This window comes from Pseudophryne corroboree, unplaced genomic scaffold (genome assembly GCF_028390025.1).
Source record: "Pseudophryne corroboree isolate aPseCor3 unplaced genomic scaffold, aPseCor3.hap2 scaffold_505, whole genome shotgun sequence".
NCBI lineage: Eukaryota > Metazoa > Chordata > Amphibia > Anura > Myobatrachidae > Pseudophryne > Pseudophryne corroboree.
The window spans coordinates 413,884-481,327 of NW_026970110.1; the positions used below are offsets into that span (position 1 = coordinate 413,884).

Genomic DNA, 67,444 nt, shown 5'->3' on the forward strand with positions numbered 1-67,444 from the left:
TTATGGTTTAGGGTACCTGGCCTTCTCTGATGTAATCAGAGTTAGATTTGATTCAGTGATTTTATAAAAACAGCTAGGAAGCACAATTTAGCAGTGGGTTGCAGAGAAAAAGAAATATGCTGGCAAAAAAATCCAATTGAGTGATTAAACAGCTCTTCATTTTCTGGCTTTATTTTTATGCTAACAAATTTGTTCTCTGAAAAGTGTCCACAAAGCCAAGTCTCTGATTAACACCTTTGTAGGGATGGTTTTTCACCTATTACTAAATTAAACTTGCTTCATTGGAAAGGCAGCAAGATGCATCCTCATTTCAATGTCTACTGAAATAATACAGGTTGACACCAGGAAACATTAACGCCACTGCATCCTTGCTGCTTTCTCATGTGGAAGTCTGTTTAATGTGAAAACAAGGTGATATCTAATTAGCACACAGGTAAGGAATTAAGAAAATCTTTATTTAAGGGTGAAGATGTTTCTCACAAAATCGTTGCCCCAATGCATCATTGAAATTCAAGCTGGAAAGATGATTTTAATATATCACTTGTACATTTTGTATTGCTCTTCTGGTGACAATGTAGTTTGTTTTTGTCAATTACCATTTTAATAATAGGGTAAAGAAAATTAAGTGGATTTTTGAAAGAAAACAATACTGTCAATATACTATTAAAACAAATTAAAATGGTAAAAGTTATTGTACTTTAAGTAAAAATAAAAGAGCAAAAATATCAATCCCAGTTTTGGATTACTTTAATTAACAAAAAAAATGCATATAGCAAAGGATAGTTTCAATCTGCCTACCTCTGGGTTATGGGCCCAGCATGCTTCCATTGCAGTACTCTGCTGCACATGTAAGTGCAAGAGATCCTGAAGCACTCACTCATCATGGGAAAGTACCAATGTGTTTCTTCGTTGGTTGATGGAAGAAACATCTTACAAAAACTCTCCAGATTATTGACTTTTTAAAGTTTTTCTAGGAAACGTTCTAGATGAATGCTTATTAGCCTTTGTCAGTATGTACTTTTGCAAAGTGTCTCTGTGGCGCAATTGGTTAGTGTGTAAGGCTATTAACCAAAAGGTTGGTGGTTCAATCCCACCCAGGAATGTAATTGACCTTGTGATCAGATTTTGGTGATATTTAAGTAGACAAGTCAAAATTTCAAACCCCCTCTTATTGTGTAGGGTACCTGGCCTTCTCTGATGTAATCAGAGTTAGATTTGATTCAGTGATTTTATAAAAAAACAGCTAGGAAGCACAATTTAGCAGTGGGTTGCAGATAAAAAAAATATGCTGGCAAAAAAATACAATTGAGTGATTAAACAGCTCTTCATTTTCTGGCTTTATTTTTATGCTAACAAATTTGTTCTCTGAAAAGTGTCCACAAAACCAAGTCTCTGATTAACACCTTTGTAGGGATGGTTTTTCACCTATTACTAAATTAAACTTGCTTCATTGGAAAGGCAGCAAGATGCATCCTCATTTCAATGTCTACTGAAATAATACAGGTTGACACCAGGAAACATTAACGCCACTGCATCCTTGCTGCTTTCTCATGTGGAAGTCTGTTTAATGTGAAAACAAGGTGATATCTAATTAGCACACAGGTAAGGAATTAAGAAAATCTTTATTTAAGGGTGAAGATGTTTCTCACAAAATCGTTGCCCCAATGCATCATTGAAATTCAACCTGGAAAGATGATTTTAATATATCACTTGTACATTTTGTATTGCTCTTCTGGTGACAATGTAGTTTGTTTTTGTCAATTACCATTTTAATAATAGGGTAAAGAAAATTAAGTGGATTTTTGAAAGAAAACAATACTGTCAATATACTATTAAACAAATTAAAATGGTAAAAGTTATTGTACTTTAAGTAAAATTAAAAGAGCTAAAATATCAATCCCAATTTTGGATTACTTTAATTAAAAAAAAATGCATATAGCAGAGGATAGTTTCAATCTGCCTACCTCTGGGTTATCGGCCCAGCATGCTTCCATTGCAGTACTCTGCTGCACATGTAAGTGCAAGAGATCCTGAAGCACTCACTCATCATGGGAAAGTACCAATGTGTTTCTTCGTTGGTTGATGGAAGAAACATCTTACAAAAACTCTCCAGATTATTGACTTTTTAAAGTTTTTCTAGGAAACGTTCTAGATGAATGCTTATTAGCCTTTGTCAGTATGTACTTTTTGCAAAGTGTCTCTGTGGCGCAATCGGTTAGTGTGTTCGGCTATTAACCAAAAGGTTGGTGGTTCAATCCCACCCAGGGATGTAATTGACCTTGTGATCGGATTTTGGTGATATTTAAGTAGACAAGTCAAAATTTCAAACGCCCTGTTATGGTGTGGGTACCTGGCCTTCCCTGATGTAATCAGAGTTAGATTTGATTCAGTGATTTTATAAAAACAGCTAGGAAGCACAATTTAGCAGTAGGTTGCAGAGAAAAAAAATATGCTGGCAGAAAAATCCAATTGAGTGATTAAACAGCTCTTCATTTTCTGGCTTTATTTTTATGCTAACAAATTTGTTCTCTGAAAAGTGTCCACAAAGCCAAGTCTCTGATTAACACCTTTGTAGGGATGGTTTTTCACATATTACTAAATTAAACTTGCTTCATTGGAAAGGCAGCAAGATGCATCCTCATTTCAATGTCTACTGAAATAATACAAGTTGACACCAGGAAACATTAACGCCACTGCATCCTTGCTGCTTTCTCATGTGGAAGTCTGTTTAATGTGAAAACAAGGTGAAATCTAATTAGCACACAAGTAAGGAATTAAGAAAATCTTTATTTAAGGGTGAAGATGTTTCTCACAAAATCGTTGCCCCAATGCATCATTGAAATTCAAGCTGGAAAGATGATTTTAATATATCACTTGTACATTTTGTATTGCTCTTCTGGTGACAATGTAGTTTGTTTTTGTCAATTACCATTTTAATAATAGGGTAAAGAAAATTAAGTGGATTTTTGAAAGAAAACAATACTGTCAATATACTATTAAAACAAATTAAAATGGTAAAAGTTATTGTACTTTAAGTAAAAATAAAAGAGCCAAAATATCAATCCCAGTTTTGGATTACTTTAATTAACAAAAAAAAATGCATATAGCAAAGGATAGTTTCAATCTGCCTACCTCTGGGTTATGGGCCCAGCATGCTTCCATTGCTGTACTCTGCTGCACATGTAAGTGCAAGAGATCCTGAAGCACTCACTCATCATGGGAAAGTACCAATGTGTTTCTTCGTTGGTTGATGGAAGAAACATCTTACAAAAACTCTCCAGATTATTGACTTTTTAAAGTTTTTCTAGGAAACGTTTTAGATGAATGCTTATTAGCCTTTGTCAGTAATTACTTCTGCAAAGTGTCTCTGTGGCGCAATCAGTTAGTGTGTACGGCTACTAACCAAAAGGTTGGTGGTTCAATCACACCCAGGAACGTAATTGACCTTGTGATCAGATTTTGGTGATCTTTAAGTAGACAAGTCAAAATTTCAAACCCCCTGTTATGGTTTAGGGTACCTGGCCTTCTCTGATGTAATCAGAGTTAGATTTGATTCAGTGATTTTATAAAAACAGCTAGGAAGCACAATTTAGCAGTGGGATGCAGAGAAAAAGAAATATGCTGGCAAAAAAATCCAATTGAGTGATTAAACAGCTCTTCATTTTCTGGCTTTATTTTTATGCTAACAAATTTGTTCTCTGAAAAGTGTCCACAAAGCCAAGTCTCTGATTAACACCTTTGTAGGGATGGTTTTTCACCTATTACTAAATTAAACTTGCTTCATTGGAAAGGCAGCAAGATGCATCCTCATTTCAATGTCTACTGAAATAATACAGGTTGACACCAGGAAACATTAACGCCACTGCATCCTTGCTGCTTTCTCATGTGGAAGTCTGTTTAATGTGAAAACAAGGTGATATCTAATTAGCACACAGGTAAGGAATTAAGAAAATCTTTATTTAAGGGTGAAGATGTTTCTCACAAAATCGTTGCCCCAATGCATCATTGAAATTCAAGCTGGAAAGATGATTTTAATATATCACTTGTACATTTTGTATTGCTCTTCTGGTGACAATGTAGTTTGTTTTTGTCAATTACCATTTTAATAATAGGGTAAAGAAAATTAAGTGGATTTTTGAAAGAAAACAATACTGTCAATATACTATTAAAACAAATTAAAATGGTAAAAGTTATTGTACTTTAAGTAAAAATAAAAGAGCAAAAATATCAATCCCAGTTATGGATTACTTTAATTAACAAAAAAAATGCATATAGCAAAGGATAGTTTCAATCTGCCTACCTCTGGGTTATGGGCCCAGCATGCTTCCATTGCAGTACTCTGCTGCACATGTAAGTGCAGGAGATCCTGAAGCACTCACTCATCATGGGAAAGTACCAATGTGTTTCTTCGTTGGTTGATGGAAGAAACATCTTACAAAAACTCTCCAGATTATTGACTTTTTAAAGTTTTTCTAGGAAACGTTCTAGATGAATGCTTATTAGCCTTTGTCAGTATGTACTTTTGCAAAGTGTCTCTGTGGCGCAATTGGTTAGTGTGTAAGGCTATTAACCAAAAGGTTGGTGGTTCAATCCGACCCAGGAATGTAATTGACCTTGTGATCAGATTTTGGTGATATTTAAGTAGACAAGTCAAAATTTCAAACCCCCTCTTATTGTGTAGGGTACCTGGCCTTCTCTGATGTAATCAGAGTTAGATTTGATTCAGTGATTTTATAAAAACAGCTAGGAAGCACAATTTAGCAGTGGGTTGCAGATAAAAAAAATATGCTGGCAAAAAAATACAATTGAGTGATTAAACAGCTCTTCATTTTCTGGCTTTATTTTTATGCTAACAAATTTGTTCTCTGAAAAGTGTCCACAAAACCAAGTCTCTGATTAACACCTTTGTAGGGATGGTTTTTCACCTATTACTAAATTAAACTTGCTTCATTGGAAAGGCAGCAAGATGCATCCTCATTTCAATGTCTACTGAAATAATACAGGTTGACACCAGGAAACATTAACGCCACTGCATCCTTGCTGCTTTCTCATGTGGAAGTCTGTTTAATGTGAAAACAAGGTGATATCTAATTAGCACACAGGTAAGGAATTAAGAAAATCTTTATTTAAGGGTGAAGATGTTTCTCACAAAATCGTTGCCCCAATGCATCATTGAAATTCAAGCTGGAAAGATGATTTTAATATATCACTTGTACATTTTGTATTGCTCTTCTGGTGACAATGTAGTTTGTTTTTGTCAATTACCATTTTAATAATAGGGTAAAGAAAATTAAGTGGATTTTTGAAAGAAAACAATACTGTCAATATACTATCAAAACAAATTAAAATGGTAAAAGTTATTGTACTTTAAGTAAAAATAAAAGAGCCAAAATATCAATCCCAGTCTTGGATTACTTTAATTAACAAAAAAAATGCATATAGCAAAGGATAGTTTCAATCTGCCTACCTCTGGGTTATGGGCCCAGCATGCTTCCATTGCTGTACTCTGCTGCACATGTAAGTGCAAGAGATCCTGAAGCACTCACTCATCATGGGAAAGTACCAATGTGTTTCTTCGTTGGTTGATGGAAGAAACATCTTACAAAAACTGAGCGAGTGTCCACGAGTCCTCTGTGTTGATCTAACCAGAAACAGGTCCAGCGCAAGCTCTGTGTATTGTCCCCTTACATATTTGTAGATGTTGATCATATCCCCTCTTAGTCTCCGCTTTTCCAATGTAAACATGCCTAGTCTTTCAAGCCTTTCCTTGTATTCCATCATCTCCATGCCCTTAATTAGTTTGGTCGCCCTCCTCTGTACCTTTTCAAGCTCCAGGATATCCTTTTTGTAGTACGGTGCCCAGAACTGTACACAGTATTCAAGGTGTGGCCTCACTAGTGATTTATATAACGGGAGTATAATACTCTCGTCCCTAGCATCAATACCCCGTTTTATGCATGCTAATATCTTATTAGCCTTCTTTGCTGCAGTCCTACTTTGGGTACTACTGCTTAGCTTGCTATCTATGAGGACACCTAAGTCCTTTTCCAGTACAGAATCCCCTAATTTTACCCCATTTAGTAGGTAGGCATATGTCTTATAACTTTTTTTTTCAATATATAAACATTTTTATTATAAGATTTTCAATGACACAAGTACATCCAAGTTGCAGATTATGGATTGTGAAGGACAAATCAACCATATAAACAATTTAAGCAATTTAAATTGCACGCAGGTAGTAGAATATCAAACTCCTTGGATGAAAGTTGGTCGTAATAAACTAGGATAGAAAATAATAAAGTAGAAAATAAGATTTTAAACCTACCGGTAAATCTTTTTCTCGTAGTCCGTAGAGGATGCTGGGGACTCCGTAAGGACCATGGGGATAGACGGGCTCCGCAGGAGACATGGGCACTTTAAGAAAGACTTTAGTTCTGGGTGTGCACTGGCTCCTCCCTCTATGCCCCTCTATGCCACAGTTAGAGAAACTGTGCCCAGAGGAGACTGACAGTATGAGGAAAGGATTTTGTTAATCCAGGGCAAGATTCATACCAGCCACACCAATCACACCGTATAACTTGTGATAAACTACCCAGTTATGAGTACGAAAAAACAACATACTGTAGCATCAGTGCAGGACCGATGCAACTATAACATAACCCTTATTGAAGCAATAACTATATACAAGTATTGCAGAAGTAGTCCGCACTTGGGACGGGCGCCCAGCATCCTCTACGAACTACGAGAAAAAGATTTACCGGTAGGTTTAAAATCTTATTTTCTCTAACGTCCTAGAGGATGCTGGGGACTCCGTAAGGACCATGGGGATTTTACTAAAGCTCCAAAACGGGCGGGAGAGTGCGGATGACTCTGCAGCACCGATTGAGCAAACATGAGTTCCTCCTCAGCCAGGGTATCAAACTTATAGTATTTTGAAAAGGTGTTTGAACCTGACAAAGTAGCAGCTCGACACAGCTGTAGTGCCGAGACCCCTCGGGCAGCCGCCCAAGAAGAGCCCACTTTCCTCGTGGAATGGGCCTTGACCGATTTCAGTAACTGCAATCCAGCCATAGAATGCGCTTGCTGAATCGTGTTACAAATCCGGCGAGCAATAGCCTGCTTTGAAGCAGGGGCACCAATCTTGTTGGTTGCATACAGGACAAACAGCGCTTCAGTTTTCCTGACTCTAGCCGTCCTGGCTACGTAAATTTTCAAAGCCCTAACCACATCAAGTAACTCGGAATCCTCCAAGTCACGCGTAGCCAAAGGCACCACAATAGGTTGGTTCATATGAAAAGATGAGACCACTTTTGGTAGGAATTGAGGACGGGTCCGCAATTCCGCTCTATCCACATGGTACACCAAATATGGGCTTTTATGTGACAAAGCCGCTAATTCCGACACTCGCCTAGCCGAAGCCAAGGCTAATAACATGACCACCTTCCATGTGAGATATTTTAACTCCACCGTTTTAAGTGGTTCAAACCAGTGTGAGTTTAGAAAACTTAACACCACGTTAAGGTCCCAAGGTGCCACCGGAGGCACAAAAGGAGGCTAAATATGCAGCACTCCTTTTACAAAAGTCTGAACTTCTGGAAGAGAAACCAATTCTTTTTGAAAGAAAATGGATAAGGCCGAAATCTGGACCTTAATAGAGCCTAATTTTAGGCCCAAATTCACTCCAGTTTGTAGGAAGTGAAGGAAACGGCCCAGATGGAATTCTTCCGTAGGAGCATTCCTGGCCTCACACCAAGAAATATAATTTCGCCATATTCGGTGTAATGTTTTGACGTTACATCCTTCCTAGTCTTTATCAGCGTAGGGATGACCTCAACCGGAGTGCCTTTCACTGCTAGGATCCGGCATTCAACCGCCATGCCGTCAAACGCAGCTGCGGTAAGTCTTGGAACAGACAGGGCCCCTGATGCAACAGGTCCTGTCTTAGAGGAAGAGGCCACGGATCTTCTGTGAGCATTTCCTGCAGATCCGGATACCAGGTCCTCCGTGGCCAATCTGGAACAATGAGGATAGTTCTCACTCCTCTTTGTCTTATTATCCTTAACACCTTGGATATGAGAGGAAGAGGAGGAAATACATAGACCGGCCGGAACACCCACGGTGTCACTAGGGTGTCTACAGCTACTGCCTGAGGGTCTCTTGACCTTGCGCAATACCTCTGTAGCTTTTTGTTGAGCCGGGACGCCATCATGTCTATCTGTGGCAGTTCCCACCGACTTGTAATCTGTGCAAAGACTTCCTGATGAAGTCCCCACTCTCCCGGATGTAGGTCGTGTCTGCTGAGGAAGTCTGCTTCCCAGTTGTCCACTCCCAGAATGAACACTGCTGACAGTGCGCTTGCGTGATTCTCCACCCAGCGAAGAATTCTTGTGGCTTGTGCCATCGCCACTCTGCTCCTTGTGCCGCCTTGGCGGTTTACATGAGCCACTGCGGTGACGTTGTCTGACTGGATCAGAACCGGTTGGTCCCGAAGTAAGGTCTCCGCATGACGGAGCATTGTATATGGCCTCTAGTTTCAGGATGTTGATGTGAAGACAAGTCTCTTGACTTGACCAAAGACCTTGGATATTTCTTCCCTGTGTGACTGCTCCCCAACCTTGGAGGCTTGCCTCTGTGGTCACCAGGATCCAGTCCTGAATGCCGAATCTGCGTCACTCGAGAAGGTGAGCACTCTGCAGCCACCACAGGATCGATACCCTGACCCTGGGGGACAGGGTGATCAACCAATGCATCTGTAAATGTGACCCAGACCACTTGTCCAGTAGGTCCCATTGGAAAGTCCTCGCATGGAACCTGCCGAATGGAATGGCTTCGTATGATGCCACCATCTTTCCCAGGACTCAAGTGCAGTGATGCACTGACACAAGTTTTGGTTTCAATAGGTTCCTGACAAGAGTCATGAGTTCCTTGGCCTTTCCTATCGGGAGATAAACTCTCTTCTGGTCTGTGTCCAGAATCATGCCCAAGAAAGACAGACGAGTCGTAGAAACCAACTGCGACTTTGGGATATTGAAAATCCAGCCGTGTTGCTGTAACACTTTCAGTGAAAGTGATACGCTGTTCAGCAACTGCTCTCTTGATCTCGCTTTTATGAGATCGCTCAAGTACGGGATAATTGTGACACCTTGCTTACGCAGGAGAACCATCATTTCCGCCATTACCTTGGTGAAAATTCTCTGGGCCGTGGAGAGACCAAACAGCAACGTCTGAAATTGGCAATGACAGTCCTGTACCGCAAATCTGAGGTACGCCTGATGAGATGGATAAATGGGGACATGAAGGTATGCATCCTGTACATAAATGCGGACAACAGGTGTCAAGCCGTGTGTTGCCTTTGTCAAGCTGTAATAAGTAGGGGTAAGGACGTTAACCACCTCAGAACATCCTCACTTATACGTCACCTGCAGCGCATTAATCATAAGTCAGTGACAAGTTCAAAAACTTTGGATGACAGCGGAAGCAGTCCACTGACCACTAAATCCCTTCCTCTTGTAACCAAGCTCCTGCAAACCACACCACCAACTCCCTTAGTGTCAATTTCCTCCTTAGACAGGAAAGCCAATAGTCCTGCAGGCCATGTCACTGGCAAGTCTGACGAATCCTCTCCTGCCTGGGATTCCTCCGATGCATCCTTGAGTGTAACGCCTACTGCTGCTGGCGCTGCTGTTGTTGCTGCTGGGAGTCGATCGTCATCCCAGAGGGGAAGTTGGAAGACCACTTGTACTACTTCCAGTAGGCAATTGACTGTCCAACAGTCCTTTGCGAGGAAGATGAAATATCACAGCAGTCATCCTGCTGCAAAGCGGATAACTCAGGTCTTGTCAGCCTGGGTGGTGAGAAACGTGGTTCCGGTATCCATCGTTAATTCAGAGGCAACTAGAGACTTGATTGAGGTACTGTGTCCCCGGTACCAAATGCCATCTAGGTTCCATTTCTCTAGGCAGGCGATACCGAAAATGTACACAGACCTCAGAAAAAGAGTCACCAGTGTCCTAAAAAATGCAGTTGTACCCAAGGTCCACTAGTCCACATGTCCGTGGTTAAGTGGAGCAGGGCAGACTCAGGACTATATGACTGTGACAGCCCACTGGGTAGATGTATTGCCTCCCGCAGCAAGAACAGCAGCGGCGGCCCCAGTAGCAGCATCTCGCAAATGTCAACTCGTTCCTAGGCAGACTACGCTTTGTATCACCGCTTTCCATAAGAGGCACACAGCTGACAACCTCTTACGGAAACTGAGGAACATCATCGCAGAATGGCTTACCCCAATTGGACTCTCCTGGGGATTTGTGACATCGGACAATGCCACCAATATGGTGCGTGCATTACATCTGGGCAAATTCCAGCACGTCCCATGTTTTGCACATACATTGAATTTGGTGGTGCAGAATTATTTAAAAAAACGACAGGGGCGTGCAAGAGATGCTGTCGGTGGCCCGAAGAATTGCGGTCCACTTTCTGCATTCAGCCACCGCGTGCCAAAGACTGGAGCACCACCAAACATTCCTGAACCTGCCCTGCCATCCTCTGAAGCAAGAGGTGGTAACGAGGTGGAATTCAACCCTCTATATGCTTCAGAGGATGGAGGAGCAGCAAAAGGCCATTCAAGCCTTTGTGCGTTGGAAGGCACAAAGTAAGCAGACGGGAGAAGTCAGGATAGTGCGCAAGGGCATAGAAGGGAGCGGCTCAAGAAAAGAGAAGTGGAAACAGACAGCAAACTAGGCTGGAGAGAGACCTGAGACAAAGAGATCTGAATTATACGAAAGCCGACCAGGGGAAACACAAATTATGCAGTCAAGTTTCCCACATTTGGGGAAATCGCAGGAGCAGCACACCCAGAGTGCAATGGGAGAGCCTTGCCCTGGGAGACGCACCTTCATGATCATAGTATCTCACCTGGCAGGTAAGTAGGATTTGGGATAGAGCTGGGGAGGGTCGCTGCTCGGGCACCCCCCTGTCAAGTGAAGGAGATCCAACTGAGGCAGCACAAGGAAACTCTCGAAAGAAGAACAAGGCTAGAGGAAGATCTGAGACAAATAAATCTGACTTTTACCAGAGCTGACCAGAGGAAAGCACAAACACAGTCCCCCACTACCACAAATAATGCAGTCGAGTTTCCCACATTTGGGGAAATCACAGGGGTCAGCATACCCAGAATGCAATGAATGAACCTCACCCTGGGAGAACAATCTTCATGAAAATGGTATCTCCTATGCAAAATAAGTATGATTTGGGATAGGGCTAGGGAGGGCCGCTGCTCAGGCACATCTCTGTCAAGTAAAGGAGATTCAACTGAGGCAGCACAAGGGAACTCTCATCTGGGGACAACAACTGCAGGTAGAACACATATTTTCAGATGAACATGGTAGGGCAGAAGGCTGCCAAATACTGAAGCACCCCCAAACAACAAACCAAATGCAACAACTAGTGCAAGCATTCCCGGGGGAAGGCATGCAGCAGATGGATTTGCATATGGTGATGTCATCCAAGCAGTGGGTCAAAGTTGGCTTCAACCCTCGTCTGCATATGAAAAGAGAAAAGGGGCGTGCAGGGCATGGCGGCCTTTTGCGGCGCTTGGATGACCCCTAGTTCGCATTAAACACCTCCACCCTCCTTCGGTGTGGGGCTCATGTTGGCTATGCCCCAACCCCTGAAGCATTCAAGCTGATTTCTTGCAGCAGCTGGGCACTGTAACAGCTCCAGAGCTGCTCTGTAAGGCAAGTAAAAAGGCATGGGCCCTGCAACACTACCTGTAGTTTGCATTGTGCATTGGAAGGCACAAAGTAAGCAGACGGGAGAAGTCAGGATAGTGCGCAAGGGCATAGAAGGGAGCGGCTCAAGAAAAGAGAAGTGGAAACAGACAGCAAACTAGGCTGGAGAGAGACCTGAGACAAAGAGATCTGAATTATACGAGAGCCGACCAGGGGAAACACAAATTATGCAGTCAAGTGTCCAACATTTGGGAAAACCGCAGGAGCAGCACACCCAGAGTGCAATGGGTGAGCCTTACCCTGGGAGAAGCACCTTCATGATCATAGTATCTCACCTGGCAGGTAAGTAGGAGTTGGGCTAGAGCTGGGGAGGGTCGCTGCTCGGGCACCCCCCTGTCAAGTGAAGGAGATCCAACAGAGGCAGCACAAGGGAACTCTCGAAAGAAGAACAAGGCTAGAGGAAGATCTGAGACAAAGAAATCTGACTTTTACCAGAGCTGACCAGAGGAAAGCACAAACACAGTCCCTCACTACCACAAATAATGCAGTCCAGTTTCCCACATTTGGGGAAATCACAGGGATCAGCATACACAGAATGCAATGAATGAGCCTCACCCTGGGAGAACAATCTTCATGACCATGGTATCTCCTATGCAAAATAAGTATGATTTGGGATAGGGCTGGGGAGGGCCGCTGCTCAGGCACATCTCTGTCAAGAATTTATAAAGTCTATACATATATATAACCAAATGTCAATATATATATATAGAACCCAGCGCTCCTATCAAAACGTATCTATTTCACCAATTTGTTGCTTATTTCATCTTTATACATCTATTAATTTTCACCATATATTATAAAATGCTGCTCCCATAGGTAGTACTGTTCTACCAATAATAAACCAAATTTTAAAGATAATCACACTTGTTATCAAGGGAGCGCAAAAAATAAAATATACAAGCTCTTTATTTTTAAAAAATATATATAGACAGAAGAAACCTACATTCAATAAAATACAATGGAGTCAACATATATAGGCACCACTATCCATATCTAAATGTAATCAGTATCTATTTCATATTGCCCTTGATGACAACGGAATGTCTATTAAAGTGTCCAAAAAATCCTCCTGGATACAGCTGTTGTAATTTAATCGTTACTTTCCAATTGTAATTGATACATTAAATTCCTTCTTGTGGATGAACAGCAACAGTTGTAACCAACGCCTCTTATTTACTGCAGTTAAAGTTCATATGTAATTCACGTGAGTAATGAAAGAAAACAGGGGGAGAGCGCTGTGATGGTTGGTGAAACACAGCGGTATGCTACGACCCCCGTTAACCGTGGCTGGATCTTATTGGCACTTGCGGTCGGGATATTCCTCCCTGCCGTGGGGTAGAGACCTCCTTTTGCTCGCTCTCAAATTGCTTTTTCCCCTTCACCGCTGTCTTTGCATCAGACGTCCGCCGTGATGTACCTCGTTCATGAACGGGCTTATATCTCAGCAATCAGAGTGTCCGGTAGTCACCTTCCTTACGCGTTTCTCCGCTGTTATCCAAGAGCGGTTTCGTCAGAGGATACATCAGCAGCCTAGCAGGCTCTTTTTAAAATGCACCGGACCAATAGCATTACTAATTAGTTGATTGGATACATACATATACTAATTGGATGCATACATGTAATGACTCATATATGGAACAACTTTCTAATAGCAATTGCACATATAAAGGCATTTCATAATATAAAAATAAGCAACATGGTGATTAAAAATAATAATAAAATAAGCAACAAGGTGGTTTAAAAAATAACAGAAAATATATAATCTATATACAGATTAACCTCTAATCTTTCAATCAATACCTCATATCTATAATCACATATACATAATTCAGAGACTCAGCACTAAGGATCCCCATTTACTTATATAAAACCTTTTAGGGTAACATAAATCCAGGCCACTACTAAAGCTGCTCTTGTGGCGCAGGGGAAACATCACCTGCACTCTATGCAGCGAGTCCCATGTTAGAATCCAACCGGCTCAGCTTAACATCCATATTATTTATTTACTTTTAATGGGATCATTCTATCAATTCATTTTTACCTTTAATTTTTGTTAATATTATTTCTATATTTCATTATTTTAACCCCTGGAATAATTACATTGCTGCTTAAACAACAAAAAGAATTGAATAAAAAATAAATATTAAACAGACAATTTAAGGATTCGAAGATTTAAAGATTTAAAGATTTTAAAATTTAAAACAGGGAGGGGGGGGGGAAGGGAGGGGGGCCTTTTGGGAGAAGGAGGGGAAAAAAATAAAAATAAAAATATATATATATAGAACCAAGAGAAAGTGTAAAAAGAGGATGGAGGAAGAAATCTGATGTTCATCATTACTAGTGGATTTTACTAAAGAACTTTAAAGGAACACACACAACAGGATTATACAGTTTCATCCTAAGAGGAAAGCTGTTCCCAAAATAGCTACTTCTAATAATTTTGTTTATTTATTAAACATACAATAAATGGATATTCAATAAATAATATATTAGGTAAATCAATAGATAAAATCTTCAGAGACTGCCAATGTTGTTAAGTTCGATGCTCTCATTCAGACCATCAGGTGTAAGGGTACCCAAAGAAAAAATCCAAAATGCCTCCCTTGTCAAGTAAAGGAGATTCAACTGAGGCAGCACAAGGGAACTCTCATCTGGGGACAACAACTGCAGGGAGAACACATATTTTCAGATGAACATGGGAGGGCAGAATGCTGCCTAATACTGAAGCACCCCCAAAACAACAAACCAAATGCATCAACTAGTGCAAGCATTCCTCGGGGAAGGTCTGCAGAAGATGGATTTGCATACGGTGATGTCAGCCAAGCAGTGGGCCAAAGTTGGCTGGAACCCTCATCTGCATATGAAAAGAGAAAAGGGGTATGCAGGGCATGGCGGCCTTTTGCGGCGCTTGGATGATCATGAAGGTGCTTCTCCCAGGGCAAGGCTCATCCATTGCACTCTGGGTGTGCTGCTCCTGCGATTTCCCCAAATGTGGGAAAGTTGACTGCATAATTTGTGTTTCCCCTGGTCGGCTCTCGTAGAATTCAGATCTCTTTGTCTCAGGTCTCTCTCCAGCCTAGTTTGCTGTCTGTTTCCACTTCTCTTTTCTTGAGCTGCTCCCTTCTATGCCCTTGCGCACTATCCTGACTTCTCCCGTCTGCGTACTTTGTGCCTTCCAACGCACAATGCGAACTACAGGTAGTGCTGCAGGGCCCACACCCTTTTAGTTGCCTTACAGAGCAGCTCTGGAGCTGTTACAGTGCCCAGCTGCTGCAAGAAATCAGCTTGAATGCTTCAGGGGCTGGGGCATGGCCAACATGAGCCCCACACCGAAGGAGGGTGGGGGTGTTTAATGCGAACTAGGGGTCATCCAAGCGCCGCAAAAGGCCGCCATGCCCAGCATACCCCTTTTCTCTTTTCATATGCAGATGAGGGTTCCAGCCAACTTTGGCCCACTGCTTGGCTGACATCACCATATGCAAATCCATCTGCTGCAGGCCTTCCCCCAGGAATGCTTGTACTAGTTGTTGCATTTGGTTTGTTGTTTGGGGGTGCTTCAGTATTAGGCAGCCTTCTGCCCTCCCATGTTCATCTGAAAATATGTGTTCTACCTGCAGTTATTGTCCCCAGATGAGAGTTCCCTTGTGCTGCCTCAGTTGAATCTCCTTTACTTGACAGAGATGTGCCTGAGCAGCGGCCCTCCCCAGCCCTATCCCAAATCATACTTATTTTGCATAGGAGATACCATGGTCATGAAGATTGTTCTCCCAGGGTGAGGTTCATACATTGCATTCTGGGTATGCTGACCCCTGTGATTTCCCCAAATGTGGGAAACTCGACTGCATTATTTGTGGTAGTGGGGGACTGTGTTTGTGCTTTCCTCTGGTCAGCTCTGGTAAAAGCCAGATTTCTTTGTCTCAGATCTTCCTCTAGCTTTGTTCTTCTTTCGAGAGTTCTCTTGTGCTGCCTCAGTTGGATCTCCTTCACTTGACAGGGGGGTGCCCGAGCAGCGACCCTCCTCAGCTCTTGCCCAACTCCTGCTTACCTGCCACGTGAGATACTATGATCATGAAGGTGCTTCTCCCAGGGCAAGGCTCACCCATTGCACTCTGGGTGTGCTGCTCCTGTGATTTCTCCAAATGTGGGAAACTTGACTGCATAATTTGTGTTTCCCCTGGTCGGCTCTCGTATAATTCAGATCTCTTTGTCTCAGGTCTCTCTCCAGCCTAGTTTGCTGTCTGTTTCCACTTCTCTTTTCTTGAGCCGCTCCCTTCTATGCCCTTGCGCACTATCCTGACTTCTCCCGTCTGCTTACTTTGTGCCTTCCAACGCACAATGCGAACTACAGGTAGAGCTGCAGGGCCCACACCCTTTTACTTGCCTAAGGGCTGTAACACACTACCCGGTTTTGGCCGGACGGCAATAAGCCGGACAAAAGCTGTCCGGTTTTTTGCCGGCCGGCTGAGCCTTTCACATGCAACAGCTTTTAGCCGGTTTTAATGCTGTGGTTCTAAATTGGGATGAAGTAGGCATGTGCAGCAGCAGCAGCAGCAGCATTTCACAGTGTGTGTGTGACTGAGCAGCATTATCACATGGATCGCAAACGTATTATTGCGTTGTGGTTGTTATATCGTCGCCGACGAGCACAGAGGCATAAGCCTCTTTATTGGGTTTGTCAAAGTCAGAAAAATATCACGATGCACACTGCCATATTTGCACCTCATATGTGTCCCTGCTGCGCATGCGTGCGCTCTCCCGTGCGTGCGCATACTCGCTGTTGCGGGCACCCGCAGGCGCACGGTATGCGCATTTACGGTAGAGTTTGTGTGCGTCTAGCGGGCGACTCGTTCATAACATATTTTAACTATATAATGTATTTTGTAGATAATGGTCCCTTTGATAGAATCTGAAAGTTTGGTTAATTTAGCATGTTCATGGACAGAGAGATCCCTCTTTGTTTGATACGAAGGGTCAGACAGGAGTAATACAGTGGTGTTTAGTATCCATCGGAAGAGTATTTAATTAGCAATATTCCGGTGTTGGTTTGAAACAGATTAATCGCTTGTGCGAATAGTTATGGACATAAGAAGTTTATGTCCATTTACTATTATTTGCACTTACTTATCCATGCGGCGGGAAACCTAGTTTCCCACCCACCTGAGCAGTTGGAAATTGTCACAGCCCACCTGTATGAATCAACCTATGACCTTTTGTTATAATGCGAAGAGGAATTCCTGTGTCCAATGAACAATGAGATTGTAGGGACCATTGAATTGTATTGTGTGTGAGGCATAAATAGACAAGCCGACCACATCCAGCTCTCACTCTTCAACGGTTCTCATTGCTGATAATCGGGAGCTGGATGTCCAGAGGCGCATGCGATCGTTCCCTTTGTGCGTAAGTTTTCTCCGCAATCATATTGTCTTTCTCGTTATTATGGGCCATATCTCTCTCTCTCTCTCTCTTCTCCTTTTTCTCTCATTTTCCCTTAAAACGTAATTGTATTGTATTGTATTTTACTGTGTAGTTATCTGGTTAGTTAGTCTATGTTATATTGTAGTGTATGACTTGTATTGTATTATTCTTTTTTCAAGTATAACATTCATATAAGGCGTTAGACCCTAAGCACGGTATCTGTGTATTTCTTATAGTGTTAAGTATTCTCAGAGCGCTTTTTAGTTAATAAGGTTACACTGTGTTGCATCCACACTCTATCTCTACACCAAGGTTTACTGCATAATACACTGTTTTATGGTATAGTTATAAGGGTTTAACATTGTGAGCGTTTGCGCCGCTGGTGATCTCCTCGTGGTCCTGAGCGTTCGCATCGCTATAGCGAATCATTACGTTAGTCGGCAGCCAATAGCGTGCCTGCCTGTGATCTCTTGGCCGTAAGCGAACGTGACGCTTGAGCGTCTCGACTACGGCTAAGCGATTGTTACGCAACGTGCGTACCCTTACGGTACTCCATACGTCAATAGCGTACAGTGTTCTTAGACCTCTTAAAGGGTTTTAAATAAGATAAATATTTAGCTTTATCAATTGGCGGCTCGTCCGTCCTTCACATATCTCTGCTAGGTAATTTCAGCAGACATTATCCATCAGCAAAGGGCGGGAGATCATATTCCCCGTAGTGCTGTCTGGCTAAGCGTCTGCTTCGCTTAGTAAAGGGTGCTGAAGGAATCCGGAACCGGAGGTAAGAACAAAAGCTAGTGTCTTTTAAAACTGTTTATTTCTGTCTTGCGTACGCACGCACATATCTGCATTTCTTTTTCATTCGTGTATTTTCATATCACTCTCCTGTTTGCCATTTTATAATTGATAAAACGTGCTAAGAGAGATTTGTCGCTATTTCATAGTTAAAGTGTAAAAGTAATATATTAAGGGATAAAGTGTAAAAGCACACACGCAACTCTACCTAAAGGTACAAGGAGAGATTGGTGTGGTGCGTGGTAGACGATCGAGGATCATCTACATTGATAAACGTGTTAGTTGTGTTACGGTGGAGATTTGCTTTGCGTACACGTGTCTCTAACAAAGGGTGAGACTCGCGTACGCAACTCAAAGGCCGACGCACGCAGCGTATATTACGCAAACGGAGCATCCGGGCACGCTCACGTAACTCAAATCACACGGTAGTGTTATTTTAACAGGCGAAAAGGTGGGAACGCGATAAATGGCGCAAGTTTATTTTAGTGTCCGAAATTTAGACTAACAGATCCTTCTCCAAATTCACAACACATCTGGTTTAAAGAAAATTTCTGCGCAGAAATAGAAATAGAAACAAAAGTATATATGTGGTGAGTGAGTGTTTTTGTATATATAAGTTTATACAATTTTCAAGGTTGAACCACAAGAAGTCGAGTTCTCGCAGAGGTACATGCATGTAAGTGTCGTACATGGTGGCGAGGGAGGCATCCCTTGTTAAATATAAAATTTGAGCAGTAGAGTATAGCAGACCAGGAGGTCATACTGTAGCACAGACCAGGAGGTCCAGAACAGACCAGGAGGTCCAGGTACAGCAGACAAAGAAGTCCGCTATAAATAAGAGAAAAGGGCACAACCCAGGGGGTTGGTGCAAAACCCATATAGGCCAATAAAGCTCTGGCTGAAGGAATTCGCAGCCGAAATTTTCGATTCCACTGGTCGCTCAGTACATAAGATTAGTTGCTTATGTGCTGAACGATTGTACCGCACGTAATTGTGTGCATTAGTTAATCTGACCAGTACCATTTGTGTACGCAACCGGTTATAAAACTATTTGTACATTCTGACGTGATTTGTGTAATTTTTTATTTTCTGAAGGGAAGTTCGCTGGTCACTCAGGAATTGTCCAACAACCAACAGTTACTGGAAAGGGTCAATGCTCTGCGGAACACACTCACATGTTCCAGTAAACGAAGGTTCATAGGGGCCCTGGGTCGAGTACGCCAGCACTAGGGCAGTGTGTAGGTCGTATTGGTCGGCGTGGGCGAGTGAGTGGGGTACTCGGTAAACCGCCACCGTCAGCCTATCGTGAACATTTTGGTTATTGTAAGGGTTCGCTGAAGACCCTGATTGAAGGTCAGAGGTGGTGAAAGCAACGCCTGCAAGTTATGGGGGCCAATTGTTCAGGAAGGGGGCGATCAACCTCGGTTCGGGTTGATTCAGTAAACCGACCAGTCGGGTCGGCAAGGTACGTAATGTGTGAAAAATATGGTTCACACACAGAGGTTTTATGTGATGAATGGGAGAGAATGACTGTGCATGACGGGGAGAAATTCCCAAGAGTAGGTAGCTTTAGCCCAGAAGTGTTACAAAATTTAAGGAGGAGGATATGTCTCATTAAATCAACAAAGAGACGAATCCAACATTATGATTATTTGCAGTTATGGCAACAGGAGGGTGAAATACAGAGAGGATTGGCTCTGGCGGCGGGATCTAATCCTGTCAAGAAATTGATAGCCACGGCCCCGCCGCCACCATACATATCGGGAGAGAAATTGGTTGCGGAGAATGACGCATTAGGGTGTAACAAACAAACACTTAGCAACTGCGTAAATGTTAATAAGTTAACCAATGCAAGTACTAACCCGTGCAAGTTGTACCCTGTTTTGAACTTTCCCCAGGAGTGTGATCAAGAGGACGAATCGGCAACAATATCAGCGCTCTCTCTAGCAGCCACCATATCAGAAACAACAGTAGGCACGGCCCAACCCTTAAGATTAGTAACAAAGGCCCCTAGCGGAGGGACAGGTGAGGTCGTATCTACGGGTAAGTACGGCACCATACACTATGCTGAAACCATTTCACCACAGGCTGTAGAATCTACACAGAATGATGTTAGTAGACTTAATCCTGTTAGGGTAATAGCAGTGCCAAATGGGAAAACTGACACAACAGGAATCACTCCTGTTAGGAACATTGCCATGTACAGCCCATTTTCCCGAATGGAATTAAGAACCATAGTGTCCGAATTCCCTGACCCTAGGAAAGATTTAGTTGCCTGCCAGAAATACATCAGAGACCTAGGGAACACTTTAGAGCCCAATAACAAAGACTGGCAGATATTGCTGAGGGCATGTTTACCCTCCAATGTCGACGCAGCTCAATTTTTAGCTGACTGTGGATTGGATCAGGATGTACCTCTTACAGATGTGTACAACAAAGATAATGTAAAAAGAATAAATTTACAATTAAAGGAGTATTTTTCAGCAGTAGTTAAATGGAACAAGATTTTCTCCATTAAACAGAAAGAGTCAGAAACTGCTGCAGACTATTTTCACAGGGCATTACTAGATATGGCAAAATACACAGGTATAGAGGACATTAAAACAAACATAAACCATCGAGAAGTAGCAGTATCTGTACTGATGGATGGTTTAAAAGAGACATTAAAGACAAGGGTACAGACCACGCAACCATGTTGGCGAGGTCTGTCGGTGGCTACTTTGAGAGAGGCAGCTGTGGATCACGATCGGAATATCACCAGACACAGGGAATCACAAGGTGATAAGTTAATGGCCGTAAGTATACAGGCCCTGACCACAAGGCAGCCTTTGTATAAATCACCAAACCCTGTGGGTAAGTCAAATGTGGTAACTTGTTTTTCTTGTCATAGACAGGGACACATGGCACGAGACTGTAGAGCAGGCATTCCCAACCACGGTCCTCAAGGCACACTAACAGTGCATGTTTTAGTGATATCCAGGCCTCAGCACAGGTGACTTAATTAGTAGCTCAGTTATTTTGATTTAACCATCTGTGCTGCAGCCTGGATATCACTAAAACCTGCACTGTTGGTGTGCCTTGAGGAGCGTGGTTGGGAATGCCTGCTGTAGAGTGAAACATTCACAAAACTCATATCAACCCCCTAGACAACGACACGACACACGACATTGGGAGCAGGGTCCGCAGAAACGGAGTTATGAGCCACATGCAGGGGAAACAAAAAGATACCCCCCGAACAGAGACTGGCAAGCCTCTGGTAGTTCCCATTTAACCCCTTCACAAGTAGTTGCTGCCAGCGGGATTCAGGGAGGTCACCATACCCAATAGGGGTGTGGCCATACCTGTAATCTGCAGCCAGTAAAATTGATTGCAAGTCTTGGGAGTGATCCCGAAATTGCAATTAATGTAGCTGGTAAAACATTAAACTTCCTTGTAGATACGGGGGCGGCCAAATCAGTGATAAATTCGACAGTGGGCATGAGAACCACTGGTAAGACAATTCCAGCCATGGGAGTAACGGGAGTAGTCCAGCACTACCCTGTTAGCAAACCAGCCGAGATCACAGTAGGGCCTTTACATACCAAGCATTCCTTTTTGCTGGCTGCATCGGCACCGACTAATCTCCTGGGAAGAGACTTATTGTGTAAAATGGGGTGCGTCATTTATTGTACTCCTGAAGGTGTATTCTTGGACATACCTGAGAATCACGCTCAGGAAGTGCGAGACATGTTAGACTCCCCATCAAAATTAATGTCACATACCATTATGACAAATAGGACTCCATCCCAAGTAGAAGAAATGACATCCCAGATACCAGAGTCACTGTGGACTAAAGACGGACAAGACACTGGATTGATGGCAAACGTAGCTCCAGTAGTTGTGCAAGTAAAAGATGGTAGGATAGCTCCAAAAATCCCACAGTACCCTCTGAAGCCAGAGGTGGAGTTAGGAGTTTACCCAGTAATAGAGCGCTTGCTACAACAGGGCATCCTGGTAAGAACGTCCAGCACTGCCAACAGTCCCATCTTCCCTGTTAAAAAGAGTGGGGGGAGGGGTTACAGGCTAGTGCAGGATCTAAGGGGGATTAACAAAATAGTTGAGAGTCAGTTCCCCGTAGTGCCAAATCCAGCTGTCATCCTTATGCAAATCCCTCCCACTGCGAAATTTTTCATTGTTATTGACCTCTGCTCCGCTTTCTTTTCGGTACCTCTGCACCCTGACAGCCAGTATTTGTTTGCATTTACATACAGAGGAGTCCAATACACATGGACCCGATTACCACAAGGTTTCATAGACAGTCCAAGTATATTTTCCCAGGCTTTGCATGATTGTTTACAGTCTTTCCAACCAGAGAGTGGATCAGTATTAATACAGTACGTGGATGATCTACTACTGTGTTCTGATTCATTGGAAGCATCCCTGAAGGATACGAAACAGCTCCTGTTTCATCTTTCAGACACTGGACACAAGGTTTCCAAAGACAAGTTGCAATTATGCCAAACTAAGGTAAAGTATTTGGGACACTGTCTAACACAAGGACTGAGACACCTGACCGCTGATAGAATTCAAGCAATTAGAGACATGACTCTGCCACAAACCCAGCAACAGATCAGAACGTTTTTAGGAATGTGTGGGTATTGCCGTAACTGGATCCCAGGATTTTCCATTCTAGCATTACCTTTGCAGGAGATGGTTTCCTCAAACAAGCCTGATCGGATTTCGCATACAGACGAGTCTGAGATGGCATTTGAGAGACTTAAACAGTGCCTAACGCAGGCACCAGCATTAGGTATGCCAGACTATGGGAAACCCTTTGAGCTGTACGGAACAGAAAGCGCTGGTTGCGCAGCAGGCGTCCTAACCCAAAAGCACGGTGATGCCAGCAGACCAGTAGCATACTACAGCGCTCAGCTAGACACGGTAGCGCGATCCCTCCCCACATGCTTGCGAAGCGTTGCTGCGATAGCATTGCTAGTAACGAAAAGCGAAGATGTAGTGCTATGTCACAACCTCACAATTCATACACCACATGCAGTGTCAGCCTTGCTAAATTCTGCCCAAACCAGGCACGTCTCATCAGCGCGGTTTACAAGATGGGAATTGGCACTAATGGCCCCCGTAAACATCACCATAAGGAGATGCAGTGCATTAAATCCTGCAACATATCTCCCAGGTGTGCCTGGACAGGCACAAAGGGTGGAGGATGAGAGTGGTGGGGAAGGAGAATTTAATACAAAGGAGGACACACATGATTGTATGGAATATTTGACCCAAAATTTTACCGCAAGGCCTGACATCAGTGACAACCCACTGGAAGATGTAGATCTAACTTTCTACACGGACGGTAGTTGTCACAGACAGTCAGACTCGGGAGACTTGTGTACTGGATACGCAGTCGTAGATGACCAAGGCACCATAGAAGCGGAACCGCTAGGCCCACCTCACTCAGCCCAGGTTGCTGAACTGGTCGCCCTAACCAGAGCATGTGAATTGGCTAAGGGCAAATCAGCCAATATCTACACCGACTCTAGATACGCATTCGGGGTAGTCCATGATTTCGGAGCCCTATGGCGCCTCAGAAACTTCATGACGGCAGCTGGTACACCGGTAGCGCATGCAGCTCACATCAAAAGGCTTCTAACAGCGATACAGGAACCCGACAGAGTGGCTGTTATCAAGTGTAAAGCACACACATATAGCCAAGACCCAGTATCACTTGGTAACAGCCGAGCAGACGAAGCTGCTAAATTAGCAGCTGGTACCCCCAGACAGACAGACACCACACAACTGATGGTATTTAATACCATCAACACACAGAAGTTGTGTGAGATGCAAAATTTGTGTTCCACACAGGAAAAGGCAGTCTGGAAGGCAAAGGGATATGGCCAGGAGTCCTCAGGACTCTGGACAGATGGACAAGGTAAACCGGTGGCCCCCAGAGCATATCTTCCATGTTTAGCTGAGGCAGCTCACGGGCTGACTCATCTGGGCAAGGAAGGAATGTGCAAGTTGGTAAGAGCATATTGGTGCGCCCCAGGATTTTCATCTCATGCAAGTAAGAGAGCAATGTCATGCCTTACCTGTCTGAGAAAGAATATCGGAAAGGCAATACCAACAGAACCATCTCATATCCCACCTACAGGCGGTCCTTTTCAGGTAATACAGATTGACTTTATTCAATTACCCCCTTGTCGAAATTCGAAATATGTACTTGTTTGTATAGATGTATTCTCAAATTGGGTCGAAGCATTTTCTGCGGCCACAAATACCGCTATGTTTACTGCTAAGAAAATTGTGCAGGAATTTGTATGTAGATATGGTATCCCTAGAATAATCGAAAGTGATAGGGGTACCCATTTTACAGGTGATGTCTTTCAAGGAATGTGTAAGTTGATGGGAATTGATAGCAAGCTGCACACTCCATACCGTCCACAGGCGAGTGCGAAGGTGGAAAGAGTGAACAGCACTATTAAAAATAAACTGAGCAAAGTTATGGCAGAGACAGGATTGACATGGCCAGAAGCTTTACCCATTGTACTGTACAGCATCAGAACCACTCCCAGGTCCCCTCTTAATCTGTCTCCCTTTGAAATCTTGTTTGGTCGACAACCGCATGTTATGATTAACCCTCAGGATGATTTGAAGTGTAACAATGAAGTGACTGTAAAGTACCTGGTTAACATGAGTAAACAGCTAAGGAATCAAAATGATAATTTGAAGTTAGTGATTCCTGATTTGCCAGATAGTAATTGTCATGACATTGAACCTGGGGATTATGTAATGATACGAAATTTTCTACGCTCAGGTTGCCTTATTGACAGATGGGAAGGACCATACCAGGTCTTATTGACTAGCACTACAGCATTGAAAGTTGCCGAGAGAGAGACTTGGGTTCATTTGTCCCATTGTAAGAAGGTTGCTGATCCAGAGAGGTCCCGTGATAAGGAACAGACGGTAGAGGAAGTTGTATCACTGGAGTGTCTGTTCCAGGAGGACTGAGGCGGCACCTGAGCATCGAGAATCACAAGATCAAAAGCAGTTGTCGATTCCCTGTTCCCTTTTATTGTTTTTCTCCACTTCCCATCCCCTCTCCCTCAAATTATTTTTCCCCCTTCTCATTCTTCTTCGTTTCCTCCTAAGATGGACTTGCCTCAAGAGACTGTGATCCGGATTTTCCTGTTGACCATGATGTTGACCAGAGCAGTCTGTTCCGGCGAGAGTACCATGGAGGTCGAGAGAGGTTCTGGAATGGGTTCTGATGACAGAGATGGAGGCGTAGTTTTCCAAGAACAACTTAACCAACAAGTAAAGGCGAGTATCAGAAAACGATCCGATAGCATTGACAATAGAAGGAATTGTGAAGGATTGTTAGCTGAAGAAAACTGTATCTGTAGGCTCTGTGACAATGTAGTTGAGGATGGGTGCATCAAGAAATGCCAATCCAGTTTTAATATCCACATGGACCGGCATCCCTTGAGTGACTATCACTCCTTAGTGGGTAGTGTGTTAAATCAAACAGATTGTTGGGTATGCTCTCAAGTACCTCAAGGTCATAGCAAATCAGGACTAGTACCATTTCCTTTAACGGTAGGGGAGGTACTTGAGCTAAAGGGTGGGAGACCGGTGGATAGGAGGTTTAATATCTCCAGTCCTCCTAGTTTGAAGCTCCACCAATATCATGTGGATAGATCCCTAATATGTTTTAACATTACCAATCCCCGAAAGCCGGGAAATTGGGAAGTGTCATGGAGTAACCAAACCATGACCCTTTCATATAGGGCAGATAGAATGCCTACAGATACAGAGCTTATACGCCACATAGCCAGTAGAGAAAAGTCTTTCCGATATAGGTATACCCTAGGAAATAGGATTACGAGAGTTGGAGAGGTATCACCAGGATACTGTGCACATATCGTACAAACTGGTACGTGTACTAGACAGATGGGAGAATTAGGGTTAGGAGATTTCACATGGAAGATGTGTAATATGGTTATGTCCTACTCCGTCCCATATGTTCTCCCCGATGATGCATATTTCATATGCGGGAGGAAGGCGTATAAGTGGCTTGCCCCAAACTCTGAAGGATTGTGTTATATTGGAAAAGTACTGCCTGAAGTAATGACTGTATCACATGCCAAAATGAAAGATATTCACCGTGGTGCCCAAACTCCTTATACTCATACTCATTATGAGCACGTAGTTAAACGGCACCTGATAGAAAGAACAGAGCATCCGGCCTCTGACATGATCCATGAATCCACCGGGATTCAGTTTCTAATCGCGTTAGATATCACTCGCACCGCTAGAGGAGTGCTGAACTATAGATACATCTCTGCGCTTGCAAATTTGTTAGATAATATCACAGAAATGTATGATGACACGTTTAGGTATACTGGAAGAGAACTTCAAGCTTATAAAACAGAACTAGTTCAGCATAGAATGGTTCTCAATTATCTCACAGCAGTAACAGGTGGATATTGTGTCACACTGGCAACGCAGTACGGCGTGAAATGTTGCACATATATTACAAATAGTACCGAGGACCCGGTCGAGGTCATAGACCAAAAGATGGACGACATTCTCCAATTAAAATGGGAATTCCGCAGGAGACACAATCTCACCCTTGCTGCTGTGAGTAATGAGCTGACTAGTTGGGTGTCATGGTTGAACCCGCAAAATTGGTTCTCTGGTTTAGGAGAATGGGCTCAAGGAGTCATAATGGATGTAGGGAAGTTTCTCCTATGTATCTTAGGTGTTGTCATAACGATTGGTTTGATATTTAGATGCGGTCAGGCTTTAATGAAGTGCAAACGTAGTACCAGGGTAATGAGTCTAAGGAGTGAGGAAATTGTAATTCCAATGGATTTGATTTATGACCCAACTGTAGAAACAATGATGTGATGAAAATGCGATTATACGGTCCGTTTCTTTCACCTGTTTTTCCGGTTTCTCCAAGGTAAAAAGACCTACGTTTGACGAGGAATTTGATGATCCTGTATACAGACAACTGGTGGATTAAAGAAGAAGTTTTGACAACCTTATACACAGAGATTTGATGAACTATGCCATAGACCCCCAGTTTCCCTAGAAATTTTAAAATTACGCTAGCCCAACACTTTTTGTAAGTCTATGGACATTGACAAAGCTTTTTGCCCACGCCTTTTGGCAAAAGCACAAAGAAGACTGCATTCAACAGACACCGAACAAGACTTCAACCGACAAATGTTCATTAACCTGACATAGAATACCACTGCATTTACCATAATTATGTCTTATCTTCATCTCTACAACCTTCAGGTAATGACACACATAGTCGATAGGGAATACAGGCACAGATACCAGCAATCACATATCCCCCCCATTCATGTATCATCAACTAAAATGTGCTCCCCATTTTGTTGCAACCAAAAGCCGAAGAGAGCTCGGTAAAGTTTGACAGCCCATCCACAGACCCGTACCACGGGATAAGAAGGAATTCAAATGTATACTTCGCAATACCTCGTAGCTTGATTTAAAACACGTACGGCACGATGATACATGACCCCCCAAAACACGGATTCATACACACATGCTTCTGCTATCTCACTAGGTCATACCCTTTTCTCACCTCCTCCTCTCCTCCCCTACCCAACCATAGAAATATTTACACATGACATATATTTTTCTCTTTTTGAAATGTTTTAGGAAGTGGCAGTTATTGCTGACTGCCAAAGGGTGGACTGTCAAAGTCAGAAAAATATCACGATGCACACTGCCATATTTGCACCTCATATGTGTCCCTGCTGCGCATGCGTGCGCTCTCCCGTGCGTGCGCATACTCGCTGTTGCGGGCACCCGCAGGCGCACGGTATGCGCATTTACGGTAGAGTTCGTGTGCGTCTAGCGGGCGACTCGTTCATAACATATTTTAACTATATAATGTATTTTGTAGATAATGGTCCCTTTGATAGAATCTGAAAGTTTGGTTAATGTAGCATGTTCATGGACAGAGAGAACCCTCTTTGTTTGATACGAAGGGTCAGACAGGAGTAATACAGTGGTGTTTAGTATCCATCGGAAGAGTATTTAATTAGCAATATTCCGGTGTTGGTTTGAAACAGATTAATCGCTCGTGCGAATAGTTATGGACATAAGAAGTTTATGTCCATTTACTATTATTTGCACTTACTTATCCATGCGGCGGGAAACCTAGTTTCCCACCCACCTGAGCAGTTGGAAATTGTCACAGCCCACCTGTATGAATCAACCTATGACCTTTTGTTATAATGCGAAGAGGAATTCCTGTGTCCAATGAACAATGAGATTGTAGGGACCATTGAATTGTATTGTGTGTGAGGCATAAATAGACAAGCCGACCACATCCAGCTCTCACTCTTCAACGGTTCTCATTGCTGATAATCGGGAGCTGGATGTCCAGAGGCGCATGCGATCGTTCCCTTTGTGCGTAAGTTTTCTCCGCAATCATATTGTCTTTCTCGTTATTATGGGCCATATCTCTCTCTCTCTCTCTTCTCCTTTTTCTCTCATTTTCCCTTAAAACGTAATTGTATTGTATTGTATTTTACTGTGTAGTTATCTGGTTAGTTAGTCTATGTTATATTGTAGTGTATGACTTGTATTGTATTATTCTTTTTTCAAGTATAACATTCATATAAGGCGTTAGACCCTAAGCACGGTATCTGTGTATTTCTTATAGTGTTAAGTATTCTCAGAGCGCTTTTTAGTTAATAAGGTTACACTGTGTTGCATCCACACTCTATCTCTACACCAAGGTTTACTGCATAATACACTGTTTTATGGTATAGTTATAAGGGTTTAACATTGTGAGCGTTTGCGCCGCTGGTGATCTCCTCGTGGTCCCGAGCGTTCGCATCGCTATAGCGAATCATTACGTTAGTCGGCAGCCAATAGCGTGCCTGCCTGTGATCTCTTGGCCGTAAGCGAACGTGACGCTTGAGCGTCTCGACTACGGCTAAGCGATTGTTACGCAACGTGCGTACCCTTACGGTACTCCATACGTCAATAGCGTACAGTGTTCTTAGACCTCTTAAAGGGTTTTAAATAAGATAAATATTTAGCTTTATCAGGTTCACCCAATAAACTTAAGAAGAGATGAACTGAATACATTCAACTCACTATTTGAAGACCTAAGAGCAGATGAGAATAAATTCTTCAATTATTTCCGCATGTCCTTGTCATCTTTTGACGAATTACATATGCGGCTGAGAGCCCATATTCAACATGAGAACACTACAATGCAAAATTGTATTCCACCTGTTCAAATGTTAGCAGTTACACTGAGGTAAGTAAATCAAAGACATTTGAAAGTACAATGTTTTTATTTCACACTGAAAATGGACATATTTAAAGTATGAGCAATATTTGCAATTAACTTATATCCAAAACATTAGGTAACAAATGTAACAAACAGCCAACGGTGGAAATTAAATTGCATGTGTTATGCACCATGTGTGTGATTTGTAACAAATTTGGTTGAATCAGGGCTAGATTGGTATTTATAATGGGTGCAGTGATGAAAAGTCCACGGAACTGTATGAACCAGAAGACGGTGCAGGGGATGGAGTTTGAGAGGGACAACTTTGAGGGCTATTTATTGGAGGCATGTTTCCAAAATGTGGGTACAATTGAGATGTTAGCGGAGGTTGGGCTTGTTGCATAGGATTTTGGCCATAAGGTTGTTGTAGAGGCATTGCTTGCAATAGTGTTTGGTGCATTGGCATAGACTGATAAGGCAGGGGCGAAGGCTGCAAGGATCTCCGCTTCTGCTGATTTATATTAGAAATCAGTTGAAGAACCCCCATTTGGAACTGTAATATTTCATCTTCGTCTAATTTCTCTAAAGCAGGCATGATCCCCTGAAAGAAAGATATATGACGATTTGGCTTTTCAGGTTCCAGAGCCTTTAGCAGTTTTAATTCTACTTCATCTGGCTTACGGCGGCGTGTTTGTGGTCGAAAAACCACCATGTGTGGCACTGGCTGCTGGTGTTAGTAGAGTCTCTGTTGTATTTTTGGGCTCATTTTCAGGAACTGAGTTTTCCCTCACAGCATCTTCAACTGGGTTATCTGGTATGACATCCTCCAGAGTGAATTTTCTTCAGTATCCCGACACACATACAATTTTTTTAAGAATTGCATCTGGTCATGAAACACATATTTCCTATGCTTCACTGCCCCAGCTCCAGATCTCTTGCTTTCTTCGATTTTTTTGAAAGACTTTGCAAAGGAGTCTCGAATATTGCTCCATCTTCTCATGACTTCTTTACCTAGAACAATATCATTCAATAACAATATAAATGTTTTACATTTTGTAATGTTTACCAAAGACCTACTGACCAATTACTCATAGTTTGCATTTGTTCTTTTCAGATATCTGGCAAGTGGGTGCACTTTTACTGATCTACACTATAGTTATCGAATTGGAATTTCAACTGTAAATCAGATAATTAAAGAAGTTTGCCGAGCCATTTGGTCAGTCATGCAATCAGAATGCCTACCTACACCTACAAAAGAACACTGGCAATCGATAGCAGCTGATTTTGAGAAAAACGCAAACTTCCCACATTGCATAGGGGCATTAGATGGCAAACATATCCGACTAATTTGTCCATCCAGCAGCGGCTCAATGTACTTCAATTACAAAGATTACTATTCTGTAGTGTTAATGGCCATTGCAGACTCCAAATACCGCTTTGTCTACGTGAATATAGGAAGTTTTGGTAAAGACTGCGACTCTGCTATCTGGAAAAGATCTAGTCTGTGGAGGTCAATTATAACAAACACACACCAACTTCCAGACGAGAAATGTCTACCAGGAACAGAAAGTCCTAAAGTGCCATATGTGTTTGTGGGTGACGAAGCATTTGCACTTCATAAGCATCTACTCCGACCTTATGGTGGGCCAAACCTGACGCAAGACAAAAGAATTTTTAACTACCGCCTGAGTCGAGCCCGTAGATATGTGGAATGCTCATTTGGCATTCTAACTAATAAGTGGAGAATTTTCCATAGACCAATTAATGTCAATCCCGATTTTGCCGTTGACATTGTCAAGACTTGTATAATTCTCCATAATTTTGTTAGGGCTAGAGATGGGTTTCAGATTGAGGACACTACATCAATAACAGGCTTGGAAGATTGGCAACGTGAACCCACAGCACGAGGAGGCATGACCGCAAACAACGTCAGACAAATATTTGCCAAATACTTTGTAACAGACATTGGAGCTGTGTCCTGGCAAATGTCAAAAATCTGACTGTAGTCATTTTCATTAAACTGTGCTAAAAATGTAAACACAACAGGAGATTTATGGTCAGCTGGGCCCCAGTCGTGTTTCGCACAGTCCTCCCGCACCTTGTTTGATGACGTTCACCTGTCACATCAATGACCCGTGGTGCTCCCCAGTTTTGGTTTTGGTTATGCACAATGTCAGCAACAAGTGATATGTGTGCAAACTGAGTATTGCATATATACCTTATATACCCGCAAAGTCACTGTTCTACATGTGCGTTTTTTTATGCACAATTTGTGCGCACCTTAAAATTGTTTAAGTTGCCATACTAATGTCGCTCATCTGTGTTGTGCTTTTGTTTAATAAATCACGAAGATGTTGCGTTGTGCACCTAAACGTAGATGTGCTGCCTCATGTTACTTTGTGAATAAATTCCTTTGTGTTCCCAAAAGCCTCTGAGTGCCATCACTTCTACAATTGATCACTTTTCAAGCCTAGTACATGCTGGACCAGGCCAGGATATCAGGGTAACTTGCGTGCATCTGAGTACCGAACTACCTGTAAGTGTGTGTATGTATGTATATATATATATATATATATATATATATATATATATACACACACACACAACGAAGTCTGGTGCCACTAAAGGGTCTGCACAGTTAGTCCGACAGACAGTAGATCTTGTAGATCAACGTTTCCATTTCATGTCTAAATCGGCCTCAGTTTCACATCCTGATGACGATTTAGTCATTAAATCAAAACGTTGATTTACAAGATCCACTGTCTGTTGTACTAACTGCAGAGACCCTTGAGTGGCACCCGAGTTCGTAGTGTATTTGTGAGGTATCTTACCTGGGTGAGCACCTGGCCGGTACGGACTTTAGTGGGAGTAACGGTGGATGTACATTGTGTGTGTGTGTGTGTATGTGTGTGTCAGTGCCGTAACTAGGCATTTTAGCGCTGTGTGCAAGAAACGATAGTGGCGCCCCCCCCAATGTAAGATAGGGGCAGTGCACGCCTAACGTGCGCAAAAAATTTATAGGGGCGTGGCTTAAAGGGGAAGGGTGCGTGGCCACAAAATAATAGCAATTCATACTACGGTGCACAGTAATCTACATTATTCAAATTTCGCTGCACAGTAGCGCCCCTTTTATACATTACAATAGACAGCGTCCCCCTTTTTACACATTACAGCAGCCAGTCCCCCTTTTTACACATTGCGGCAGCCAGTCCCCCTTTTTACACATTGCGGCAGCCAGGCCCCCTTTTTACACATTGCGGCATCCAGGCCCCCTTTTTACACATTGCGGCAGCCAGTCCCCATTTTTACACATTGCGGCAGACGGGACCCCTTTTTACACATTGCGGCAGACGGTGACCAAGAGAGAGAGAGAGAGAGAGAGAGAGAATATACTTACTTTCTCCCCGCTGACAGGCTCCTCGTGCAGCTTCCTCTCGGTGCAGGCTGTGTGAGATGAGAAGGAGGAGGAAAGAGGGGGAGCAGGGAGCCGCAGCAGCGCTATTTGATTGGTAGTAAGCGCCGCTGCAGCATCCCCCTCTCCTCCTGTATTGGTTGCCTGGCGCTGCTGTGGATGCTGGGAAACCGCATCCCAGCATCCTTAGCAGCGCCGGGTAGCCAATACAGGAGGAGAGGGGGATGCTGCAGCGGCGCTTACTACCAATCAAATAGCGCTGCTGCGGCTCACTGCTCCCCCTCCTTCCTCCTCCTTCTCTCCGCTGCCCGGCGCTGGTCCTCTTCTCCCTACACAGCGGGGCGCACGGCGCAGACTTCGGCGGCATGTAATGAGTCAATTTGACTCATTACATGCCGCTGGCCGTTGCGCCCTCAGGGCAACTGCGCTGTGTGCCAAGCCCCCTTGGCACACACGTAGTTACGGCCCTGGTGTGTGTGTATATATATATATATATATATATATATATATATGTAGGATGCGGTCAAGATACCGCCGACGGAATCCCAACTGCCACAATCCCAACATATTCTCCCTCCGTGGGTGTCCAGGACACCCATAGAGGGAGAATATAATAGTGTGCCGAGCGTAGCGAGGCACCGTGCCCGCAGTGTGGCGAGCGAAGCTAGCCCGCAAGGGGCTGCGTTCCGCTCGCCACCCCTGTCGGCATTGTGTTGTTGGGATTCCGGCGTCGGTAAGTCATCAGCGGCATTGTAATGAGTCACTACAAGCCGCCTGTGTGCGTGTGCTGCCGCCGGAGAGGAGCAGCTCCGGGGGCAGGGGAGGAGTAGGGGGACTCTGGAGCTGCAGCAGCGCAGTGTAATTGTTGGTGGCGCTGCTGCAGTTGTCCCTCTCCTTCTGCATTGTCTGGACGCCGCCGCTGTGAATGCTGGGATGCGCCTCCCTCATCCCAGCATTCACAGCGGCGGCGGCCAGCCAATGCGGAAGGAGAGGGACAGCTGCATGTGACGCTGCCACCAATTACATAGCGCTGCTATTTGTCTGTCTATCTATCTATCTTCTATCTATCTATCTATCTATCTATCTATCTATCTATCTATCTATCTATCTATCTCTCTCTCTCTCCTGTTTACCTAATGTATGAAAGGTGGACTGGCTGCCGTAATGTGGAAAAAGGGAAATCCTGTGTGCCAGAATGTGTGAAAAGGGGGACTGGCTGCCGTAATGTGCTTAAACAGGGATTGTCTTCCGTAATGTGTAAAAGGGGGGACTCTAGGGGTCATTACAAGTTGTTCGATCGCTAGGAAATTTTTGCAGCGCTGTGATCATGTTAAAACTTGGCCAAACTGTGCATGCATATGCACTGCAATGCGCAGGCGCGTCCTACGGGTACAAAGAGGATCGGTGCTGGCCGATAGATTTTACGAAGAATCCATTCGCACAGTCGATCGCAAGGTGATTGCCAGGAAGAGGGTGTTTATGGTTGGCAACTGTCCGTTTTCTGGGAGTGTTTGCAAAAACGCAGGCGTGTCCAAGCGTTTGCAAGGCGGGTGTCTGACGTCAATTCCACGACCAAAAAGACTAAAGTGATCGCAGTGGCTGAGTAAGTCCAGAGCTACTCAGAAACTGCAAAAACTGTTTTGGGGCCACTCAGCTGCAAAGGCGTTCCCACACTTGCCAAGTGAAAATACACTCCCCCATAGGCGGCGACTCTATGATCGCAGCGCACCCAAAAGTTGCTAGTGAGCGATCAAATCCGAATGACCCCCCTCTGTCTGCCGTAATGTGTAAAAAGGGGAATCTATCAGCCGTACTGTGTAAAAGGGGCTCTACCTGGTGTAGTGGCGCTACTGTGCGGTGTAATTTAAATAATAGAGACTACTGTGCACCGTAGTATGAATTGGGATTCTTTTGTGGCCACACACCTTCCCCATGAAGCCATGACCCTATATTTTTTGGAACGGCTGCGGCGCACACTGCCCTTATATTACATAAGTGTGGGGGCCGCTGATGCTGTTTTTTGCACACAGCGCTAAAATGTCTAGTTACGGCACTGGTGCACAGTTGCTTGACACAGAAAACTACAACAAAAAAGTATTCCCAGTTTGGCCCAATAGAAAGTTGATTAGAAAAATGTACTGAGTCCGAAAAGAACACAAACACACACATATACATAGACATATATATATATATAAATGACACAACTGTATTATAAATCGAAACAATAAATCAAATACTAACCAAACAGTTCTTTATCATTCTCAGCAAGCTCATTGAAATCAGCTTTCAAATCACAGCAAAGCTCGTGCCAAGCCTTTCTGGTGGCATTTCTGTCTTTATAAACTTCAAGAGTTTTATCCCACAAAACTGGTCTGATTTCTACCAAGGAAATCAGTCTCTCAGTGTCAATATCTAGCTCTGCCATTTTCTCCAAACTACGCCTGCAGTGAGTGCACTGATGTGGGCGGGTTGTAGTGTTTTTATCAATAAACCATGTGATGTATGGGTGAGGAAACACATCGTTCCCGGCGAATAGCTGTTGTGTGTGTAAGCACTCATTGACAGTGCTTATACACTGAATCAGACAGACGGCAGGAGCACGGGCCGGCAGCCGGACTATTCAGTGGTGAGTCCCGGCTGTTACCCGGCAGCTGGGCCGGCACCGTGCCGTGTGTAAGGACACATTGCGCTGCATGTGTCTTTACATCACGGCAGCAGTTAAAAGCCGGCCGTGTGTTTGCCGGGCGGCGACAGCCGCCTCGTGTGTTTTAGCACTTACAGAGCAGCTCTGGAGCTGTTACAGTGCCCAGCTGCTGCAAGAAATAAGCTTGAATGCTTAAGGGGCTGGGGCATAGCCAACATGAGCCCTACACCGAAGGAGGGTGGAGGTGTTTAATGCGAACTAGGGGTCATCCAAGCGCCGCAAAAGGCCGCCATGCCCTGCACGCCCCTTTTCTCTTTTCATATGCAGACGAGGGTTGAAGCCAACTTTGACCCACTGCTTGGATGACATCACCATATGCAAATCCATCTGCTGCAGGCCTTCCCCCAGGAATGCTTGCACTAGTTGTTGCATTTGGTTTGTTGTTTGGGGGTGCTTCAGTATTAGGCAGCCTTCTGCCCTCCCATGTTCATCTGAAAATATGTGTTCTCCCTGCAGTTGTTGTCCCCAGATGAGAGTTCCCTTGTGCTGCCTCAGTTGAATCTCCTTTACTTGACAGAGATGTGCCTGAGCAGCGGCCCTCCCCAGCCCTATCCCTAATCATACTTATTTTGCATAGGAGATACCATGGTCATGAAGGTTGTTCTCCCAGGGTGAGGTTCATTCATTGCATTCTGGGTATGCTGACCCCTGTGATTTCCCCAAATGTGGGAAACTCGACTGCATTATTTGTGGTAGTGGGGGACTGTGTTTGTGCTTTCCTCTAGTCAGCTCTGGTAAAAGTCAGATTTCTTTGTCTCAGATCTTCCTCTAGCCTTGTTCTTCTTTCGAGAGTTCCCTTGTGCTGCCTCAGTTGGATCTCCTTCACTTGACAGGGGGGTGCCCGAGCAGCGACCCTCCCCAGCTCTAGCCCAACTCCTACTTACCTGCCAGGTGAGATACTATGATCATGAAGGTGCTTCTCCCAGGGCAAGGCTCACCCATTGCACTCTGGGTGTGTTGCTCCTGCGATTTCCCCAAATGTGGGAAACTTGACTGCATAATTTGTGTTTCCCCTGGTCGGCTCTCGTATAATTCAGATCTCTTTGTCTCAGGTCTCTCTCCAGCCTAGTTTGCTGTCTGTTTCCACTTCTTTTTTTTTGAGCCACTCCCTTCTATACCCTTGTGCACTATCCTGACTTCTCCTCCTGTCTGCTTACTTTGTGCCTTCCAATGCACAATGCAAACTACAGGCAGTGCTGCAGGGCCCACACCCTTTTACTTGCCTTACAGAGCAGCTCTGGAGCTGTTACAGTGCCAAGCTGCTGCAAGAAATCAGCTTGAATGCTTCAGGGGCTGGGGCATTGCCAACATGAGCCCCACACCGAAGGAGGGTGGGGGTGTTTAATGCGAACTAAGGGTCATCCAAGCGCCGCAAAAGACCGCCATGCCCTGCATACCCCTATTCTCTTTTCATATGCAGATGAGGGTTCCCGCCAACTTTGGCCCACTGCTTGGATGACATCACTGTATGCAAATCCGTCTTCTGCAGACCTTCCCCCTGGAATGCTTGTACTAGTTGTTGCATTTGGTTTGTTGTTTGGGGGTGCTTCAGTATTAGGCAGCCTTCTGCCCTCCCATGTTCATTTGAAAATATGTGTTCTCCCTGCAGTTGTTGTCCCCAGATGAGAGTTCCCTTGTGCTGCCTCAGTTGAATCTCCTTTACTTGACAGAGATATGCCTGAGCAGCGGCCCTCCCCAGCCCTATCCCAAATCATACTTATTTTGCATAGGATATACCATGGTCATGAAGATTGTTCTCCCAGGGTGAGGTTCATTCATTGCATTCTGGGTATGCTGACCCCTGTGATTTCCCCAAATGTGGGAAACTCGACTGCATTATTTGTGGTAGTGGGGGACTGTTTGTGCTTTCCTCTGGTCAGCTCTGGTAACAGTCAGATTTCTTTGTCTCAGATCCTCCTCTAGCCTTGTTCTTCTTTCGAGAGTTCCCTTGTGCTGCCTCAGTTGGATCTCCTTCACTTGACAGGGGGGTGCCCGAGCAGCGACCCTCCCCAGCTCTAGCGCAACTCCTACTTACCTGCCAGGTGAGATACTATGATCATGAAGGTGCTTCTCCCAGGGCAAGGCTCACCCATTGCACTCTGGGTGTGCTGCTCCTGTGATTTCCCCAAATGTGGGACACTTGACTGCATAATTTGTGTTTCCCCTGGTCGGCTTTCATTTAATTCAGATCTCTTTGTCTCAGGTCTCTCTCCAGCCTAGTTTGCTGTCTGTTTCCACTTCTTTTTTTTTGAGCCCCTCCCTTCTATACCCTTGTGCACTATCCTGACTTCTCCTCATGTCTGTTTACTTTGTGCCTTCCAACGGACAATGCGAACTACAGGTAGTGCTGCAGGGCCCACACCCTTTTACTTGCCTTACAGAGCAGCTCTGGAGCTGTTACAGTGCCAAGCTGCTGCAAGAAATCAGCTTGAATGCTTCAAGGGCTGGGGCATTGCCAACATGAGCCCCACACCGAAGGAGGGTGGAGGTGTTTAATGCGAACTAGGGGTCATCCAAGCCGCAAAAGGCCGCCATGCCCTGCATACCCCTTTTCTCTTTTCAGATGCAGACGAGGGTTGAAGCCAACTTTGACCCACTGCTTGGATGACATCACCATATGCAAATCCATCTGCTGCAGGCCTTCCCCCAGGAATGCTTGCACTAGTTGTTGCATTTGGTTTGTTGTTTGGGGGTGCTTCAGTATTAGGCAGCCTTCTGCCCTCCCATGTTCATCTGAAAATATGTGTTCTCCCTGCAGTTGTTGTCCCCAGATGAGAGTTCCCTTGTGCTGCCTCAGTTGAATCTCCTTTACTTGACAGAGATGTGCCTGAGCAGCGGCCCTCCCCAGCCCTATCCCAAATCATACTTATTTTGCAAAGGAGATACCATGGTCATGAAGATTGTTCTCCCAGGGTGAGGTTCATTCATTGCATTCTGGGTATGCTGACCCCTGTGATTTCCCCAAATGTGGGAAACTCGACTGCATTATTTGTGGTAGTGGGGGACTGTGTTTGTGCTTTCCTCTGGTCACCTCTGGTAAAAGTCAGATTTCTTTGTCTCAGATCTTCCTCTAGCCTTGTTCCTCTTTTGAGAGTTCCCTTGTGCTGCCTCAGTTGGATCTCCTTCACTTGACAGGGGGGTGCTTGAGCAGCGACCATCCCCAGCTCTAGCCCAACTCCTACTTACCTGCCAGGTAAGATACTATGATCATGAAGGTGCTTCTCCCAGGGCAAGGCTCACCCATTGCACTCTGGGTGTGCTGCTCCTGTGATTTCCCCAAATGTGGGACACTTGACTGCATAATTTGTGTTTCCCCTGGTCGGCTTTCATTTAATTCAGATCTCTTTGTCTCAGGTCTCTCTCCAGCCTAGTTTGCTGTCTGTTTCCACTTCTTTTTTTTTGAGCCCCTCCCTTCTATACCCTTGTGCACTATCCTGACTTCTCCTCCTATCTGCTTACTTTGTGCCTTCCAACGGACAATGCGAACTACAGGTAGTGCTGCCGGGCCCACACCCTTTTACTTGCCTTACAGAGCAGCTCTGGAGCTGTTACAGTGCCAAGCTGCTGCAAGAAATCAGCTTGAATGCTTCAAGGGCTGGGGCATTGCCAACATGAGCCCCACACCGAAGGAGGGTGGAGGTGTTTAATGCGAACTAGGGGTCATCCAAGCGCCGCAAAAGGCTGCTATGCCCTGCACGCCCCTTTTCTCTTTTCATATGCAGACGAGGGTTGAAGCCAACTTTGACCCACTGCTTGGATGACATCACCATATGCAAATCCATCTGCTGCAGGCCTTCCCCCAGGAATGCTTGCACTAGTTCTTGCATTTGGTTTGTTGTTTGGGGGTGCTTCAGTATTAGGCAGCCTTCTGCCCTCCCATGTTCATCTGAAAATATGTGTTCTCCCTGCAGTTGTTGTCCCCAGATGAGAGTTCCCTTGTGCTGCCTCAGTTGAATCTCCTTTACTTGACAGAGATGTGCCTGAGCAGCGGCCCTCCCCAGCCCTATCCCAAATCATACTTATTTTGCATAGGAGATACCATGGTCATGAAGATTGTTCTCCCAGGGTGAGGTTCATTCATTGCATTCTGGGTATGCTGACCCCTGTCATTTCCCCAAATGTGGGAAACTCTACTGCATTATTTGTGGTAGTGGGGGACTGTGTTTGTGCTTTCCTCTGGTCACCTCTGGTAAAAGTCAGATTTCTTTGTCTCAGATCTTCCTCTAGCCTTGTTCCTCTTTCGAGAGTTCCCTTGTGCTGCCTCAGTTGGATCTCCTTCACTTGACAGGGGGGTGCTTGAGCAGCGACCCTCCCCAGCTCTAGCCCAACTCCTACTTACCTGCCAGGTAAGATACTATGATCATGAAGGTGCTTCTCCCAGGGCAAGGCTCACCCATTGCACTCTGGGTGTGCTGCCCCTGTGATTTCCCCAAATGTGGGAAACTTGACTGCATAATTTGTGTTTCCACTGGTCGGCTTTCATATAATTCAGATCTCTTTGTCTCAGGTCTTTCTCCAGCCTAGTTTGCTGTCTGTTTCCACTTCTTTTTTTTATGAGCCCCTCCCTTCTATACCCTTGTGCACTATCCTGACTTCTCCTCCTGTCTGCTTACTTTGTGCCTTCCAATGCACAATGCAAACGACAGGTAGTGCTGCAGGGCCCACACCCTTTTACTTGCATAACAGAGCAGCTCTGGAGCTGTTACAGTGCCAAGCTGCTGCAAGAAATCAGCTTGAATGCTTCAGGGGCTGGGGCATTGCCAACATGAGCCCCACACCGAAGGAGGGTGGGGGTGTTTAATGCGAACGAAGGGTCATCCAAGCGCCGCAAAAGGCCGCCATGCCCTGCATATCCCTAATCTCTTTTCATATGCAGATGAGGGTTCCAGCCAACTTTGGCCCACTGCTTGGATGACATCACTGTATGCAAATCCGTCTTCTGCAGACCTTCCCCCAGAAATGCTTGTACTAGTTGTTGCATTTGGTTTGTTGTTTGGGGGTGCTTCAGTATTAGGCAGCCTTCTGCCCTCCCATGTTCATTTGAAAATATGTGTTCTCCCTGCAGTTGTTGTCCCCAGATGAGAGTTCCCTTGTGCTGCCTTAGTTGAATCTCCTTTACTTGACAGAGATATGCCTGAGCAGCGGCCCTCCCCAGCCCTATCCCAAATCATACTTATTTTGCATAGGAGATACCATGGTCATGAAGATTGTTCTCCCAGGGTGAGGTTCATTCATTGCATTCTGGGTATGCTGACCCCTGTGATTTCCCCAAATGTGGGAAACTCGACTGCATTATTTGTGGTAGTGGGGGACTGTTTGTGCTTTCCTTTGGTCAGCTCTGGTAACAGTCAGATTTCTTTGTCTCAGATCCTCCTCTAGCCTTGTTCTTCTTTCGAGAGTTCCCTTGTGCTTCCTCAGTTGGATCTCCTTCACTTGACAGGGGGGTGCCCGAGCAGCGACCCTCCCCAGCTCTAGCGCAACTCCTACTTACCTGCCAGGTGAGATACTATGATCAGGAAGGTGCTTCTCCCAGGGCAAGGCTCACCCATTGCACTCTGGGTGTGCTGCTCCTGTGATTTCCCCAAATGTGGGACACTTGACTGCATAATTTGTGTTTCCCCTGGTCGGCTTTCATTTAATTCAGATCTCTTTGTCTCAGGTCTCTCTCCAGCCTAGTTTGCTGTCTGTTTCCACTTCTTTTTTTTTGAGCCCCTCCCTTCTATACCCTTGTGCACTATCCTGACTTCTCCTCCTGTCTGCTTACTTTGTGCCTTCCAACGGACAATGCGAACTACAGGTAGTGCTGCAGGGCCCACACCCTTTTACTTGCCTTACAGAGCAGCTCTGGAGCTGTTACAGTGCCAAGCTGCTGCAAGAAATCAGCTTGAATGCTTCAAGGGCTGGGGCATTGCCAACATGAGCCCCACACCGAAGGAGGGTGGAGGTGTTTAATGCGAACTAGGGGTCATCCAAGCGCCGCAAAAGGCCGCTATGCCCTGCACGCCCCTTTTCTCTTTTCATATGCAGACGAGGGTTGAAGCCAACTTTGACCCACTGCTTGGATGACATCACCATATGCAAATCCATCTGCTGCAGGCCTTCCCCCAGGAATGCTTGCACTAGTTGTTGCATTTGGTTTGTTGTTTGGGGGTGCTTCAGTATTAGGCAGCCTTCTGCCCTCCCATGTTCATCTGAAAATATGTGTTCTCCCTGCAGTTGTTGTCCCCAGATGAGAGTTCCCTTGTGCTGCCTCAGTTGAATCTCCTTTACTTGACAGAGATGTGCCTGAGCAGCGGCCCTCCCCAGCCCTATCCCAAATCATACTTATTTTGCATAGGAGATACCATGGTCATGAAGATTGTTCTCCCAGGGTGAGGTTCATTCATTGCATTCTGGGTATACTGACCCCTGTGATTTCCCCAAATGTGGGAAACTCGACTGCATTATTTGTGGTAGTGGGGGACTGTTTGTGCTTTCCTTTGGTCAGCTCTGGTAACAGTCAGATTTCTTTGTCTCAGATCCTCCTCTAGCCTTGTTCTTCTTTCGAGAGTTCCCTTGTGCTTCCTCAGTTGGATCTCCTTCACTTGACAGGGGGGTGCCCGAGCAGCGACCCTCCCCAGCTCTAGCGCAACTCCTACTTACCTGTCAGGTGAGATACTATGATCAGGAAGGTGCTTCTCCCAGGGCAAGGCTCACCCATTGCACTCTGGGTGTGCTGCTCCTGTGATTTCCCCAAATGTGGGACACTTGACTGCATAATTTGTGTTTCCCCTGGTCGGCTTTCATTTAATTCAGATCTCTTTGTCTCAGGTCTCTCTCCAGCCTAGTTTGCTGTCTGTTTCCACTTCTTTTTTTTTGAGCCCCTCCCTTCTATACCCTTGTGCACTATCCTGACTTCTCCTCCTGTCTGCTTACTTTGTGCCTTCCAACGGACAATGCGAACTACAGGTAGTGTTGCAGGGCCCACACCCTTTTACTTGCCTTACAGAGCAGCTCTGGAGCTGTTACAGTGCCAAGCTGCTGCAAGAAATCAGCTTGAATGCTTCAAGGGCTGGGGCATTGCCAACATGAGCCCCACACCGAAGGAGGGTGGGGGTGTTTAATGCGAACTAGGGGTCATCCAAGCACCGCAAAAGGCCGCTATGCCCTGCACGCCCCTTTTCTCTTTTCATATGCAGACGAGGGTTGAAGCCAACTTTGACCCACTGCTTGGATGACATCACCATATGCAAATCCATCTGCTGCAGGCCTTCCCCCAGGAATGCTTGCACTAGTTGTTGCATTTGGTTTGTTGTTTGGGGGTGCTTCAGTATTAGGCAGCCTTCTGCCCTCCCATGTTAATCTGAAATTATGTGTTCTCCCTGCAGTTGTTGTCCCCAGATGAGAGTTCCCTTGTGCTGCCTCAGTTGAATCTCCTTTACTTGACAGAGATGTGCCTGAGCAGCGTTCCTCCCCAGCCCTATCCCAAATCATACTTATTTTGCATAGGAGATACCATGGTCATGAAGATTGTTCTCCCAGGGTGAGGTTCATTCATTGCATTCTGGGTATGCTGACCCCTGTGTTTTCCAAATTAATTAGGTCGTCGCCAAACAAGGCTTCACCTTCATAGGGAAGAGACTCCCTTTCTTCTTGGAGTCAGCATCAGCATTCCCTTGGTGAATCCACAATGCCCTCCTATCCGAGACTGCCATGAAATTGGCCCGTGAGCACTTGTGCCCGGTGTAGGATTTTTAAATATGTGTAGTTTACTGTATGCACGGGTTTAAAACCTTTTAGGAACTGAGATCTAAGGTGTATTACATGTAGTTTAAAAAAAACAAAAAAGGTTTATTTTATGGCAGTAGTTTCCAAACTGGGGTTCTTGCACTGGTAGCATAGTTTGGTGGTCCAGGACCAATTAAAATTATTTATACTTTATTAAATTGGCAAAACCATTCCCTCACAACATAACTGAACCTGAGGATGACATGCTATAAACACAATTTACTTAATTTTATATTTTTTTCTGAATTTCTCAATAAAAAAAACTTTGGCCTAGGGGTGCCGTGAAACAAATTTTGATACTCTAGGGCAGGGGTGTCAATCCCATGGGCCGCATGCCGCCCCCAATGCATCCTTTTGTGGCCCACAGGCCGGGGTCCGACAGGGGTCCTTTTGTGGCCCGATCACCTTGCTTAGAGCGAGGGCAGGAGAGTGCAGCCAGAGTCTTTGCTTTCTATGTGCGGCACCATCTTCCCGAAGAGATCACAGGGAAGATAGTGCCCCTTCCACTGGCTACAGCACAGGTATACTGGGGTGGGGTAGCAAACTGGGGGCCCCAATGGGCCCCTCCAGCAGTCCCTCTACCAAAACACGTCTTTTGGTGGTTTTGCGGTGTTGTTATAACTACATGGTGACGATACTGTAGCACAGAGATTTTCAACCATTTACAACTCACGTCACACAGAACAAGATTTAAATATTGACAAGGCACACTGAAATATAATGGTGATGCATGGTGCAGTATCGTGTCCTAGGATGTCATGTCGCAGCTTCTCCATAGGTAACGCCTGAACAGGCCCGGTGACAGGGGGGACAAAGGGGACACTTGTTCAGGGCTCCAAGTATTAAGAACAGAAATAATGGGGCCACAGTGCCAATATTGCTTTTTAAAGTGTATCCACCAACTGCTCAATTTAAGCAGGAAAACAATTAACAGGCCAACTAAACCCTCCCCCCTCCTTTTACCCCATCACTTTGTCCAGTCCCTGTGGTCCATACTGTATTGCCATTATTATGCATGTTGCTGTGCTGGCCCTTTTCTGAATGTCCCTGCCACCGCCACCGAAGAGCTGGATAGCCCAGTATGAAAACCACCTGCCGGCCTCACTGACGGTCCGAGTCAAAGGCTCCATTTTTTTTAAAGATCCCTCTGCCAAGTTAAGGGGGGGTTGAGGGGGCCCCAGAGATATCAGTGCACTGGGCCCCGAGATTTCTGTTGCTGGCCCTGACCCTCAGGGGCGTATCTACCCCTTGGCCAGGATGGCACTTGCCAGGGGCACCATCCAGCTGTGCCAACCGTGGCTAAGGGATAGAGTTCTGCAGTCTCGAAAGGGCGCTATGGCAATCAGCGTGGGACTGACCAATTAGACGGTGAGGGAAGGATACTGAAATTGTCCCAACCCTGTTACAGTTTGAAACGCCCCTCAACTGCTGTCCACTGCTTCACTCCTAGCTCTGCCCCTTTGAAATTATTAATCCCTACCCCCCGGTAGGCGGAGTTCTCCAGGCCCATACTCAGGAGTCACCACTGCTGTACATTATGTGCCGGTTGTAGAGGCAGAGCGGGGAACATCAGAGAACGCCACAAATTACACAGTGGGCAAGGAGATGGCTGGAGACAGCTGCACAGCCATGCCTTGCAAGTTCGAGAGAGCTGTTGAATTTCAGCACTTCAAGTCAGAGCCTGCCCCCTGCTGCCCAAGCAGTCCGTGACAGTTAGTGTCGAGGAGGGGGGGATTTGTGCATGTGTGCCATCAGTGTGTGTGTGGGGGGGTGGAGGATGTGTGTGACTGTGAGGGAGCTGTCAGTGTCAGTGGGGAGAGGAGCAGGAGGGAGTTGTCAGTGTGTGGAAGTGATGAGAGTCAGTACTGGGGAAATGTGTGTGTGTGTGTGTGTGTGTGTGTGTGTGTGTGTGTGTGTGTGTGTGTGTGTGTGTGTACTAGATTTAGGAGTGTGTGTTTGTGAGAGGTTTCAGTTGGGGAATTAGAGTTCATACAGTAATTAAATGTTTTCATATTGAGAACTACATCTCCCAGCATATACAGTGTGCTGGGGATGCTAACAAGCTTTATTTAAAAGTTTAAAAAACATTGCTTTTATGACTGCAATGGTTAAAAAGGGAGAGCTATAAATCAATTTATCAGTGAATGATCGCAGTTTGAGCTGTTACATTTTACTGAACCACCTATCCCTCCACACTCACTACCTGTCCTCAGGATACATTTACCATCCCGGCAGACGGTATACCGGCGGTCATTTGACCGATGTTGGAATCCTGACACCACTTGGGAGACTGGTGCCGGCACACAGACAGCCAACATCCCGAAGGCGAGTATTGGAGGGAGGGTTAGGACCGGGGGAGCGGGTGTTAGGGAAGGCACTAGGAGGGGGGGGGGGTTAGTCCTAGCTGCCACCCCCTGAGGGTTAGCCCTATCCGCCACCCCCCCAGAGGGTTAGGATTAGGTATCATGTGACTGCTGCCGGATGCCATACCCAACCCCCTTTACTTTTTCAGGCATTTCTATCTCTCCTCTCTCTATGGTGTTCCGATTGCCCACTTTCCCTTGTGCTTTTCTCTCTCTCTCTCTCTCCTTTGTTTAGAGCATCAGTTTCTGTAGTCCACTTTATCCTTATTTTTTCCAGTGTTTCACTATCTCTCTGATGTAATGAGGATGTATGGTCTAGAGGGATCAGTAATGCATTGTACTGTATAGAGGCGTCAGGGATGTAGCGTAGGGTATAGAGGCGTCAGGGATGTAGCGTAGGTTATAGAGGCATCAGGAATGTAGCGTAGGGAATAGAGGCATCAGGGATGTAGCGTAGGGTATAGAGGCGTCAGGGATGTAGCATAGGGAATAGAGGCGTCAGGGATGTAGCGTAGGGAATAGAGGCGTCAGGGATTTAGCTTAGGGAATATAGGCATCAGGGATGTACTAGCAGGTATATAGAGGTCAGTGTACTGTATAGAGGGGTCAGTAATGCAGTGATGGTTATAGAAAGGTCAGTGATGTAGTCAGGGCCGGTGCAAGGTTTCTCGGCACCCTAGGCAAAACTTCAGCCTCCCTCCCTCCGCCCCCCTCCCCAAACCCCAACCCCCCCCCACCACCCCCATTGGGCACCACAGGAAAAAATAAAACACATTGGCATCCACAGGAAAATGTATAACAAATACATTGGCCCCTTTCAGGAAAAAAACACTTTGGCCTCCACACAATAAAAAAACATACACATTTGCTCCCCAGTACATAATTTGCATTTACCCCTTTATTATTGACAGAACAGCAAATTAATGTCCTCCTGCTAAGTACAAAGGGAAAATGTGATGGCTTCTCCAACATGTGTGCAAGGCCCTATCTTAAAGTATCAAAACTATTGTTATTGTTTACTTAGATAGTGCCACTAATTTGCACAGCGCTGTACACATAACAACATCAGAATTCGTATCACTCCCTGTCCCACTGGAATGAGAGTGATATTCCCTAAAATAAAAACACACACAGACAAATCCACATAACCTTCCCATATGTTTTTGGAGTGTGGGAGGAAACAGGAATACCCAGAGGAAACCCACACAAAAAGAAAATGCAAACTCCGCACATTCAGGCCATGACCAGGAATTGAACTAATGACCTGAGTGCTGAGGCGGTAATGCTTACCCTATGCCACTGTCCCGCGGATTGGATTATAACGTATAAAAAATGTTGCAGGCTGCATAGAGAATACACCCTACAGCAGGTTGGGAAAGGGATCCTGCCGCTTAGAATCCCAACACCTCGTTGGAAAGTATGCTAATCCTCTCCCCTTCCCTCCCCTTCCTGCAGCCTAACCCTAACTTCCCCCCTGCAACCTAACTACCCTCCCCAGCACACTTACATTCAGTATGCTGACTCTTGTGATTCCGGCATCGGGATTCTGAGCGTTGTCGGGCAGCACCTTTTTTTAGTGTGTGCAGTTAGATTTCAGTACTAATATACTGTATGGCAAAAAAATAGAACACGACAAATTGACAAATGCGTTTTCTAAGCAACAGGTACGGATGTCTTGTTCAGCCATACACTATATATCTGGTGATATACTATGTTGGTGCATTAACAAACAGTTTTTATTTGCAAATATAGGGAAATGTGCCCCCCCAGCCAATGTGGAAATACGAGTCCCAGCATATCCTGCTAAAAAGAAGCAGGTCATACTGGGAAATGTAGTTTCACATTAGCTACAGATGACACATGGAAAAAAAACTCCACTACCTACTTGTAAGGAGGAGAAACCATCAGATGGAGAAGCAATCAGTCAGCATCCATCACAGCCTATGGACCTACAGGTGTTCCGTAGCTCTGTAGGACAAAGTAAAAAAAAGTCTGTAGTAGGATCACAGGCTGGTGCTGGTCCCACAGTGACAGTGGGATTAGGCGGCAGACACATAAACCACTGGACCACTAGGGCACTTTCTGTAAAGGAGGCGACAAAGGACATACTGAGAGACACACACACACACACACTCATACTGAGACACACACACACTGACACTCATACTAAGGCAGAGGCACACGCACACACACTCATACTGAGACTGAGACACACTCACACTGACACTCATACGGAGTCAGAGGCACAGACATTCATACTGGAGCACACACACACTGACACTTATACTGAGGCAGAGGCACACATACACTCATACTGAGGCAGAGGCACACACACTCATACTGAGACTGAGACACACTCACACTGAGGCAGAGGCACACACACACACTCATACTGATACACACACACACACACACACACACACACACACACATACTGACACTCATACTGAGGCAGAGGCACACACACACACACTGAAACTGAGACACGCTCATACTGTGGCAGAGGCACACACACTCATACTGAGACACACACACAGTGATACTGAGACATACACACTGACACTCATACTGAGGCAGAGACACACATACATTCATACTGAGACACACACAGTGAAACGGAGACACACACACTCATACTGATACACACACACAGTGATACTGAGACACACACACAGTGACAGAGAGACACACACACACTCATACTGAGACACACACAGTGACAGAGAGACACACACACACACTCATACTGAGACACACACAGTGATACTGAGACACACAGTGACAGAGACACACACTCATACTGAGACACACAGTGATACTGAGTCAGAGGCACATGTACACTCACATTGAGGCACACAAACACACACTCACACTGAGGAACACACACACTCATTCTGAGGCACACACTGATATTGAGAGACACACACGCACTGACACATATACTAAGGCAGAGGCACACACACTCATACTGAGACACCCACAGTGACAGACACACACACACACACACTGATACTGAGACACACACTGATACTCATACTGAGGCAGAGGCACACATACACTCATACTGAGGCAGAGGCACACACACACTCATTCTGAGGCACACACACTCATACTGAGGCACACACTGATATTGAGAGACACACACGCACTGACACATATACTGAGGCAGAGGCACACACACTCATACTGAGACACCCACAGTGATAGAGAGACACACACACACACACACACACACACACACACACACTCATACTGAGACACACACTGATACTCATACTGAGGCAGAGGCACACATACACTCATACTGAGACTGAGACACACTCATACTGAGGCAGAGGCATACACACACTCAAACTGAGACTGAGACACACTCACACTGACACTCATACTGAGGCAGAGGCACACACATACACACACACTCATACTGAGACACACACACAGTGACAGAGAGACACACACACACACACACACACACACACACACACACACACACACTCATACTGAGACACACAGTGATACTGAGACACACACTGACACACAAAGTGACAGAGAGAGACACACAGTGATACTGAGTCAGAGGCACATGTACACTCACATTGAGGCACACAAACACACACTCACACTGAGGAACACACACACTCATTCTGAGGCACACACTGATATTGAGAGACACACACGCACTGACACACATACTGAGGCAGAGGCACACACGCTCATACTGAGACTGAGACACACACACTCATACTGATACACACACACACACACATACTGACACTCATACTGAGGCAGAGGCACACACACACACTGAAACTGAGACACGCTCATACTGAGGCAGAGGCACACACACTCATACTGAGACACACACACAGTGATACTGAGACATACACACTGACACTCATACTGAGGCAGAGACACACATACATTCATACTGAGACACACACACAGTGAAACGGAGACACACACACTCATACTGATACACACACACAGTGATACTGAGATACACACAGTGACAGAGACACACACACACACACACACACACACACACACACACACACACACACTCATACTGAGACACACACAGTGATACTGAGACACACAGTGACAGAGAGACACACACACACACACACTCATACTGAGACACACACAGTGATACTGAGACACACAGTGACAGAGAGACACACACACACACACTCATACTGAGACACACACAGTGATACTGAGACACACACAGTGACACTGAGACACACACAGTGACAGAGACACACACAGTGACAGAGACACACACAGTGACAGAGACACACACTCATACTGAGACACACAGTGATACTGAGTCAGAGGCACATGTACACTCACATTGAGGCACACAAACACACACTCACACTGAGGAACACACACACTCATTCTGAGGCACACACTGATATTGAGAGACACACACGCACTGACACATATACTAAGGCAGAGGCACACACACTCATACTGAGACACCCACAGTGACAGACACACACACACACACACACACACACACACACACACACACACACTGATACTGAGACACACACTGATACTCATACTGAGGCAGAGGCACACATACACTCATACTGAGACTGAGACACACACTGACACTCATACTGAGGCAGAGGCACACACACACTCATTCTGAGGCACACACACTCATACTGAGGCACACACGCACTGACACATATACTGAGGCAGAGGCACACACACTCATACTGAGACACCCACAGTGATAGAGAGACACACACACACTCATACTGAGACACACACAGTGATACTGAGACACACACTGATACTCATACTGAGGCAGAGGCACACATACACTCATACTGAGACTGAGACACACTCATACTGAGGCAGAGGCATACACACACTCATACTGAGACACACACACAGTGATACTGAGACACGCTGACACTCATACTGAGGCAGAGGCACACACACACTCAAACTGAGACTGAGACACACTCACACTGACACTCATACTGAGGCAGAGGCACACACATACACACACACTCATACTGAGACACACACAGTGACAGAGACACACACACACACACACACACACACACACACACTCATACTGAGACACACAGTGATACTGAGACACACACTGACACACAAAGTGACAGAGAGAGACACACACTCATACTGAGACCCACAGTGATACTGAGTCAGAGGCACATGTACACTCACATTGAGGCACACAAACACACACTCACACTGAGGCACACTCATACTGAGGCACACACTGATATTGAGAGACACACGCACTGACACACATACTGAGGCAGAGGCACACACGCTCATACTGAGACACACAGTGACAGAGAGACACACACACTCATACTGAGACACACACAGTGATACTGATACACACACTGATACTCATACTGAGGCAGAGGCACACATACACTCATACTGAGACTGAGACACACTGACACTCATACTGAGGCAGAGGCATACACACACTCATACTGAGACACACACACACACACACACAGTGATACTGAGACACGCACAGTGATACTGAGACACACTGACACTCATACTGAGGCAGAGGCACACACACACTCAAACTGAGACTGAGACACACTCACACTGACACTCATACTGAGGAAGAGTCACACACACTCATACTGAGACACACACACACAGTGATACTGAGACACACACACTGACACTCATACTTAGTCAGAGGCACACGTACACTCACATTGAGGCACACAAATACACACTCACACTGGGGCACACACACTCATACTGAGGCACACACTGATATTGAGAGACACACACGCACTGACACATATACTAAGGCAGAGGCACACACACTCATACTGAGACAAACACAGTGACAGACACACACACACACACACACACACACACACTGATACTGAGACACACACTGATACTCATACTGAGGCAGAGGCACACATACACTCATACTGAGACTGAGACACACACTGACACTCATACTGAGGCAGAGGCACACACACACTCATTCTGAGGCACACACACTCATACTGAGGCACACACGCACTGACACATATACTGAGGCAGAGGCACACACACTCATACTGAGACACCCACAGTGATAGAGAGACACACACACACACACACACACACACTCATACTGAGACACACACTGATACTCATACTGAGGCAGAGGCACACATACACTCATACTGAGACTGAGACACACTCATACTGAGGCAGAGGCATACACACACTCAAACTGAGACTGAGACACACTCACACTGACACTCATACTGAGGCAGAGGCACACACATACACACACACTCATACTGAGACACACACACAGTGACAGAGAGACACACACACACACACACACACACACACACACACTCATACTGAGACACACAGTGATACTGAGACACACACTGACACACAAAGTGACAGAGAGAGACACACACTCATACTGAGACCCACAGTGATACTGAGTCAGAGGCACATGTACACTCACATTGAGGCACACAAACACACACTCACACTGAGGAACACACACACACTCATTCTGAGGCACACACTGATATTGAGAGACACACACGCACTGACACACATACTGAGGCAGAGGCACACACGCTCATACTGAGACTGAGACACACTCACACTGAGGCAGAGGCACACACACACTCATACTGATACACACACACACACTGACACTCATACTGAGGCAGAGGCACACACACACACTGAAACTGAGACACGCTCATACTGAGGCAGAGGCACACACACTCATACTGAGACACACACACAGTGATACTGAGACATACACACTGACACTCATACTGAGGCAGAGACACACATACATTCATACTGAGACACACACACAGTGAAACGGAGACACACACACTCATACTGATACACACACACAGTGATACTGAGATACACACAGTGACAGAGAGACACACACACACACACACACACACACACTCATACTGAGACACACACAGTGATACTGAGACACACACAGTGACAGAGAGACACACACACACACACACACACTCATACTGAGACACACACAGTGATACTGAGACACATACAGTGACAGAGACACACACAGTGACAGAGACACACACAGTGACAGAGACACACACTCATACTGAGACACACAGTGATACTGAGTCAGAGGCACATGTACACTCACATTGAGGCACACAAACACACACTCACACTGAGGAACACACACACTCATTCTGAGGCACACACTGATATTGAGAGACACACACGCACTGACACATATACTAAGGCAGAGGCACACACACTCATACTGAGACACCCACAGTGACAGACACACACACACACACACACACACACACACACACACACACACACACACACTGATACTGAGACACACACTGATACTCATACTGAGGCAGAGGCACACATACACTCATACTGAGACTGAGACACACACTGACACTCATACTGAGGCAGAGGCACACACACACTCATTCTGAGGCACACACACTCATACTGAGGCACACACGCACTGACACATATACTGAGGCAGAGGCACACACACTCATACTGAGACACCCACAGTGATAGAGAGACACACACACACACACTCATACTGAGACACACACAGTGATACTGAGACACACACTGATACTCATACTGAGGCAGAGGCACACATACACTCATACTGAGACTGAGACACACTCATACTGAGGCAGAGGCATACACACACTCATACTGAGACACACACACACAGTGATACTGAGACACGCTGACACTCATACTGAGGCAGAGGCACACACACACTCAAACTGAGACTGAGACACACTCACACTGACACTCATACTGAGGCAGAGGCACACACATACACACACACTCATACTGAGACACACACACACACACACACACACACACACACACACTCATACTGAGACACACAGTGATACTGAGACACACACTGACACACAAAGTGACAGAGAGAGACACACACTCATACTGAGACCCACAGTGATACTGAGTCAGAGGCACATGTACACTCACATTGAGGCACACAAACACACACTCACACTGAGGCACACTCATACTGAGGCACACACTGATATTGAGAGACACACGCACTGACACACATACTGAGGCAGAGGCACACACGCTCATACTGAGACACACAGTGACAGAGAGACACACACACTCATACTGAGACACACACAGTGATACTGATACACACACTGATACTCATACTGAGGCAGAGGCACACATACACTCATACTGAGACTGAGACACACTGACACTCATACTGAGGCAGAGGCATACACACACTCATACTGAGACACACACACACACAGTGATACTGAGACACGCACAGTGATACTGAGACACACTGACACTCATACTGAGGCAGAGGCACACACACACTCAAACTGAGACTGAGACACACTCACACTGACACTCATACTGAGGAAGAGTCACACACACTCATACTGAGACACACACACACAGTGATACTGAGACACACACACTGACACTCATACTTAGTCAGAGGCACACGTACACTCACATTGAGGCACACAAATACACACTCACACTGGGGCACACACACTCATACTGAGGCACACACTGATATTGAGAGACACACACGCACTGACACACATACTGAGGCAGAGGCACCCACAGACTCATACTGAGACACACATAATTACACACACTTATACCGAGAGACACACACACAGTAGCACAGTAGTAACCTTCAGGCAGCTCAGATCACAGGAGCCAGTCTCCGAAAGAGTAGGCATGCCAGGCAGCAGAGCCACAGAGACAGACTATGGAGAACCTAGCATACTCAGGGGCGTGGCCTAATCATGGAGGTGTGGCCACGCCCCTTTTTTAAAAAACCCATCAAGCAGCAGGCTATAGAGCTACCCGGTAGAGAGGAAACACCGGACTGGCCGAGGGGGAAACCACCTCTCTGCTCACACTACATAGTGGAGCGGTGGTGAATGAAAGAAAATCACTGGTGGATCCCAGGACACAGGGTAGTGTATAGTGCATCAGCTGCCTGTCAGTCCACTTAGCAGAATTGCAGGACTACCCGCAGCGTTGCTATGTGTGTCTATGACGCCGGGTGCCCTGCTGCTGCTATTGCGTGGGGGCTATATGGCGGGGGAGGGGGGGCAGCCTCAGCGTACCGCCCACTCAGGTCCAGGCGCCCATAGGCAGCTGCCTAAAGCTGCCTAATGGAAGCGCCGGCCCTGGATGTAGTGTAGGGTATAGAGGGGTCAGTTATGTAATGTGGGGTAAAGAGGGGTCAGTAAAGATACTAAGCTGAAGTACTTAGAACACTTCTTGAATTAAGACACAACCTGCAAGAAAAAGTATGCAATATGGGTGAAAAGGCAAATGTCAGAGGTCTGATACAAGTAACCAGCTCCACACCTTGCACCACATAGCGTTATGTTAAACTGGGATATGTTCTTTTTTGGTGTGTGTGTGTGTGTGTGTATGTGTGTGGGGGGGGGGGTGCCAAAGGAAATTTTTGCCATTGGCTCCTTTGGTCTAGAACCAGCCCTGATCACAAAATATTTTTGTCTAAGCAGACTGGACACTGATCAGCGTTGGCTCATTCTCAGCCCCCCGCCCAGCCTCTGCTGCCAACAGACTGCTATTAGCTAGTTAACCTTCTGCCTTCCCTATCTATGACACAGACTGCTGCTAATGCTACCAGACTGTTCCCAGTGGCTTCACACCAACAGTGAATCCCAGCCGATGATGTAGGGCAGCGTGTGGGGGAGGGGGTCAGTTGCTGTGGCTCCAACATGGTAACCGCCAATGGACTGCAATGCTTTATCGAAAGGGGGGGCGCCAGTCCCTTACTTTGCCAGGGGCGCTTGGACCCCTAGCTACACCTCTGTTGACCCTAACCGATACCCCTAAACTAACCATAATTCCTGCAGTAAAAATCCATGTTTCTATGTATATAGGGGGTCATTCCGAGTTGATCGCATGCTGCCGTTGTTCGCTGCGTAGCAATCAGTTGAAAAAAAATGGCTAATCTGTGCATGCGCATGCTCCGTAATGTGCATGCGCATCATACGGGTACAAAGTCCATTGTGGTTTTGCACTAGTTCTAGCGATTATTCCAATCACAGAACAGGCCACAAGGAGATTGACAGAAAGAGGGCGTTTCTGGGTGGCAACTGACCGTTTTCAGGGAGTGCTTGGAAAAATGCAGGCGTGGCAGAAGAAATGCAGACGTGGCTGGGCATTCGCTGGATGGGTGTGTGACATCAAAAGCCGTCCCTCGGTTGTTAGAATCAACGCACACGAAGTGTAACTACAGTGCTGGTCTTATTTTGAAACGATTTTGCAGGCGCTCTGCTGCTCAAGTGTTCGCACTTCTCCAAAGTGAATATACACTCTCCAGTGGGCAGCGACAATGCGTTTGCATGGCTGCTAAAAACTGCTAGCGAGCAATCAACTCAGAATGACCCCCATAGTGTATTGCAAGAAAATATCTGTAAATCCAATGGTACCGTAAGTGCGGTATATACTCGCACTTCTTTGCGGGGTGAGAACATCTCCCCTAAGTGAAGTCAGCCCTATGAATAGAGTTTGTGTGATCCCTGTGCAGCAGTCACAGAAAGGGTTCATCTCTGCAGTTTGTCACTCAAATTACATTGCTGCATTTTTTCTAGAAGTGGATCTGAGAGCTGTTACCCGCAGACCAGCTACAATAATTATCCTGGGTACTCACTAGACCAGTGGTTCTCAAACTGCACCCTGGGGTGCCTCAGGACACTTGCAGGGGTGCCTTGGATTGGTGGTCCAGGACCAATTCAAAATATTTATAGTTAGTGTTATAGGCAAAACCAGTGCTGTTGGCTGGCAATCATAACATATGTGCACAAGCAGAAGCAAATCCTGTCCCCTACCAAAGGGCCAGTGCTAGGGTGTTTGGCGCCTCCCTGCAAACTATTAATTTGGGCCCTCTCTCCAATACTTAATAAAGGGACAGTGCGCTCCTTAAAAAAAGAAGGTGTGGTATCACAAGGAAGGGGCATGGCCACACAATAGCACCCCAAATCAAAATACGCCACACAGTAGCACTATCTTATTGTCATTACACCGCATATAATAATAATAATAATAATAATAATAATAATAATACCCACAGTCGCAGTGCCCTTTATACACATAACCACCATATCAGTGCAGCTTACACACATAATGCCAACAGTAGCAGTGCCCCTTCTACACATGCCCACGGTGGCAATCCTTTACATGGCAAATATCAACCTGGTTTTGCCATGTAAAGGATTGCCACTTTAAAAACAAACAATCAAACAAAAAAAAAAAAAAACAACAGGAAAAAACACAAAATCTCTCACTTTCTGATTCTCACACCCTATTACATTCCTCCCTATATATTTAAATGTTTCTATTACTGTATGTTCCCTCTTCCCTTCTCCAAACTATACACATCAACATTTTTTAGTATTTCCAGGTAAGTTTTGTGATGTAGGCCATGCACAATTTTAGTTGCCCTAATGTATTTACAGCCTTCTGGAGATATGGCTTCTGGAACTGAACACAGGATTCTAAATGTGGCTGTACCAAGGACCTATACAGTGGCATTACAGGTTGAGTATCCCTTATCCAAAATGCTTGGGACCAGAGGAATTTTGGATATCGGATTTTTCTGTATTTTGGAATAATTGCATACCATAACGAGATATTATGGTGATGGGACCTAAATCTAAGCACAGAAGGCATTTATGTTTCATATACACCTTATACACACAGCCTGAAGGTCATTTTAGGCAATATTTTTTATAACTTTGTGCATTAAACAAAGTGTGTGTACATTCACAGAATTCATTTATGTTTCATATACACCTTATACACACAGTCTGAAGTTCATTTAATACAATATTTTTAATAACTTTGAGTATTAAACAAAGTTTGTGTACACTGAGCCATCAAAACACAAAGGTTTCACTATCTCAGTCTCACTCAAAAAAGTCTGTATTTCGGAATATTCCGTATTTCGGAATATTTTGATATGGGATACTCAACCTGTATTACTTTTTTCTGCTACTGGTTCTTTAACCTATGCAAACAAGCATCTGACTTGCCTTTCCTATTGCTTTGTTACATTGCTTACCTGAAATAGTAATACTTAGATAGCTTTCCTCTTGCCATTATAATGCCCTTAATATTATAGTTAGCCTTTGCATTTTTGAGACGTGTATGATTTTGCATTTTTTGGCATTAAATGTTGCCATGTTCTTGACCATTCCTCTAGTCCAGGGGCGGAACTGCCAGAGACAACGGAGTCAGTTGCCGCCGGGCTCCAGCCCTAAAGGGGCTTCCTCCATTGCCCCCCGGCTGTTACGTGCCCTTCCTACTAAATAGACAAAGGCGCTACCAGCAGGGTCTCGCAGTTTGTACATTCCATGCCGTAACACCCTTCTTTCCACCTTCACAATGAAGCTATTGGTACTTTGCAAAAAAAAAAAATTATTAGCATTGCAACTCAGCAGATCAATGCAGTGTGCAGCCACACACTCCATATATCTGCTCAGCCACAAAGCTGATTATTTCTTCACAAAGTACAAGGTGAGCTCCAAATAGAATTCTCTAGCTTAGATTATACCTTTCTATGCAAGGGTAAATAGCTCAATTGTTTGACTGCAATGCCACAGGAAATGGTTTGGATCCAAGACAGTGTGACTGAATAATAAAGAAACCTTAAGATGAGTTCATGAATGTTGTATAAGTATTAGTGAGAGAAGGGGTCAGGAGCATGCTAGGCTGCAAAAAATAAGGTAGGCTGCAAGTGAAAGTAATGATCTCCTATATATTTTCCCAGATCTGTCACTCTGTGTGGCTAACTCTGGGGGAAGTCACAGCAATGGGCGGAGACGGCAACTGCAGGACGATACACCAGTGCCAGCAGCAGACCGTAACAAAGTGACAGATCAGGGAGAATATATAGGAGGTAGGGAGGTGGCTGGCCAAGGGACACTAGCTCATGTACCCCTTTACCACTGAGGCTGGCCACCAAGGATGGACCTGTCACCAGTGCACATGCAATAACCTCTTCTGCTGCCCTCTTTGCAACTCAGATTGCCCAGTGCTCCCCTTCGCTAACAGTCCACAAAGTTTCCCCATCTCACGATCTGCCTCCTCACCCCCACTTTCATCTCTACAGCACACGCGCATATCATACAAGATCCCATCATGCGTACGTAGGTCTGAAATGCAAGAGGGAGGTTGGGGGGAGATTGGCATGCGCCAGCAACACCACACAGCTCACTGTGACCACAGTGGAGAGGCGCTGCAACAGGACAATACACCAACCTCGGAGCAAGGAACTGCGTCGGTCAGGAGGAGAACTATTTCAATAGCATAAAAAGGTTAATGCGTCCCACCCTATGGACACCAGACTCATCAAGTCACTGTTGCCAGAGTCTCATACAATGACTCTGAACCTCTAAGCACACTATTTGACTGTCCACACCCTGCTGTGCCTATTACCCATCTCCTCCACCACCCTCAACACTGACCCACACATCATTCACCCACAAAGATACAATAAAGGTAGTTTGGATAAATTAGCTAAATGAAATGGATTTAACCAATTTATCTAAATGACCATTTTTGGATGTTTTCCAGTGTTTGTGAGCAAATGGTCAATTGTAATTTGCTGCCACATATTAGCATAATTTTGTTTCAACTAGAAAAAAAAATTGGACAGATAATCTAAGTGTGGATCCAGTTTAAAGGTCCGTATTCACGGCCCGATTTTGGGGAGAGATGTGTGCTGAGCGAACTGCTCAGCACACATCTCTCCCCCCGCTCAGCACAGCGTGATGTGTGCTGAGCGTACGGGGGGTGGGGGGGGGCGCTCATTTCACCCCCTGTGTAGGGCATTCTGTGTGTATCCAGCTTAACAGGTGTGAGCATCATACAACTACTGACTTGCGAGTAACTATACAGCAGCTCCATACCTTGTGACTTGAAGAAACACCAGTTAACCCCGGGAATGCTGCAGTCAAAGCAACAATTCCTCTTCTTACATTCCGCTGCACTTATTGTGGGGTAGCCGCAATCCCTTCTGCTGTACGGTTCCACATTACATTGTTTCTTGTCACTTCCTGTTGATGCAGTAAGGAAACATCCAGGAATTACAGCAGCTTAGTTTTTTTTTTTTTTTTAACTGGGGCAATTTAGCTAGATCACAGGGCAATTTAGCTCCTTTGGTCCTTTTTTAGGACCAGTTAATCAGACAGTTGAGCAAACTGAAAAACAGCTAACAGGAAATTTCCACTTAAATGGTATTTTCTAATCTTATCTGACCATGACTAAGAATAAAGGATACACAAGATAAACTCTTAGAGCCATGGACCTTATCCATGTTTAAGCTCCATCAAATCTGTAATCAATAGCACTACATGCTCCCACTTTACCACTGTACTATATACTCTACCTGTGTTTTTAAGGTAAAAACACCATTTAACCCCAGTGACACTTGAATTAAAGCAGCAGCCTCTGGAATAGCATTCCTTAGCATTAATCCCAGGAAATCTGCAATCTTCACGCTCTTTGATAGCCATGCTACATTGCTGTTTACTTGGATGGAGCAGAGAGCACAACATCAGGACATAGGAAATATTACAATGCATGATAAGAAAGGTGTGAGCTCTACAGCAAGGCCTCTAACCCTTTGCCAGTGCCAAATACATAGGGCTTAACTCAGATCTGATCACAGCAGCAAATTTATTAGCTAAAACCATGTACACTGCAGGGGGGGGGGTGTATAATATGTGCAGAGAGAGTTAGATTTTGGTGCGGTGTGTTCAAACTGAAATCTAAATTGCAGTGTAAAAACAAAACAGCCAGTATTTACCCTGCACACAAACAATATAACCCACCTAAATCTCTCTGCAAATGTTATATCTGCCCCCCCATCCCTGCAGTGCACATGGTTTTGCCCACTAGCTAACAAATTTGCTGCATCTGGGAATTACAGCAGCTTAATATTTCTTTTTACAGAAGGTTCAGCAAATTAAATTATTTAGTGAAATACTGTAATCATAACAGTTACAGGGATATTGTAGGTAGATTTATTGTCAGTGGATAAATGTAAAAATTAAACCCTTAGGCATAGTTCCAAAATGCTGTCATTGCAATCCAGATTTTAAGGATATCATGCTTGAGCACAGGTGACTTAATTAGAACTTCGGTCAATGTGAATTAACCATTGGACTCAACCATGGTTATCCTTAAAACCCAGGGGTCTATTTAAGATCGATCTTAATCGATGTTGGGCTTCCAGGTTGAAAAAAACACACACATTTACTAACATTTTAAAATTTATATAAAAAAATCATCTGTTCGTAAATGCAGTGCACATGGGCCCTCATTCCGAGTTGGTCGGTCGCAAGGCGAATTTAGCAGAGTTGCTCACGCTAAGCCGCCGCCTACTGGGAGTGAATCTTAGCTTCTTAAAATTGCGACCGATGTATTCGCAATATTGCTATTACAAACTACTTCGCAGTTTCAGAGTAGCTCCAGACTTACTCTGCCTGTGCGATCAGTTCAGTGCTTGTCGTTCCTGGTTGACGTCACAAACACACCCAGCGTACGCCCAGGCACTCCCACCGTTTCTCCAGCCACTCCTGCGTTTTTTCCGGAAACGGTAGCGTTTTCAGCCACACGCCCCTAAAACGCCGTGTTTCCGCCCAGTAACACCCATTTCCTGTCAATCACATTACGTTCGCCGGAGCGAAGAAAAAGCCGTGAGTAAAAATACTTTCTTCATAGTAAAGTTACTTGGCGCAGTCGCAGTGCGAACTTTGCGCATGCGTACTAAGCGGATTTTCACTGCGATGCGATGAAAAAGAACGAGCGAACAACTCGGAATGAGGGCCATGGTTTTGCCCAACTGCTAACAAAAATCCTGCTGCGATCAACTCAGAATTACCCCCCATGGCCCTCATTCCGAGTTGTTCGCTCGCAAGCTGCTTTTAGCAGCATTGCACACGCTAAGCTGCCGCCTACTGGGAGTGAATCTTAGCATCTTAAAATTGCGAACGAAAGATTTGCAATATTGCGATAAGACATCTCTGTGCAGTTTCTGAGTAGCTCGAGACTTACTCTGCCAGTGCGATCAGTTCAGTGCTTGTCGTTCCTGGTTTGACGTCACAAACACACCCAGCGTTCGCCCAGACACTCCTCCGTTTCTCCAGCCACTCCCGCGTTTTTCCCAGAAACGGTAGCATTTTTCCCACACGCCCCTAAAGCGGCCTGTTTCCGCCCAGAAACACCCACTTCCTGTCAATCACATTACGATCACCAGAACGATGAAAAAACCGTGAGTAATATTCCTAACTGCATAGCAAATTTACTTGGCGCAGTCGCAGTGTGAACATTGCGCATGCGCATTAAGCGGAAAATCGCTGCGATGCGAAGAAAATTACCGAGCGAACAACTCGGAATGACCACCTATGTGCACTGCAGGGAAGGCAGATTTAACATGTGCAGAGAGAGTTAGATTTGGGTGTGGTGTGTTCAATCTGCAATCTAATTTGCAGTGTAAAAATAAAGCAGTCAGTATTTACCCTGCACAGAAACAAAATAACTCACCCAAATCTAACTCTTTCTGCACATGTTATATCTGCCTCCCCTGCAGTACACATGGTTTTGCCCAACTGCTAACAAAATTCCTGCTGCGATCATCTTGGAATTACCCCCATCGATTGATGTTTTCACACTGCTCGTGTATATAAGACATATAGGGCCTAATTCAGTTTGGATCGTAATACGCGTTCCAACCGCAAAAACTATGAAGAGGATGGGGGCATATACGCAGGGTCCATCCTGTGCGTGTGCCTACATTTTCTCCGGGTGCCCCGCAGAAAATGCGAATGCCTCTGCCTGTCAATCAGTAGAGGGCGTACCTTCGCAGGTATATCGCGATCATGAGCCATGTCTCCCATTTTTGTCATTATAGGTGCTCTGTGAGCTGCTGGCCATGCCCCAGCCCCTCTGTCTCCCGTGAATAGACATTGAGGCTTATTCAGACCAGATCGCTTCAATTTATTTTCACCCAGCGGGCAATCTGGTCTGCACTGCACATGCGTATGCGCCACAATGCGTAAGTGCGACGGTCCGGAGATCACAAGAAGATTGACAAGAAGAGGGTGTTTGTGTGGGTGGCAACTGAATGTTTCTAGGGAGTGTCCGGAAAAACACTGGAGGGACCCGGCGTTTTGTGGGAGGATTTGTGACGTCACCTCAATGGCTGAGTAAGTGCTGAGCTGTGCAGCTCTTGTGCACATGTGATCACACACCTGCACAGCAAATTTTCCCTTCCGCTGTAGGCGGCAACTACCTGATTACAGGGATGCAAAAAACACACCCTAGCGATCAGGTCTGAATTACCCACAATTAGAGATGAGCGGGTTCGGTTTCTCTGAATCCGAACCCGCACGAACTTCATGTTTTTTTTCACGGGTCCGAGCGACTCGGATCTTCCCGCCTTGCTCGGTTAACCCGAGCGCGCCCGAACGTCATCATGACGCTGTCGGATTCTCGCGAGACTCGGATTCTATATAAGGAGCCGCGCGTCGCCGCCATTTTCACACGTGCATTGAGATTGATAGGGAGAGGACGTGGCTGGCGTCCTCTCCATTTAGATTAGGAGAGAGAGAGAGAGAGAATGACCTGAGGCTGATACTGTAGAAGAGAGTGCAGAGTTTAGTGACTGACCACAGTGACCACCAGCAGTGCAGTTGTTTTATTTAATATATCCGTTCTCTGCCTGAAAAAAAGGTACACACAGTGACTCAGTCACATACCATATCTGTGTGCACTGCTCAGCCCAGTGTGCTGCATGCCTGCATCATCTATGTATATATTATATATCTGACTGTGCTCAGCTCACACAGCTTATAATTGTGGGGGAGACTGGGGAGCACTGCAGTGCCAGTTATAGGTTATAGCAGGAGCCAGGAGTACAAGACAGTCACATACCATATCTGTGTGCACTGCTCAGCCCAGTGTGCTGCATCATCTATGTATATATTATATATCTGACTGTGCTCAGCTCACACAGCTTATAATTGTGGGGGAGACTGGGGAGCACTGCAGTGCCAGTTATAGGTTATAGCAGGAGCCAGGAGTACATATTATATTAAAATTAAACAGTGCACACTTTTGCTGCAGGAGTGCCACTGCCAGTGTGACTGACCAGTGACCTGACCACACTGACCACCAGTATAGTTAGTAGTATACTATATTGTGATTGCCTGAAAAAGTTAAACACTCGTCGTGTGACTTCACTTGTGTGGTGTTTTTTTTTTATTCTATAAAAAACTCATTCTGCTGACAGACAGTGTCCAGCAGGTCCGTCATTATATAATATATATACCTGTCCGGCTGCAGTAGTGATATATATATATTTTTTATATCATTATTTATCATCCAGTCGCAGCAGACACAGTACGGTAGTTCACGGCTGTAGCTACCTCTGTGTCGGCACTCGGCAGTCCATCCATAATTGTATACCACCTACCCGTGTTTTTTTTTTCTTTCTTCTTTATACATACATACTACTACATCTCTTTATCAACCAGTCTATATTAGCAGCAGACACAGTACAGTACGGTAGTTCACGGCTGTGGCTACCTCTGTGTCGGCACTCGGCAGTCCGTCCATAATTGTATACCACCTAACCGTGGTTTTTTTTTCTTTCTTCTTTATACATACATACTACGACATCTCTTTATCAACCAGTCTATATTAGCAGCAGACACAGTACAGTACGGTAGTTCACGGCTGTGGCTACCTCTGTGTCGGCACTCGGCAGTCCGTCCATAATTGTATACCACCTAACCGTGGTTTTTTTTTCTTTCTTCTTCATACATACATACTACGACATCTCTTTATCAACCAGTCTATATTAGCAGCAGACACAGTACAGTACGGTAGTTCATGGCTGTGGCTACCTCTGTGTCGGCACTCGGCAGTCCGTCCATAATTGTATACCACCTAACCGTGGTTTTTTTTTTTTTCTTCTTTATACATACATACTACGACATCTCTTTATCAACCAGTCTATATTAGCAGCAGACACAGTACAGTACGGTAGTTCACGGCTGTGGCTACCTCTGTGTCGGCACTCGGCAGTCCGTCCATAATTGTATACCACCTAACCGTGGTTTTTTTTTCTTTCTTCTTCATACATACATACTACGACATCTCTTTATCAACCAGTCTATATTAGCAGCAGACACAGTACAGTACGGTAGTTCACGGCTGTGGCTACCTCTGTGTCGGCACTCGGCAGTCCGTCCATAATTGTATACCACCTACCCGTGGTTTTTTTTTCTTTCTTCTTTATACATACATACTACTACATCTCTTTATCAACCAGTCTATATTAGCAGCAGACACAGTACAGTACGGTAGTTCACGGCTGTGGCTACCTCTGTGTCGGCACTCGGCAGTCCGTCCATAATTGTATACCACCTACCCGTGGTTTTTTTTTCTTTCTTCTTCATACATACATACTACGACATCTCTTTATCAACCAGTCTATATTAGCAGCAGACACAGTACAGTACGGTAGTTCACGGCTGTGGCTACCTCTGTGTCGGCACTCGGCAGTCCGTCCATAATTGTATACCACCTAACCGTGGTTTTTTTTTCTTTCTTCTTCATACATACATACTACGACATCTCTTTATCAACCAGTCTATATTAGCAGCAGACACAGTACAGTACGGTAGTTCACGGCTGTGGCTACCTCTGTGTCGGCACTCGGCAGTCCGTCCATAATTGTATACTAGTATCCATCCATCTCCATTGTTTACCTGAGGTGCCTTTTAGTTGTGCCTATTAAAATATGGAGAACAAAAATGTTGAGGTTCCAAAATTAGGGAAAGATCAAGATCCACTTCCACCTCGTGCTGAAGCTGCTGCCACTAGTCATGGCCGAGACGATGAAATGCCAGCAACGTCGTCTGCCAAGGCCGATGCCCAATGTCATAGTACAGAGCATGTCAAATCCAAAACACCAAATATCAGTAAAAAAAGGACTCCAAAACCTAAAATAAAATTGTCGGAGGAGAAGCGTAAACTTGCCAATATGCCATTTACCACACGGAGTGGCAAGGAACGGCTGAGGCCCTGGCCTATGTTCATGGCTAGTGGTTCAGCTTCACATGAGGATGGAGGCACTCAGCCTCTCGCTAGAAAAATGAAAAGACTCAAGCTGGCAAAAGCAGTAGCACCGCAAAGAACTGTGCGTTCTTCGAAATCCCAAATCCACAAGGAGAGTCCAATTGTGTCGGTTGCGATGCCTGACCTTCCCAACACTGGACGTGAAGAGCATGCGCCTTCCACCATTTACACGCCCCCTGCAAGTCTGGAAGGAGCACCCGCAGTCCAGTTCCTGATAGTCAGATTGAAGATGTCAGTGTTGAAGTACACCAGGATGAGGAGGATATGGGTGTTGCTGGCGCTGGGGAGGAAATTGACCAGGAGGATTCTGATGGTGAGGTGGTTTGTTTAAGTCAGGCACCCGGGGAGACACCTGTTGTCCGTGGGAGGAATATGGCCGTTGACATGCCTGGTGAAAATACCAAAAAAATCAGCTCTTCAGTGTGGAGGTATTTCAACAGAAAAGCGGACAACAGGTGTCAAGCCATGTGTTGCCTTTGTCAAGCTGTAATAAGTAGGGGTAAGGATGTTAACCACCTCGGAACATCCTCCCTTATACGTCACCTGCAGCGCATTCATAATAAGTCAGTGACAAGTTCAAAAACTTTGGGTGACAGCGGAAGCAGTCCACTGACCAGTAAATCCCTTCCTCTTGTAACCAAGCTCACGCAAACCACCCCACCAACTCCCTCAGTGTCAATTTCCTCCTTCCCCAGGAATGCCAATAGTCCTGCAGGCAATGTCACTGGCAATTCTGACGAGTCCTCTCCTGCCTGGGATTCCTCCGATGCATCCTTGCGTGTAACGCCTACTGCTGCTGGCGCTGCTGTTGTTGCTGCTGGGAGTCGATGGTCATCCCAGAGGGGAAGTCGTAAGCCCACTTGTACTACTTCCAGTAAGCAATTGACTGTTCAACAGTCCTTTGCGAGGAAGATGAAATATCACAGCAGTCATCCTGCTGCAAAGCGGATAACTGAGGCCTTGACAACTATGTTGGTGTTAGACGTGCGTCCGGTATCCGCCGTTAGTTCACAGGGAACTAGACAATTTATTGAGGCAGTGTGCCCCCGTTACCAAATACCATCTAGGTTCCACTTCTCTAGGCAGGCGATACCGAGAATGTACACGGACGTCAGAAAAAGACTCACCAGTGTCCTAAAAAATGCAGTTGTACCCAATGTCCACTTAACCACGGACATGTGGACAAGTGGAGCAGGGCAGGGTCAGGACTATATGACTGTGACAGCCCACTGGGTAGATGTATGGACTCCCGCCGCAAGAACAGCAGCGGCGGCACCAGTAGCAGCATCTCGCAAACGCCAACTCTTTCCTAGGCAGGCTACGCTTTGTATCACGGGTTTCCAGAATACGCACACAGCTGAAAACCTCTTACGGCAACTGAGGAAGATCATCGCGGAATGGCTTACCCCAATTGGACTCTCCTGTGGATTTGTGGCATCGGACAACGCCAGCAATATTGTGTGTGCATTAAATATGGGCAAATTCCAGCACGTTCCATGTTTTGCACATACCTTGAATTTGGTGGTGCAGAATTATTTAAAAAACGACAGGGGCGTGCAAGAGATGCTGTCGGTGGCCAGAAAAATTGCGGGACACTTTCGGCGTACAGGCACCACGTACAGAAGACTGGAGCACCACCAAAAACTACTGAACCTGCCCTGCCATCATCTGAAGCAAGAAGTG

General features: G+C 45.3%; 18 non-coding genes across 18 annotated transcripts; 14 read left to right on the forward strand and 4 right to left on the reverse strand.

Moving 5' to 3' along the window:
• Positions 1–10,766: 10,766 nt before the first annotated feature.
• Positions 10,767–10,929, reverse strand: LOC135030773 (U1 spliceosomal RNA). The gene has a single exon (XR_010226712.1). It is a non-coding gene; the product is annotated as a U1 spliceosomal RNA (small nuclear RNA).
• Positions 10,930–11,081: 152 nt separating this feature from the next.
• LOC135030873 (U1 spliceosomal RNA) lies at positions 11,082–11,245 on the reverse strand. Its single transcript, XR_010226802.1, has one exon. It is a non-coding gene; the product is annotated as a U1 spliceosomal RNA (small nuclear RNA).
• Positions 11,246–11,916: 671 nt separating this feature from the next.
• On the reverse strand, positions 11,917–12,079 carry LOC135030821 (U1 spliceosomal RNA). Its single transcript, XR_010226755.1, has one exon. It is a non-coding gene; the product is annotated as a U1 spliceosomal RNA (small nuclear RNA).
• A 152-nt stretch (positions 12,080–12,231) lies between these two features.
• On the reverse strand, positions 12,232–12,395 carry LOC135030726 (U1 spliceosomal RNA). Its single transcript, XR_010226669.1, has one exon. It is a non-coding gene; the product is annotated as a U1 spliceosomal RNA (small nuclear RNA).
• Positions 12,396–15,510: 3,115 nt separating this feature from the next.
• On the forward strand, positions 15,511–15,674 carry LOC135030863 (U1 spliceosomal RNA). The gene has a single exon (XR_010226792.1). It is a non-coding gene; the product is annotated as a U1 spliceosomal RNA (small nuclear RNA).
• A 152-nt stretch (positions 15,675–15,826) lies between these two features.
• Positions 15,827–15,989, forward strand: LOC135030846 (U1 spliceosomal RNA). The gene has a single exon (XR_010226776.1). It is a non-coding gene; the product is annotated as a U1 spliceosomal RNA (small nuclear RNA).
• Positions 15,990–35,950: 19,961 nt separating this feature from the next.
• Positions 35,951–36,114, forward strand: LOC135030834 (U1 spliceosomal RNA). Its single transcript, XR_010226765.1, has one exon. It is a non-coding gene; the product is annotated as a U1 spliceosomal RNA (small nuclear RNA).
• Positions 36,115–36,266: 152 nt separating this feature from the next.
• On the forward strand, positions 36,267–36,429 carry LOC135030766 (U1 spliceosomal RNA). The gene has a single exon (XR_010226706.1). It is a non-coding gene; the product is annotated as a U1 spliceosomal RNA (small nuclear RNA).
• A 674-nt stretch (positions 36,430–37,103) lies between these two features.
• LOC135030735 (U1 spliceosomal RNA) lies at positions 37,104–37,265 on the forward strand. The gene has a single exon (XR_010226677.1). It is a non-coding gene; the product is annotated as a U1 spliceosomal RNA (small nuclear RNA).
• Positions 37,266–37,417: 152 nt separating this feature from the next.
• Positions 37,418–37,580, forward strand: LOC135030777 (U1 spliceosomal RNA). Its single transcript, XR_010226716.1, has one exon. It is a non-coding gene; the product is annotated as a U1 spliceosomal RNA (small nuclear RNA).
• A 672-nt stretch (positions 37,581–38,252) lies between these two features.
• Positions 38,253–38,416, forward strand: LOC135030798 (U1 spliceosomal RNA). The gene has a single exon (XR_010226735.1). It is a non-coding gene; the product is annotated as a U1 spliceosomal RNA (small nuclear RNA).
• A 152-nt stretch (positions 38,417–38,568) lies between these two features.
• On the forward strand, positions 38,569–38,731 carry LOC135030825 (U1 spliceosomal RNA). Its single transcript, XR_010226759.1, has one exon. It is a non-coding gene; the product is annotated as a U1 spliceosomal RNA (small nuclear RNA).
• A 674-nt stretch (positions 38,732–39,405) lies between these two features.
• Positions 39,406–39,569, forward strand: LOC135030705 (U1 spliceosomal RNA). Its single transcript, XR_010226649.1, has one exon. It is a non-coding gene; the product is annotated as a U1 spliceosomal RNA (small nuclear RNA).
• Positions 39,570–39,721: 152 nt separating this feature from the next.
• On the forward strand, positions 39,722–39,884 carry LOC135030803 (U1 spliceosomal RNA). Its single transcript, XR_010226739.1, has one exon. It is a non-coding gene; the product is annotated as a U1 spliceosomal RNA (small nuclear RNA).
• A 675-nt stretch (positions 39,885–40,559) lies between these two features.
• On the forward strand, positions 40,560–40,721 carry LOC135030721 (U1 spliceosomal RNA). The gene has a single exon (XR_010226664.1). It is a non-coding gene; the product is annotated as a U1 spliceosomal RNA (small nuclear RNA).
• Positions 40,722–40,873: 152 nt separating this feature from the next.
• Positions 40,874–41,036, forward strand: LOC135030790 (U1 spliceosomal RNA). The gene has a single exon (XR_010226729.1). It is a non-coding gene; the product is annotated as a U1 spliceosomal RNA (small nuclear RNA).
• Positions 41,037–41,710: 674 nt separating this feature from the next.
• LOC135030709 (U1 spliceosomal RNA) lies at positions 41,711–41,872 on the forward strand. The gene has a single exon (XR_010226653.1). It is a non-coding gene; the product is annotated as a U1 spliceosomal RNA (small nuclear RNA).
• A 152-nt stretch (positions 41,873–42,024) lies between these two features.
• Positions 42,025–42,187, forward strand: LOC135030780 (U1 spliceosomal RNA). The gene has a single exon (XR_010226719.1). It is a non-coding gene; the product is annotated as a U1 spliceosomal RNA (small nuclear RNA).
• Positions 42,188–67,444: the final 25,257 nt, after the last annotated feature.